We start from the raw sequence: 72,089 nt of genomic DNA on the forward strand, positions 1-72,089 counted from the left end.
GAGAAACGTGAGAACCCCAAGACCATAAGAAATCCTAGTGTTGACCAGTCTTGCTCATCTAGGCCTGAGCCCCCAGCCATGCTAAAGCCTAAGGAAACTCTTAGAAGTTTGCATGAGATAGCAACCGAGCAAGCCCTCGTTGAACATAGAAGTGTCGCAGAATGCTTAACTGAGTTGGAGGCTAAGCTCAAAGTGGTCACACGTGTCTACGTCCTTGCGAACGTAGGCACGATCCCCAAGGAGCAGCTTGGAGATTACTTGACCTTTCCTCTATCATGGGAAGAACAAGAACATCTTAATGGGCACTACGACAGGCTCCTGCATGAACAGATGTGACTCATCCCTGACGAGGAGGCTGACGAACTATGCTTAACCGTCACGTTCAATGAAGTGCTCTGCCGACCGAATCTCGTAGACGTAGAGCTACTAAAGCGACTGTCAGCAGGCCAGAGTCAATTTGAGCAGCATTGGTGCGAAAGCCGCGTTGTAATGGCCGAACTAGGGGCTTAGATCATGACAGTCTCTGAGGAGCGATTGGCCAAATGGCGATCCCAAAGGGACCCAACCTATGTGGCATCAACTTCCCTTCGAGTACTCACTGACATTCGGGGTACGGACTTAGCTGGGACTAGGCTTCAGGGCCCTTTGATTGATAAGGTTCTCACTGAGGAGGAGTTACATATTGCCAGTAGACTCGGTCAAGGTTCCATGCTACTCGACGTGGCAAAATATCTATCAGTATTAAGTCAGCTGCCACGAATACTAGATGCGTGTGCCACGCTCCGGTACAACCCCGAGTTCTACACTTGGTTCTTATCCTCGTGATGTGACATGGATTCATAGATATGTATATAAATAAACACTGATTTTTGTGTCACCATGTATAAATAATATCAACACACACAAGCAATGATAGTCAAGCGCAGGGAGAAGAGTTGGGTTTCACAGGCTAAGCTCCTCAGGTCCTCCTCTCATCACACCTTTAAAAGTCGTGTGACCAACCCCACCTCCAAGTGAAGGGCATACAACCCATATTGCCGCCATAAGAGGCCTTGACCAACAACTCTGATGGTGTAGACAAGGTGTAGTCCCTTCCTATACACCTTCTTCTCTTTTTTTTGGTCTATCCTTCCGAGAATGTACCCTGTCCCACTCCACGACAACCAGTCCATGCGACTTAGCATAAACTAATATCCGCTAATGACTGGAGGCAACGTGAACATCAGCATGGGGACCATTCCTCTACAACAATCACCGCATGCCTCATCCCTCCCCTTCTTGTCATATGCGCTTCATAAACCACACTAAAATCCCTTCCATGCAAATAGTTGTACCCTGTATCAAGGTTTAACCCTTGAAGTGCGTCTTGCAGGTTTCCTTTTGCGGGCGGAACGCATGGAGGATCATGGAGATCTAGCATGCAAAGACGCTCTGCGCACAAGGCGGGAGCATGTGGCACGTGCCCCTCCACCGGAGCGCTATGTGCCCACCATCAAGAGGTATGCCAAGAAGCGAGGCCCTAAGCGACATTGCCGAGGGCGAAGGCCGAAGAATCCTCGAGTCAAGAAAGTCAAGACTCGAAACGCGCAACAGGTGGCAGCACTAGTGGTGCGCACTCCCAGCTCCCGCTCGGGTCCCAGATGCTCAAAGGTAGAAAGGGCAGCTCGGGAAAGAGAAGAATTTAATGAATTATTTAAAGATATTCTGGAGATGGTAGCGGGCCGGGATTACACCATTCATATCCCGGCCGACATGTTCCCTGCTCACCCCCACGGGAGCCCCACACCAACAAAGCCCCAATCTACCGGCCACCCAGACTCCCCCGCCTCGTCCAAATCGAGTAGCCCATGATGCATAAAGGGCTTATCAAATGATAATTGGCCACAACTTTTTGTTTTTAAAATGGTTAAGTGTTCCCGACTTGTTAAGTGTTGACATGTTCTCGACTTCTATGAACTTTTCATATCTGCGTTTAATATATTTTACGCCTTTAGAAAAAGAAAAAGAAGCAAGCGCAGGTGATAAATGTCTAAGTCAACACCATAGAATTCAGATCAGTGATGTCTCCTTGCATTGCACTGGCTTATTATAGTTGCGGCATATGCCATGCTTATACTCTCATGAAGCGACAAGTGGATACAAGATGGGACAGATCTTTGAGCGAAAGTGTTCAATGCTCGATCACCGCAAGACCATCGACCCCCCAAGGAGCCGCGGCAAAGCCACCCTGCCAAAATCACGAATAACCCTTGCCAACCGCCCACATTGCATGGACCAAAACACATTCCTGGGCCATGCCGCCTTTCTGGGTCAAGCTCTATAGTTGGCTCACGGCAGTCGTTACCTCAATTGTACCCACATCGCATGTGCTGCAAGGAGGGTTGCAATATCTCCAGTGTATCTCCCCCTTTCGCCAACTGCTTCTCTAACAATGAGGCTAGGGCACAATCATCATTGTACTATCCATTTTCTGAGCCTTTGAAGTTTGACATTTTCCAACCCATTGAAAGGCTGATAGCCTCAACACATTGTAATGGTTGTACTCAGGCAAATCAAAAAAATAAATAAATAAATAAGAGAAAAGAAGAAATGAAAAGAAAAAGCATAGAATGGAAAGATAAGAAGCACCCACGATCACAGCACAGCACCTAGGGGTCCTCAAATTAGGTACGTCTAGTGACCTTGGTCGACCGGCTTCGTCCCTAGTCCCCTAGCCCCCTACAATCACCCACAATTGTTCAGGGCACATCAAGGGCAGGACATACCTAGGGAGCTTGTCTCGCCTAGGGTTAGACCTGTCACCCTGACCCACTTGCACAATTTTCTTTTGCACTCTGCCTTAGTACCATTGCAATCAGTGGTGATAAGCACCGCACGATTGGCCATGAAAAGTACACCGTACTCATCAAGCAAGTCCAATAGTTTCCAGCTACTGAAAGTGCAGTGTCCCTGTATTCAATTATGCTCCGTCGTGCAGTCACAATGCAAAGGATGTCTCATATACCTTCACGTGTACTTCTTCTCAACACAGACAACTTTGCTTCATCCACACATTGTTATGAGAAACTAGCCCACGATCTTCTAACTACGTAATATCTAAGTATGCACGAGTACTTACATAATATCTGCACCAAAGTATATGCACAGTTTGGTTCCTCAAGTGCAGGACAATACTCTCAGCTTGCTTAGAGTTCGACCTGTCTCCCAAACTAATCAAATATGTCTTGTGCACGATAAGAAGACTAGCACTACCCCTTAGGGAGAGATCACACGAGAGGTTTTCAAATTGCAGGTAAAGAAACCTCCAACGAAATTCCAATCGCTCATTATCAACACTCAACTTTGAATGCTTGTCCCTTACCATCCGACAAACCCGCAAGGAATCGTCATGCGCAGAATCCCCAACAAACCAACACTTGTGCTAGCCATCAATGCGATCCCCAACACAGCAAAACCCTACCACCAACTCCAACAACCTTCTACCAGCCACCTTGGCCACCAACAGGCCCCCAGGACCTTCTGCCACACCACCACCAACACTCCTCCACGGAAACCACAGGCGTCCTTGTCACCCACATCTTCGGTGCATGCTACATCCTGCTACCTACGACGGTGAGTGCCATGGGACTGGCACTCGTCTAGGAGGGGGGTAATGTTAACCCCAACACGAAGAAAGCAAAAGGAAGTGGAAAAGACGCACAACAAAGGCGAAAAAAAGGTAGCCCGACTGAAGAAAGAAAAGGAGAAAAGGCCAAAAGCGCAAGGGCAACCTTAAAAGTCCAAGGCAAAGGCAAAAGGGGAAAGGCGCATTTTAAAATAAAAAGGCGCACCCTGAAGGACAATGGAAAAAAGGGCATGGGCTACAGCCGGCCATGTAAAAAGGGGAAAAGGAAATGACCGCCCAAAAGGGATTTAGGGTTTTGTATATAAAGTTGAAAAGTGAATGAGAAGCTCATTCTTGTGTGTGGCCAAAAGTAGCTCTCCTCTTCTTCTTCTTCTTGTTTTTGCTTGCTTGAGCTTGTGCTTGAGAGAGGGAGTGTGAGAGTGTGAGGGAGTGACTGTGTGAGGGTGAGGGACCGAGGAGGAGAAACTCTCCATCTTCTCCTCTCTTCTTCTCTTCTCTTCTCTTGTCTTGCTCGCGGCAATGGAGCTTGGAGCGTGGAGCTTGAGGATGGAGCTTGCTTGAAGCTTGCACTTGGATCGTGGAGCTACCGGAGTGCGCGGGAGAGGAGGTAACTCGAACGGCATCAAGGTAAGCTCACTACACCCGTAGATATGGATGGCGCATCGGCTATGTGAGAGGTAGCCATTAGTGCTCGGCTTGGAACGCTTGAAACAATAAGCAGTCCGAGGGTCTTGGCGGTTGAGTGAAAGCTCCCACAACCAGGACCACCCATCCGTAGGACGGACAGCGACGCCGATTAGCGACGGAGGAAAGCGGCGTCGCTATTGGCGTCGCTAATAGCGTCGCTATTTGCGTCGCATTTGCGATGCAAATATCGATGCAAATAGCGACGCCAATAGCGACGGGCCATAGGGAAAAAACGCGGCCGAAACCCGGGCGCGGTTTTCATTTCTTTTGCTTCGAGTTTTGAGAGCGAGAGCAAGGGAGAGAGCGACCGTCGTGAGAGAAGAAGAGGAAGAAGACTTGCCGCCGCCGCCGCCGCCACCGCCGTTGTTCGCGAAGGAGAGGAGGAGCCTTCATCGCAAAGAGAAGCCGCTCCACGCTCGCCATATCTCATTAGTGAGTCTCCCTCTCTCTTTTTTTTGCTTGTTCAAGGTTTAAATCACTCTCTTTTGCTTGTTTAGGAGAGAAAATGAAAGAGAAAGAGAGGGAGAGGGAGAGAGAGGGAGAGAAAGAGAGGGAGAGGGAGAGGGAGAGGGAGAGGGAGAGGGAGAGGGAGAGAAAGAGAAAGAGAAAGAGAGGGAGAGTGCATTCTCTCTCTCCCTCTCCCTTTTGCTTGTTTAATGTTTAAATCACTTTCTTTTTTGCTTGTTTAGGAGAGGAAATGAGAGAGTAAGAGAGAAAGAGAGGGAGAGGGAGAGGAAGAGGGAGAGGGAGAGGGAGGGGAAGGAAATAAGAGAGGGAGAGAAAGAGAAAGAGAGGGAGAGGGAGGGAGAGTGCATTCTCTCTCTCACCTACATCTGCGCTCAGCTTCACATTCTGCTCCAAAGGAACTGAAATAGGCTTACAGCCTGTCATCCCATATTTGGACGGCATGTCCAATCCATACTGCCTCTGCAAGAGCCATATCCTACTTGGTGATCTAATCACCTCAATGCCCAAGAAATAACGCAGCTCTCCCAAATCCTTCATCTCAAACTTCTGCTTCAATAGCATTTTCACATGAAGGATATCTTCATCACTGTCACCTGTCATAATCAAATCATCAACATAAATGACAAGTAGCATAATACCTTTCTCTATTTTTCTCACATAAAGTGAGAAATCTCCCTTGAAAATCTGAAAGCCAATAGTGACAAGATACTATCCTATCTTGTCAGACCATGCTCTAGGTGCTTGCTTCAAGCCATACAAGGCTTTCTTCAATCTGCAAACAAACTCAGGATGAACAGCATGCACATAACCTGGTGGCTGCTCCATATAGACCTCTTCTTTCAAATCACTATGCAAAAAGGCATTCTTTACATCCATCTAATGTAAAGACCATCCCTTTGATGCAGCCATAACAATGACTGATCTTACGGTTGCCATCCTTGCAACCGGACTAAATGTTACTTTATAATCAATGCCATATATTTGTGCATACCCCTTGACTACTAATCTTGCCTTGTATCTATTCACAGAACCATCTGCATTGTGCTTCACCTTATAAACCCACTTACAACCAATTGCATTCTTATCTTTAGGAAAAGGTACCAATTCCCATGTAGCATTTGCTTCCAGGGCATCCATTTCTTCATCCATGGCTTTCTCCCATTTTTCTTTTCCCATGGCTTGCTTAAAAGAAGTGGGTTCTGGTTCCTGTATCACTTTGACCATATAGGCATAGTGAATGGCTGTAAATCCATCATATTTGAGTCTATCCACAGGACACCTAGCTCTGGTAGACCTGCGCAAAGTAGATTCACTCCCAGGTGCTCTCAAAACATCCTTGGTCTTCCTTACTCCAGGTGTAACAATAGAAGGAATACCCAGCTTATCATCAATGCTCTGTTCTGAGCCACTGGATTCACCATCAACATAAGAGTGACCTGCATTCACATCAAACATGGGTTGATCTACATTCTCTTTTCCTTTTCGTGATACCTGCATACCACTATCTGCATTTCTTTGAGAAGATTCTCCTGATCTCAATCTGCCTGTCCATGGCGAAGAATGTGAACCACTGCTAGAGGACGCTCCTGGTCCACTAATATCTTGTGACTGTTACTGTGAATTCTCTGCATCATTACCATTTTGTGCATCTACATACTGGTTTATACCAGCTACTCATCTCATCAAAAATAGCATCTCTGCTCACTGTAAACTTACGAGTAGAAGGGTTATAGCATCTATACCCTTTTTGCTGCAGAGAGTAACCAATAAAGATACACTTCTTAGCTTTTGGATCCAACTTGGATTCAACTCATCTGGCACATGAACATAGGCAATGCAACCAAAAATTTTCAAATGAGAAATATCTGGTTTCCTACCAGTATACCTCTCCTCTGGAGTCATGCCATGTATTCCTGCAGTGGGAGTCCTGTTCATTATGTAGACTGCTGTAGCAACTGCCTCAGCCCAGTAAAAATCTGGCAGGTCTTTTTCATTGAGCATGGCACGAGATACCTCTCCAATATGCCTGTTTTTTCTTTTTGCAATTCCATTTTGTTGTGGGGTATAACTACATGAATATTGCTTCTTTATGCCATGCTCCTGCAAGAACCTTGCAAACTCATTTGAGAGGTACTCTCCCCCTCCATCTGACCTTAGGCATTTTATTTGCAGGCCTGTTTCTTTTTCAACCATAGCTTTAAGAGTTTTGAAATGCTCAAAAACTTCACTTTTCTTTTTCATAAAATACACCCAAATTTTTCTGCTATAGTCATCAATAAAAGTGACAAAATAATGACAACCTCCAAGAGATGCAGCTTTAGTAGTCCACACATCAGAGTGGATTAATTCCAATGGCTTCTTACTCTCTTGAACATGTCTAGGAAATGGTTTCCTTGCCTGTTTTCCAAATTGACAGGCTTCACATACCTTATGCATTTCTACAACCTTGAATTTAGGCAATCTTGCAACAATATTTTGGGCTTGCATTGATTTAAGCCGTTGTACATTAATATGACCAATGAGTTTATGCCAGATATCAATATCTGCAACTACACCGGTCCCATGTGCAAAAAATTCAGGCATGTCTGCATCCAACGTAAACATTCTGCCCTTCTTCTTTCCTTTTGCTATCAAGCGACCTTTATTTTTCATATCCTCAACAAAGCATCCATGAGAATTAAATCTGACCTGCAAGCCCTGCTCAACCATTTGACCAATAGAAACTAGGTTCTTGGTGATATTTGGGACATGAAATACATCCGACAGGAATTTCTTTTTCCCATCCTGCATAGACAAAGAAATTTTTCCAATCTGCACAATAGGATGTGCAGTATCATCACCAGTCTCCACAAATCCTGGTTTTTCCATTTTCCTTGCATCCTGCATCCATTCTGCATGACCTATCATATGGTTTTATGCACCTGAGTCAACATACCACACATCGTTGCTTTCTTCTGCACTTGTCACAGAATTGGTCATGTGCTGCACCATAAACAAATGCTCATTTCTGTCATCACCCTCTCTACTAGAAGATGCATAATTCCCTTGTTGCAATTTTCCATTCATGATGGCATTCTGCTTTTTATAGCAGTCTTTAGCCATATGACCCATTTTACCACAGTAGTAGCATTCAACATTGCTGTTTGCATTTTGGCCTCTTTGCCATCCACCACGACCTCTTTGGCTCCCCTTGCCTCTAGAGTTACCACGTCCTCCTCCAAAGGACTGGTTTTCTTGAGTTTCCTGTATATTCTGATTTCTACCACGGCCTCCAGATCGGCCTCCTCTACCTCTGCCTCTACTTCTTCCAGCATTTGAGTAGAAGACAACTTCTTTTGAAGTTCCTCCTGAAGAAGATGCACCACCATTTCTCTGCTCCTTAGAAATTAGAAGAGCAATCAACTCCTCAAAATCAGGAAATCTTTCACGGACGGAAATGGATGTTCGGAACTATGCATAATCCTTTCCTAGACCATTCAAGGTCACAGAAACTAAATCATCATCTTCCACTGGCGACCCAATGGAAGCAAGTGCATCTGCAATCTTCTTCACCTTCATGTGGTAGTCATTGATGCTCATACTTTCTCTTTGCACATTGTGCAACTCTTGCTTGAGCCTGCATTTTCCTGGCTTGCGTATTTGTGCTATACATTTTTGACAAAGTATCCCATGCCTCCTTTGGCATACTTGCATCTTGAATATGCACAATCATAGAGTCTGAAATGCTGATAGACAGCCAATACATAACTTTCCTGGCTCTCTCATGCCATGCTTTAAATGCCTGCATTTGCTGTTGATTGGGAATATCACGAAGAACTGGTTCTTCTTCATTTCCTGTAACGAATTCCCAATATCCTTTTCCCATAAGGAAATTCGTCATTCTGAACTTCCATGCTTGGAAGTTGTTCTTGTCAAGCTTTTCAGTGACAATCTGTGAAAGAGAATCAGAAGCCATTACAGAGCACTGCAAAAAATTCGGTCACTGCAAAGAACACAGCTTCAGCCTCACAAGGGCAAATCTGCAAAACTGACAAAAGTGATATTTAACCACACAGTCACTTCCTAGTGATGATTTTGCATCAACAGGCAACAAGGATGATTCTGTAACTCCCAATGTCTCTGCGCACAAGCATACGATGCAATTTCTTCTGTAACTTTTCACCAACCTGTAGAACAGTGATCGCACAGCATAAAAGAGGGCCTTTTCTTGAGTGCGTGCAGAAAACTTCCGCCTCCAAAACAGGCCGTGAAATGGCCTCAAATAAAAAAAACAGAGCATATAATGCCCTCTTGCTATAATGCCCCCTTGCTACACCGCGAAGGGCGTCTCAATCTGAGACAATGCACTCTTGCACTTTCCGGTTGTGCTACCTGCAGAGACTTGCTCCCAAAACAGAAAAATGAAAGCAACACTGGTCCTCTTACCAGAACACTGCAAACTTGGTTTGCTTTCTTGAGCTCCTTACCCCACGAACAAGGCTCTAATACCATGTCAAGATTGTGGGAGAGAAGGAAGGAGTCTCACTTGTAGCTTTCTTGCTTGCACAATGGGGGAATACAAACACAGGTGGAGGCTGAAAACAATTTTCCTCTTCTTAGTTGTGTAAGCCAAAAAGAACTCTCATACAAAGAAATAGAAGAACCCTATATATGGGTCTCAAACCAAACTCAACTAACTAAGGTGGCATACTAACTGAACCACGAACTAGAGTAGATAAGGATAGCTATCATCTAGATATTATTCATGGGCGATGTACCAATCGCATCTGCAAACTGACAAGTCGGTGACATAAATGCACAACGGTCACCCTGGCATATCACGAGTGGAGCTCGATATCTCAACAGGGGGCACAATGGATTATGAAATGTTGGGAACAAATGGCATTCCTCACCTTTATCCTCAAGGATGAGTCCTAGGAGGTCATCTAGATGGTCACCATATTTCTTGTTGATGTGTTCCTACTCTTCCCAAGATAGTGGGCATGCTAACTATTCTTTACATTCCCCAAGGAGGATTGCAATATCAAACTGGGCAAAAACACAAGCAAGGACCATGATTTTACCACTCAATTACTTAAGGTAGATATTCAATTATTGATTTTCATTGCGAGCAATTTCTGTTCTAATGTCCTTTAATATTCTCAGCCCCACAAGTTAGGTTTCAACTAAGCTGGGGAATTTTGTCGAGTTGGCCTTTCCTTGAGAGCTTCTGAATCACTTGGGCATGTTCATTTTGTGATTCTAGTATCACTCTTTTTTCAAGGGGGTAGGCATATTTTTCATGGTGGAGTTGGGAAGTTCCACTCTTTTTTTTCCACATCTTGATGGGAAGTAGTATTTCCTGGAGTACAATGGGTAGGAATCGAGGGAAATTACCATCTTAGATTATTGGTTGGTTTAGAAGGATTCATGTAGTTCAGGGGCTCCTGTGTGGTTCTTAGTCCTTGTGAATATGTCTTTCAAGATAGTGACTTATTCCCTTTAGAGCTTATGTTAAGGATTCTTTTAGGAGATATGTATTCTTGGACTAAATTTGCGGGATGATTGCTCTTTTGCGTTCTAGGCATGTGAGGGAAGGTCCTAGGCACTTTTCTCTCCCTTGCATGTGAGATAAAGGCATGGGTTGTGCTATATAAAATCATGAGATAGAGTCATGGTGGCCAAGGAGGAAGCAGCCAGGAGGGTGGTGGAACAATGCAACTTCACAAAGTATATTGAAAAATTCTCGCAGGAGCCGGATCACCTAAAGTGTGTAGAATTTCTTAGAACATACAACCCAGACCAAGAAGGTGGTATGGTAACAGTGGGCCGAGGAGAGGGTGCAAAGCAGGTACAAGTCCGGTTGGATCCAGCCTTGGTGGAGAAGGCTTTGGGATTGGTACCAAGGACAGAAAGGAAACAAAAAAGGGATGTTTATGCCATGCTGAAAATGAAGGAGGAAGAGGTGCTCACAAATGACGGCATAAGCATCCAGGACATCCCTGACACAGAAGCCAGGTTGCAGGCCAAGTTGGTGCATGTGCTCTTCTCTAGCCAGCGTTACAATTCCTTAATGCATTGTGGATTAAACCATTTGCAAATGTCAGGGTTGTATTGAAGTGAAGTATCAAGGACAACCTTTGACTCACTCTCATGAGAACTTACCAAGAGAATAATCGCCATGCTTCCTACTCCTAGCCTACCAACCACATGTAGATCCTCTTTTACAAGGAGATTATAGCACAAGAGATGTTTTTGGATGGTGGTTGAAAGCTCAACATCATGGAAATTTGATAACACTCATGGGGATATAGAAGCAATATATGCGGAGTCATGTAGCGAGGTACAAAGAGCTCTTATTTTCTCTACTATTTTCATTAACTGGTTGCTAATTTTATATGTCATATTGTAGTTAGAATGTCATTTGTGCTCAAAGGCACCTTGTACTTCTCCTTTTCAGTCTGATGCTTCAAATTTTTCCTTGTTTGTCTTACGAAGGTTGTTGTCCAGGTAAGTTACTCATGAATATATGTGTGCATCACATGGGCAAAATAAGGTATTTTTAAAATAACTTTTTTTACATATAGAAGAGTGTAATATAAAGGGGTTATTTATAGATTGAATAGAAAAGTTTATATTTTATTTAGGAAAAAATCACATATAAGGATATTAATAAATACGCCTTGAACTCATGTGATGTAGAGGATATGCATATAGTAAGTTCCCCGAGGTTGTTGTAGAAAGAGGGAATTAAAATCAACTTTTTAGGTGTAGCTTTTGGCATACCTTTCATTATTTCTTTGGAAATGGTCATGTAGTGAGAGCAAATGTGTTGCTATTCATCCCACATTAATGGATTTTCTAAGAGTTGTTTGTGTTGATCCATCAATTTCTCAATATTGTTGTAAATATATGCTCATATGAGTAGTGTTAGCTTTGTATCTAGTTGGACTAAACACTTCATTGGTGGCTCAGTGATTTGTTGCTCTATCTCATCAACCATCTTCTCAAGAGTTTTTTTCTTATGCCTAGGCTTTTGGTGCATTGGGATTCTAGAGGTGATGAAGATGCTTCTTGAAACATCATCTCTGAGAGTGGACTAACAAGGGCTTGTTCCATTCTAGACCTTATCTTGGTAATGACCAAAGGATGTGACTATTGAAATCCCCATTTGGGAAGTAGTGGTAGTTGAGCTAGAGGACTGGCTAGTTTTGTTGGTCAAGATTATTTGCTTGGTCAAATCCTTATCCTAGCTTGGGTGTGATAATGTCCTTGACTCTTTGTGGGTTTACTTGCATAGATTAAGTACTTGCATGGGGCTATTGTTGTTGAACTTCCTCTTTTTACTTAGGTGAAGAGTTTTTAGGAGACTTGGGACTCTAAAGTAGGCTACTTCCTGTTTCTAGTCGCATCTCATTGCTTCTTGATCATGCCACTTTTCCTCATTTAGGCATTCATGTGCAGATAGAGCACTACCATGAGGTCGACACTTTGGGTTCCTCTTCTCTGTACTTGTTGTCCAATGAGTTATTACCAAATTTTCCTTGGATTTGATCACTACATCAATTGGTTATACTTTAAGTAAGTTAGACTAATTCTTCTTTTTCCAATAGGTGAAGTTTGACTTCTTGATTTCTATCTTAGCTCGATGAATTTCTGTGCATTAGATCATGATCTGCATTTAGGTCATTTGCTTTGTTTCCTTAGTTTGGGTGAATTCTAGGATATGCCTAATAGAGATGCTGATGTAGGTAGTTTGGATAACCAAAGCCATTGGTTTCATGCATAATACCCTTAAGCATTAAGTAACACTTTGAAAACCCATTGCAGTATTATGCTAGCTTTGTATCCCCAAAATCTTCATTTCTTTTTCCACATGGGTCAATGTTTGGCAATGTTAGGAATTTCATTGGAGCTATGAGATGCTTGGACTTTCTTGTTAGAAATAGGGAACTTCGCATTGAGGGGCATCAACTTTTGGTCTTGTGCATTCAGTAGTTCTCTAAAAACTTCATGACTCTCGTCGCTTGAGTTTCTATCTAGCTTAGTGATTGATTGCTTACCCTTTTCTTGAGAAATAATAGAATTAATTTTCCTAAAGTTGACACCATGTAGGGTCAAGTATATTCATTGTGCCTCATAGTCTACATCGCACTTAGTTGTACAGTTGAAAAGGTCTATCAAGTAGGATTTCCTTCCCAACATACTCTCTATCAGGAAGCACATAAAACATAAGTGGAAAGATTAGAATTTCCAAGTCCATTAAGATCTTGGATTTTCCCAAAAGAGAATAGTATTGGTGATCCTCTGTAAAGATTGACCGTAGCATTTTAGGCACTAGTTTGGGTTGTCTTATGCAAGTCCAAGTGTTACAGGTGAGAGAATTGTAATGAGATCCTTTACCAATAAGAGCTTTAGCGATGTGGTCTCTTTTCACAAATTATTTTGACCCTAAGGTAGGCAAGTGGAATCAACTCATCGTTTGGGGGTTCAATGGTGACAGCCTTTTCTATGCGAGTAGAAATATTAGGGCCAATAGGCATAGGAAATTGCTACCAGAATTTGTTGGTTCTCAAATTCTTGTTGCATGGAGGTAAATTCAATATATCGAGGGTTTTTAACATCAATTCATTAGTATTCAGTCACATGGCCACATTGATGGCAATTCCAACAAGCTTTAGGCTTGCAAAGCTATGTGGTAAATGATGTATGGGGTGGATGATGACATGGTGACTACATGGCATTTATGGTTTGTCTCAATTCGGCACATATATCTTGCATTTTTCTTTGCAATTGGGTTGTTGTGTGGTGGAGTTAAAGAAGAAGTTTGGCTTTTGTAAGCATGTGATCTCTATCTAAGTTTGGTTTATTGGAAGAATTAAGGATTGCTTGTTCTAGGTTGAGCGCACTATGAGTTTCAACTATGGAAACTGTGGGGCATTTAATCCTATTACTTCTTGTAGTGGAAACTAGCTGATTTGTACCTTGGTCATTCAACTTAATGGCTATTGGGACCATATTGAAGGTTATTGACTTTGTATTCTATTGGAAAGGACCCATGATTGCTTATTAAGAACACTCCCAACTCACATTAGGGTTTCTCCTTTTGATGTGATCAAGAACTTTGAGAAGAAAATAATTGAAGGTTTTAGGTTCATTTTTGATGGTTCATGTATTCTTGGCTCATGAATTTGTTCTTATCTCTACACTCTAACATTAGTTGACTATGAGAAGTAATGACTACACCTTATCTTGATCTCAATTTTTTATAAGTGCATGCTACATGAGAAGGCTTCAAATTCTTTCCAAACCCTTATTAATTTTTAAAATAGCTTATAGCACTTGAATAAGCAAACCATAAGCCAACAATGATATTTAAGGATTGTGGTACCTTTTGTTCTTGTTGGCTCTTGACTTTTTGATCTTTGTTGGCTCCATGTGTCCTTTGGCTCCTTCTATCTCTAGTCTTTCTTTGCTTGGCTTTGTGTGGTTCTACTTTATTTTTACTATCCATGCCTTAATGTTTACTACACAATGAGGTTCACAAGTGCATGGACGCAATCTAACTTGCATGTCTTGGTCCTAGATAAGTGTGGATACAAGATACAAGGTGCATGGGTAGATGCGTGGGTCCTATGGTGGATACATGGGCTGGTATATGTGTGTGAGGCTCACTATGTGTCCTAGTGTTTGTGTGGTCTAGGGTGTTTATGATAGTTTTTACACTTAATGCGACGTGTGTGCCTATATCGCATGGTGCAAGGTACGTGTGAGTTATTTACAGTAGTTTTAATGTACAATGGGTTGATGATTGTGTATGCTCCACGTATATGCATATGGATAGTATGAAAGTGTGCTATGTGCACTTAACATACACTAATATTCTATTTAGTTGTTTTAGTTGACAAAGCTCTCTACTTGCATAAGAGTGAAAGCAAAATCCAGCTGCCTTATCGTACTTTCAGGGTTGATTTTCAACATTGGACAGACAATAAAGGGCAATTTGAATCCATGAACTTCTGGGTCAGTTGCATGGCCATATTTGTAAGTCATATGCCATCTGAAGCTACGCTTTCTCCACATTGGAAACATTTCTTTCATCATACACTCATGCGCTCTGAGGTATTGATGGCCAACATACCACCATCGAGGTTGTCGGGGATTTAGATAGAAGTGTACCTAAGTAACTGTATCACAAATAGTAAATCAACATTTTTGATTGTTTTGTATCATGGAAAAATTAATAAAAAATATCATGCATCTCTTCACAATGACCTAACAAGACAAATATGACAGATAGATCATTCCATCTTTTCTCACAATCTACCTCCAAAAATCAAGATATACCTCGTCGAAGAGTTTCCCTAGCTCCTTCCAATATCACATTAAACCAATGTACATCGAATATGATCATGGATAAGCTATGGTAATCCATTGTTGCTCATGTCGAGTCTGTCTTTGTCTTTGCTGCTCTCTAATCCGTCTAAAACATTTTCTTTTAACACCCCCAAGCTTTTCACAATGGAAGCATACAACGTATGTAATTGAAGAACCTGTAGAAGATGACAAGGAATCCAAGTCATGATGAATAGGGCTATCCACATCCAAGGAACTCAAAGAGTCTAGGGCTATCCCAACATAGGGAACCTGCTCATCAAGACAACTATCAGTAGAAGCACAAGTGGTAAAAGCATGCTGTTGCAAGTACTCTTCCATCTGCACTAGAGAGGGAAGCAAAAAAGCATCAACTAGGGATGCAGAAGCTCCCAATGAAAAAGACTCGTAGCTAAGTGCATGACATAACCAACCACAATAGTGTAAAAGCCAAGATATCTGTCAAAAGAGCATACGATATTCAGCCATGAAATCCTCCCATAACCATAATGGCAAACATGACTTTGTAGTATATCAGACCACATAGTAGCATCCAAGTCAATTCAAAACCGGTAAGTGGCATAAGATCTTGCAATGGTCAAGCTCTAGGAGAATGGCAAACATGACTTTGTAGTATATCAGACCACATAGTAGCATCCAAGTCAATTCAAGACTGGTAAGTAGCATAAGATCCTGCAATGGTCAAGCTCTAGGAGAAGCGCAAGTATCTATACAACAACATCCAAATAAGTGGCTCTGTAAATTACAGGATAGTAGACAAGGTGCATCACCGGGTAAGCATCAAGAGCAACTGCTCTCTGACCTGTATGGGCAAAAGCAACCCAACTAGCTTAGAAGCTAGGCAACACATAAGCAACAAAGCCATAACAGCTAAACCCAATCACTATCAAGAAGTACACTGATCAAGGAGTAACCTGCAAAGAACAAAGCATCAATGAGGAATGAAAGCTCAATAACCAACTGCTAAGACAATGGAGCAAGCACTGCTCAAAACATGTATCTACATCCAAGTAAATCCAAGATCCATAATCGGGGCATTAAGGGCCAAATAGCATCCAAGATGCATAAGTGAGAAGCCAATCAAATGCAAACTACTCCACAAAAATCTCAAATGCAAGTCGATTTAAGCCCAAACATCTGCCATACTGCATCCAAACCCAAAAGCATCCAAATCAGACATCAGCCCCATAATGGGTAGCATGGGGCATAAACCTTGCCAAGTGAAATGCCTACTGCAAAGAAAATGATAGTGAACTAAGTATTGAGCTCTACTCTTTGCTCAAGAAGCATCCAGGAGCATAAACATCAAAGTGGCATCATCCAAATACATCGGCATATCATCCTGAGTAGTCGGGAGCACCCGTAGACCATAGGCATAACCAAATTGGAGGTAAAATAACCTATCAACCAAGGTAGCATAAATCCCAACCAACAACGAAGTGTCCGCATCCAAATCAAGGCTCAATAGCTCTCAAATAGCATATGCGGGCATTAACCATGATGATCAAGCATTAGCATATCTAACAGGAAACTTGAATGTCAACAAAGAGCATTATGCATAAGCCGTCTCCCCTGATAAAACCTTATTGCCTAAACAATGTACAGTTGTAAATCCCTGCATAAATCGAGCTATGGAAGCTCAAACCAAGTCCCAAAGCATCTCAAAAAATTGGGCAAACATCCCCAAAATATTTGGGCATCAAATATCAAGCCTTGGGAGCATCACGTAAGCTAAGAGCATGACATTTTCTTGTTGTAAATCAACTCAAATCTCGGGGGGAAGAAGCCATGACTAGCATTGAAGCTCCAAGCTCTAGGTCTTCAATCCATGCTGAAGTAATGCCAGGCCAAGCTCCATGATCAAGCTCTGATACCAGTTGAAGGGGATGCAATGGCAGTGGAGAAGGAGAAGAGGAAGATGCGGGATGGAAGAGCATACACAATGTAGGTGCTGTCCAACTAAACTGACAACCTTATTGCACTATCTCATATGTATGAATAAAGAATATGCGCGGTCACTGTATTGGGCAGGCCCAAGGGCCTTTTACCCCAACAAAGCCATGGTGGGATGTTCCACACTTTGAATATGTCTCCATAGTCTTGTAGTCTCCTTGAAATAGCACATAATCATTGACACATGCATGGATGCTGTTGTAGTCCATACTAAGCTTTCGTAACATGAGTTGTGCATCATCACGAGACTCAAGCATCGTGTTTCCAAGTGACAATATGTGATATTTAGCATCGATGACACTTGCATCGCTCCATCCATACTTTGTATATACACTTAGGGGCATAAGTAGCATCTTTAAGCAACATACATCATACTCCTCATATAATGATATGGACGCCTCCTCTCTCAATTTTTTCTATTTTCCTCATTCTCTCTATTTGTCTCTCTCTATGTCTTCCTTCCTTTCTCTCCCTCTTCATTCTCTGTATTCCTTTCTGTCTCCCTATTCCTCTTTCCCCTCTCTACTTTTATTTCTCCTCTCTCTCTACTCCCTCTCTCCATCTCTCTATTTCTCTCCCTTCCTTTTCTCTTTCCCTCTCTATTTTTACCGCTCCTCCCTCTATTTCTTTCCCCACCCCTTTTTCTCTCTCTTTCCCTTTCTTTGTTTTTCTCCCTTCATCTCCCTTTTTTTGTTTCCTCCTCTCTCTCTCTCATTGTTTCTCTCCCTCCCTCCATCTCTCTATTTTGCTCTTCCCATCACTCTCTCTCCATGTTTCTATTTTTTATGAAGGCCCTCCATCTCCCCTTTATTATTTCTCATCTTCTTTCTCTCTTCCTTACCCTCCCTTCTTCTCTCTATTTCTCTCTCTCCTTCCCTCCCTCCTCAGTCAATGCATCTCTCTACAAACAAAATGAAAGAGAGAACTTATGAGAAAGTTAAAAAACAAAGAAATAGAAAGCAATGTCTCCTTCTCTCTCTCTCCCCTCTTCCTCTACTTTTTCTCTTTCCTGTCTCTCATATTCTCATTGTTTTGCTATTCCTCTATCTCCCTCTCTTGCTTTGTATTTTTCATTTTTTCATTGGTCTCTATTCTTCTCTCTCTCTCTCTCTCTCTCTCTCCATTTCCTTATTTTTCTCTCCCTCGCTTTCTCTTCTTTTCACTACCCTTCGTCTCTTTATCTTGCCCTTATTTTCTGCATCCTCTCTCTCTCTTCCTTCCTTCTCTCTCCCTCTCTATTTGTCCCTTCCCTCTCTCTTTCTTCATTCTCTATTGTCCCTTCCATCTCTCTCCCTTCCTTTTCTCTCCCATCTCTATTTTTTCACTCCTCCCTCTTTATTTCTCTCCACCCTCTCTTTCTTTGTCTATTTTCCTTTCTTTTTTTCCTCTCTCTTTGTGTCTCCCTCTCCCTCTCTCCCTCATTGTTTCTCTCAGCCACCCTCCTCTCATCCTCCATTCATCTCTCATTTCTCTCTTTCTCTCCCTCTCTGTTTCCTTTCTTTCCTTTCCCTCCCTCTTTCTCTCTTTATCTCCTTTCCTTCTTCCTCCTCCCTCTTTCCCTCTCTTTCAATGCATCTAGTCACAAACAAAAACAAAAAGAAAAGAAGAGAACACAAAAACAAAGCAAGAAGAGATAATGTATCTATCTCAAAGACTCGAAGATGAAACCCTGTGTCTCCCTTTCACATCTTCCCTTCCTTCTTTTTTGCACCCTTCTCCTTCTTCTTCACATATGGGAGTGCTAGCGATGGTGGTGATGAGCTCTCCCTTCCTCCCTCTCTCTCTTCCTCTCCCTCTCCCTCTCAAAGATTTGACCTCTCTAGCTCTCTTTTTCATTCTCTCTCGCAAATGCTTTCGAAAAATGTTGCGCTTGAGTTTTTGACACTTTTTTTTCCGGATATTATTATTAGCATCACTAATAGCGGTACTATTAGCATTACTATTTGCGTTGCTATTAGTGTCACTAATAGTGACACTGCTATTTTTTATCCAAACCGGTCATTGCTATCGTCCCATTCCCTTATATTGGAAGAGGTGTGCTAGTATGTTAAATGCACACAAATATCCTAGTATGTATATGAGTGAGTCTAAGCATAGAGTGAGAGCACTAGGTATAGTGTGCATGACTTGATATTTAGATATATATGTGACAATGGTGTAATATGTGGGTGTGTGTTGGGTATAGTGGACCTTCATGCATGCACAATGCACACTCGAGTGCTCTAACGATGCAATGTGGATGTAAGAACAAATACTTACTATATACTATGTATTGTGCCTAAGGTGCTATGAGTTCACATATACTGAAGTGTCACAGATATACACGCATGAACGGGTGTATATGGGGGTGTGGTTACACATGTGTTAATGGATACAATGGTGTGTAGGAAAATGCATACAATGTGATGCACATTGTGTAAAAGAATTCACTACATATATGATGGTGTTAATGGACTCTAAAATTCTATGCACGTAGATGCAGAGTTGTACATGAATGGATGCACACAATTGTATGGATGCGCATGTGCATCTATGGATTCACATAATAGGTGGATGCACACTTGTGTGTGGATAGATGCATACACAGATGCACTGTGCGTGTGTGTGTAGTACTAGGATACATTATTGCATGCACAATATACTAGATAGATACACACATGGATGTACTAGGGTGAACATATACACGTGCCTATGATGTGGATGTGATGCACACTATGGATGTACATACACACACAAGGATACATGGTGCATAAATGTGGTATGTGTAGTTGAATGCACCGTGTGTGGTCAAATGCACTATGTGCAGTCAGATGCATTGTGTGCAGTTGAACACACAGATGCACTATGTGCAGTTCGGCACACTATGTGGGGTTGGATGCACACAAATACACATGAATGTGATGCTAGCTATGGATGCACATGGATGCATGATGCATATGTGAGCATATGCCAAAGTGGATATACGAGTATCAATGTGGACGCACTACAATGTAGATGGTTACACACATGTGCAGTCAAATGCACAAGGATTGTAATGTGAGTGCATGGATGCACACGGATGCACTATGTGCAATCAAATATACAAGGATGCACAATGATACATAGCATGTAGGTGAATGCACAAGAGTATGATGTACACATGCACTATGGTGAAATGGATACATTATTGGATGCACAAGGATCCTAAGTCATACAAAGGGATGCACTACAAAGGTGGATGCAAAAATGGATGGATGTGTGTTAGTGGATGTCCTCTGGTGTAGGTGGATGCATATATGTGCAGATGGATGCACACATATGCACAAATGCGTGGATAAAAATGGATGAGTAAATGTACAATGTGCATGTACGACATATGTGTCGTTAGGTGCAATGGTGTGTATCTATGTGTAGGTGTGTGTGCATGTATGTATATCTTTCCTCCTTCCTCCCTACCTTGACCCTTCCCTCCAATGGGCGGTACTAGGGTGGGTTGAGAGGAAAATACCCACATGTGCAACACATATAGCGTGTGTATGTGTTATGTGTTATGTGTAGTGATGTTGATGTGTGCATGTGTGATATGTGTAGTGTTGGTGTCGGGTCTGCGTGATGCCCGTTGCAGGCGGTGGTGGCGGCATTGGTGGTAGACTTGCGCGATGGTGGAGGACTTCGCTGGGGCGGCAAATCAGTGTGAAGGCACGACGGTGGTGGAGGCGGGAGCATAGCAAGGAGAAGACGCGATCGGCGGTGGCCGGGCAGGCAAGTGGCCGCAGGTAGCAAGGGGAACAGCCAGGTCAAGCGGCGACAAGCGGGAAGAGCCGTGTGGCTAACGCGAAAGACATGGATGTGCAGGGGCAAGTTGGTGGAAACCCTAGCGGTGGCAGCGCATTGGTTTGCAAGCAGATAGCACTACAAGAGGGGGAGATCGGGAGGCGACGGTTAAAGCTGGGCTAGGCTGGGGGGAGGCGCTGGGCCACGCGGAGAATACGGGCAACGCGGGGTAGGGAGGGCGTGGAGGGGAGGACGAGGCGATGAGCTACCGGGAGTGGCTGTGGCTACATGTGGGGCAGCTGGATTGGCGGGGAGGGGACAGGAGGTATAGGTGGGTAGCGTGGACGAGCCGGTGGCGATGGAGGGGCCAGAACGGTGGTGAGCGAGAGAAGCGCAGGGAGACAAGAAGGGGAGTATTGGGGTGTGACAGTCAAGCTAGGGCACTGTGAGCCCGTTGATGGCTAGCGAGGGCGGAGGCCTTGGTGGCGATCAGCGGGTCGATGTGACGACGCGGTAGTGGTGGAGGTGGGAGCATGACAAAGAGAGTGGCTATGGCGATTGGGAAGTGGAGCGAGCCTACGAGGGGAGCGTGGAGTGCTACCAGGAGGTGATGGAGGTTGCCGGGGCAGAGGGGGCAGAGGAGGAGAGAATATAGATAACCCCATTTATTTTGGGCAAGGGTGAAAGATGGACACCCCCTAAAATAGATGATTCTTGCTAACAAAAAATTGCAATCTTCTTACAAATTTTTTTAAATCTCTTCCTTACGAATGCAAAATTATAACTAAGCACTTGTATTTTGGAGTTGGCACTTTTGTATCCTTCTTATTCCGCATGTGCAACACATAAGTGACTTTGTGATTGATATGTCCTTTGTCTAGACACGAAACCAAAATGTTGTGTTACACGAGCTCAACTTATTGAGATGTTTGAAAAACCCTTATTTCTTCAAGAGCTTCAATGGATAAGAATTAATAACTACCTCTCACATAGCTTCTCTGGAATGAATGCAAGCATTCATGAGTGGCATGGCCTTCCTTCAACCTCATGAAGGATATGTTTTACACACTCCATGACCCAAAATGAGTGCTCCCTCAACTCTCAACCCTTTACAACCTCCACAATATGCAAAAAAAAAGCATGGGCATGACAAAGAGAGTGCTTGGAGAGAAGATGAGAAGAGCTTCACTCTCTAAGTCCCTCATCCTCACTCTCTCACTCTCTTGCTCTCAACCTCTCACTCTTAATCTCACTTTCTCTCTCATAGGAAATCAAGAAGGCATGCACAAAGTTTGCACACACATGAATAGCTTTTTCTATTCATTCTCATCCTTTTTATACATGACTTTTAGGGTTAGGGTTTTCCCATCCCTCTTGGATATCCATCCCACTTTTGGACCTCAAGACTAGTCATCTCTTATTGCATCCTTTTTCTATGGTAAGAATAAACTAGAATCTTTGTGGTTTTACATTGGGAGCTTATGCTATCATTTGAAGTTAGAGGAAGATCAAGCCCGAATTATGGATTTACACAATAAATCAATACAATTGTTGCAATCTTTTGGAAATTTCAAGGATACAAGTGCTTTATGCACATTAAGTTGTGATTAGTAATCCAAAGATTAATTTCAAAACACTAGGCTCCTTGTGCTTTCTTGCATATTGCACACTTCTTACTATTTGTAGTTAACAACATGGCCAAGCTTAATCTCAAACTCAAGCTTAATCTCAAAGAGAGTTGTAGATTGAGATTGGCCATGTCTTCACAAGCTCACTCAATATCTCTTTGAGATTGAGCTTAACCTCATTAAACATCTCTCTGAGATTGATAGAGTTTGAGCTCAAGCACATACCCAAGCTCAATATCAAACAAACCTTAAGATCAAGTTAGTTATATGTGCAAACTCAATCTTTAGGAGTTTTTCAGTTTGTCTATGTAATTAAAGTCTCTCGAATAGTCTTTGATACTGAACTTCAAGTTTGAATCTCAAGTTTTAATTCGAGTTAAGACTCAATTTTAAAGAGAGTTTGGGTGAGCTTTGAAGCTCAATCTCAAAGTTTGGGATTGAGCTTGGCCATATACTCAAGCTTACTCAAACTATCTTTGAGATTGCCATGTGCTGAAGCTCCCTCAAACTCTCTTCGAGATTAGAAGAGTTAAAGTGAGCTTGAGCACATGGCGTATCTCAATATAAAAAAGAGTTGAGGTTACATGTGCTAACTAAATAAGGAAAAGTATGGATATGTGCTCAAGCTTATGTCAACTGTCTCTCTTGAAGATAACTTTGAGGCAAAGCTTTGCCCTATAGGTAAGATAGTTTCAACTCTTCCTTTGAGATAGCCTTAACATGGAACTCAGCCATCTACTTAAGCTTGGCTCTTTGAAAAAGATTATTATTTCTTTATGATATCTATTTGAGGTAGGGCTTGGCCATGCATTGAAACTTATATCAACTCCCTCTCCCCAAGATATATGGGAAATATAGTCTCAAGCTCTCTCTTCAAGATCTCTTTGAGGCATATCTTGGCTATGTCCTCAAGCTTATATCACCTCTCTCTCTTCAATATCTATTTGAGGAAAAATCCTATCCATGTGCTCTCAAGCTTATATCAACCGTCTCTTTTTTAAAAGATTTAAGGTAGTTCTTAGTCATATAGATAATAAAGCTCATTGAGATATCATTGAGACTAAAAGGTTGAGCCTGAGTGAAAGCACACAAGCAAAGGAAAGAGTAAAACAAGAGCTATAATGGATGGAGAGAGTAAAAGAGACAAAGATATCTTGTGTGGGAACTAAAATATATTGCATAATGTGTGATGGGCCTTTCCTTATTAAATAATCACTGAAAGAATAAAGTATAAAGCGATAGTGATGGATGGTTGCCACCTTCAATGTACACGTAAATAGATATTATACATTAAGTAAATGTAGGCACCTAGGAAGCATCGATACCTTTATCCCCAAATAGTCACTCACTTAAAGCACTACAAGATATAGGCCTTATACCGACGTTAAAAGCAACGAAAATGTAAATAAAAAAATTTGCCCCCGTCGTTGCAAAAAGGATTGTTATTGGCGACGACATAGAACAGTTGGTATTAGCATAATAGCGACACTGATAATGACGCTTTGCGATGCTAATAACGATGCCAATACCAACGCGTGCAGTAAATTTGCGATGCTAATAGCGACGGTAACTAGTTTATTTGGGCCATACAAAATAGTTTCTGCACTGTGTACAATGCTCGTGTAAATAAAGACAAAGTGTACTTAAATCATAACACTGATACATGAAATAAATATATTATCACATAATGAAAGCGACTGGTACAATCATGGAAAGATATCACTACTACATAGAAAATGTCTACACAGATCACGTGACCAAAAAAGAAGGGTGTGTGAGCTCCAGGGATCCAAGGGCGAGCTATAGATCATTGCCATCCGAAAGCTCGTCCCGCCGCAAAGTAGCATCAAACAGACTTTGCAAAAAAAGAAACAATTACACATCTGTCCACCATACAATAATGCATTCTAATTAAACATGGTAACTACGGAAAAGAAAGATGAGTGGCTTACAAGGCCGTCGCATCCATACAATCGATCGATCAATCCAGTGAGACCGTGCCTCTCTATATATCGAGTCTCAAGGTTGGTCGGATCGCGATTTGTAATGGAGTGCTGCAAAGGAAACAAAATACTAATTGTTAGAAACACGATTGTTAGTACAAAGGATATTGCAAAAAAAAAAGCAAGCAAAAAAAAGAAAAACTTACAAAGTCCTCCAGATATGTCCTATGGTCTCGCCACTCCCAAGGTGATGGACCACTCCGGCCTCAGTCGTGCCCTCACAGCCTCATGCTGCTGTCTCTAATATTCTGGAGAATCTGTAGCCTCCTCTCTCAGTCGGTGCTAGTCATCTGTGTCTAGCCACTCGGGCTTTGCAGCCCCACCCTTGAGTGCCTTGCGTGCGTCCGATCATTTGTGTGACATATATACATGCATGCACTCCATCATCCAGCCCGTAGCAAACCTATCTGCCATGGATGGTGCGGGAAACTCTTCATGCAAGGATGCTACTATGTAGTCCTTGCTCCCCTCCGGTATGTTTTTCCAATGATCCAAGACATTGTGCCAAAAAACTTGTTGGCACAACTCTCTCATGCGAGCCATCACCCTCCTCCCCTCATCATTCATGATGATGGCTCCTGACCTATCATCTACAAGGTAGGCATACCCCTTTGGGGTATGCCTAAGATGGATCCTCTCCCACCTACGACCACACTTCTGGGCATATCTAGGAGACCCCTGTACATGTGGTGTACCAACCAAGGTAGTATCTATCAGAGTAGCATCCTTAGGGGTGCCACCTACGGACAGCTGAGCAAAAGCCAGAGTGACTAGAGTAGACATCCCCGCAGGTGTGACAAATCCCAGAGGTGACGCAACTCTAGCAAAATGACAAGACGGAGACACCACGTCCCTATCTCCACGGCAATCACTTGAGCCACGCTCTCTGGAACTCCCACGAGAGCGACGAGTAGAACCCGTATCTCAAGTCGACTGCGGGCTCACTGCATCCGAATCTCTGCAGCATCCCCCTGACCCTGAAGCAATCCCTCCGTCTAGCCCAAGTCTGGAGCGTCAATCTCATCTGCTCAAAATTGAAGCATGTGATCGCATCGAAGTAGATCTAATAGAGTGGCATGACAATGTCTGAGACAGCTCCTAGTCCGCCATGTCTCTGAGTCTCGCCATCTAATCTGAAGACATGCGCGTGAAGATATCCTACAACTCCTCATCGCTCATCCCTCTACTCATCCTGATGATCTAAGTATCCACAAAGGTCACCTGCATAGACAAAAAATGATGTTAGCATAATCAATTTAAATCAGCACGATAATATAAATATTTTTAAAAAAAATCTTACTGAAAATGCATATCTTATGTACCCTTATAAGCGAAGAGTCAATGAATTGAGTAAGTGGATACTCCAAGTATGAAGTATCCTATCTATACTTTGAGAAAAAATTTAGATGGCATCAACTTTTATTTAGCTTTCTTTGAAAGTGATTAACATTCATTGTGTAAGCATGAATTGTGCATGTGTCCTGACTCCTAATGCAAAGTTAATCATTTTTTATCCCTTGATATAATACATCATAGTAAACTATCTAAAATGCAATATCATTGTGAAAAATTATCAAGTTGATTGCCAGTTTTCCAAAATCTATAGTATTGTAAAACATTGCAACCTTTTGTTTGCCCCGGAACACCTGCTAATATCAAAACGTGCTTGTTCACAAAGACACAGAACAGACATAATAGGGAGGGAGGTGTTTATTGTAAGCTTAATGGATTGGCTAGCGCTAGAGGATAGATGGGAAACTCATAAGTGTTATTAGAGTTGGTGGAGAAGAATTCCACCACCGTGCTCAGAAACGTATTCAGTCTTTGTATGTGAGTGGAATGGGCATTCTCAGGGGAAGTTGTGGTAAGCTTGGAGGGACCAGGGTGGCGATTAGATTGGGAGAAGAATTCATAGCCTGAAAAGGATAATAATTTGCATAACAAAGATCAACATTACTCCTGCTCTAGACTTGGATGAGATTGCCAATGAAGACTTGAGTGTTTTATGGCTCGAGACTCAATCTATGAATGGAAAAACATCACCTCCACAACTAGGTTCTATCCCACCCTTCAAGCTCAAAAAGGGCATGGGATTTGGAAATCCTGGCTTTTTTAAAGGCAGGCCAAAACCATTGAATAGTTTGATGGAAGGCCCTAGATTGAGTTGGTGCTTGGATATGATCGTGACCACACTCGAGGTTGCTCTACCCTTTCAGATCGGTATGATGCATTGGGCAACTCATTTCAAGTCAATATTGTTGCGTACCATCTTTCACCACTGAAAGAATTATATCCACAAGGTTTAATAGTTCTGTCCTTATTCTCGGGTCTTGGTGTGGGGCAGAAGTGGCATTGCATAAATTGGGTATAATTTTGAAGGCTGTTGTTATTGTGGAGATCAATGATAAATGTAAAAACATAATAGCCAGCTAGTGGAACAAAACTGGCCAAACAGGCTGATTTCAAATGGAGGATGATGTTAGAGATCTTACTTATGATAAGTTGCTTGAGATTGTGAATGAGATTTTCTGTAATAAAACATATCTCTCTCTTTACCACAACAACAACAACAACAACAAACAAACAAACAAAACAACAACTACTACTACTACTACAACCACGACTACGACGACTACAACTACAACTACGACTATGACCACGACCACGACCATGACCATGACCATGACCATGACCATGACCACGACCACGACTACCACTACCACTACCACTATCACGACCACTACCACTACCACTACCACTACCACTATAATAAACAAGAAAAGAAGAAAAAACTACTACTACTACCACTACTACAACAATAACAACAAATAAGAAAACTAGACAACAATAAACAAGAAAACAAAAAAAACTATTACAACAATAACAAACAAGACAACCACTACTACTACTATAACCATGACTACGACTACAACTACGACTATGACTACGACTATGACGACAACCACGACCATGACTACGACAATGACTACGACTACGACTACCACTATAACAAACAAGAAAATAAGAAAAAACAACAACCACAACTTTTTCTACTACTACTACAATAACAATAAACAAGAAAAGAAGAAAAACTACTACTAAAACAACAACAAAAAACAAGAAAACTAAACAACAATAAACAAGAAAAGAAAAAAAATACTACTACTATAACAACAACAAACAAGAAAACAACAACCTCTTCCTCCTTCTCTTTCTCCCTCCCTCTCTCTCTCCCTCTCTTTCTCTCTTTCCCTATTATGTTTAATATTTTATCTCTCTCTCTCTCTCTCTCTCTTGTTCTTTCTTTCCTTTTCTCTCTTTCTCTCCCTCTCTCATTTCCTCTCCCTCCATCTCCCTTTCCCTCTCCTCTATTTCTCTCTTTCCCTATTATGTTCAATGTTTTTTCTCTCTCCTCTCCCTCTCTCATTTCCTCTCCCTCCCCCTCTCCCTCTCTTTTCTCTCTTTTCCTATTATGTTTAATGTTTTTCTCTCTTTCTCTCGTTTCTTCTATCCTTTTCTCTCTTCCTCTCCCTCCGTCACTCTCATCCTCTCCCTCTCTTTCTCTCTTTTCCTATTATGTTTAATGTTTCCCTCTCTTTCCTCTCCCTCCCTCTTCCTCTCCCTCTCTCATTTCCTTTTCTATCTTACTCTCCCTCCCTCTCCCTCTCCCTCTCTTTCTCTCTTTCCCTATTATGTTTAATGTTTTCTCCCCCTCTCTCTCTCTCTCTTGTTCTTTCTTTCCTTTTCTCTCTTTCTCTCTCTCTCCCTCACCCTCACCCTCTCTTTCTCTCTTTCCCTATTATGTTTAATGTTTTTCCTCTCTTCCTCTCCCTCTCTCTTTCCCTATTATTTTTAATGTTTCCCTCTCTTTCCTCTCCCTCTCTCATTTCCTCTCCCTCCCTCACCCTCACCCTCTCTTTCTCTCTTTCCCTATTATGTTTAATATTTTTTCTCTCTTCTCTCCCTATCTCATTTCCTTTTCTCTCTTCTTCTCTCTCCCTCTCCCTCTCCCTCTATTTCTCTCTTTCCCTATTATGTTTAATGTTTCCTCCCTCTCTCTTTCTCGTTCTTTCTTTCCTTTTCTCTCTTCCTCTCCTTCTCTCATTTCCTCTCCCTCTCTCTCTCTTTCTCCCTTTCCCTATTATGTTTAATGTTTTGTTTATATTCCTCTTCCTCTCTCATTTCCTCTCCCTCCCTCTCCCTCTCCCTGTCTTTCTCTCTTTCTCTCTTTCCCTATTATGTTTAATGTTTTTTCCCTCTTTCTCTCCTTTCTTCTTTCATTTTCTCTCTTCCTCTCCCTCTCTCATTTCCTCCCTCTCCCTATCTTTGTCCCTTTGCCTAATATGTTTAATGTTTTTTCCTTCTCTCTCTCGTTTCTTCTTTCCTTTTCTCTCTTCCTCTCCCTCGCCCTCTCTTTCTCTCTTTGTCTATTATGTTGAATGTTTCCCTCTCTTTCCTCTCCCTCCCTCTCCCTCTTTCCTCTCCCTCTCCCTCTCTTTCTCTCTTTTCCTTTTATGTTTAATGTTTCCCTCTCTTCCTCTTCCTCTCCCTCTCTCTCCCTCTCCCTATCCCTCTCATTTCCTCTCCCTCTCTCTCCCTCTTCCTCTCCCTCTCTCAATACACATAAATTTTTACAAAACGAGTAAAAGAGAAAGAGAAAACACAAAAACAAAGCAAGAATGAACAATGCACTCACCGTAAAGGCTCGAAGATGGATTCAGTGGCTCCTCTTTATGACGGCGGCTCCTCTTCGCCCTCCGTAAACTTCCTCCTCTTCTTCGTGAATGGTGGTGGCGGCGGTGAGAAGCTTTCCTTCTCCCTCTTTCTCTCTTTCTCTCCCTCTCCCTCTCAAATGCAAGATGTTTGCTCTCCCTTTCGCTCTCTCTTTCGTGCATGCGTGAAAAATAACGCACTCAGGTTTCAGCCTGCGTTTTTTTCATCTGAACATTGTTGCTATTTGCGTCGCTAATAGCGATGCCACTATTTTGCATCAAAATCTGCCGTCGCTATATCTCCATATCCTTGTAGTGAAGGCAAATGTGCCATACTGAGGAGTTTGAAAAAAGGAGAAAAGTACAATATGTACATAGAGTACAATAGGATAAGAAAAGAAGTCATGTCATCCTACACCCATCAATCTCCTAAGAAAATCATATCATTGTACCTCCATGATAAAGTGATAACATACCTCAATGTGTTTTAACTTTTCATAGAAGACTAGATGAGGACTAGATTACAAACCAATAGAATGGCACTTATAGAATCCAAATGCAATCTAGAAGTGACAATAATACCAAGATCTACAACTAGATAACTAACCATAGGGTATCCTTTTGCAAGCTTCAATGACTAAAATGTACTTAATCTTGATAGTAGACAAGGTCCTGAATTTATGCACCTTGGACATCTAAGATATAGTACCTCCAGCATAGGTAAATACAAAAACAGAGATGGACTTTCTACTATATACATGTATTACATAATCTTAATTATTGTAACCCATGACTCTTGTATCCTGCCTACCATAGCAAATGCACATATCTGCAATGCCTTTAAGGTATCTCATGATATCCTTCATGATGTCTCAATGCCGTTTGCCAAGTATAGCCAAATCACATGCTACAACTCCAACTAGAAATACCATCTCGTCAGGATGAGTTGCTATCATAATGTATATTAAATTTTCCACTATGTATGCACATGGAACCTTGGCCATCTTGGTCCTCTAATCATCTAATTGGGAACACTTGACTTGATTAACTTTCACATGAGAAGGTAAAGGATAGTCAATAGACTTACCATCCTACATATAGAATAACTCAAGTACTCTATGGATGTACTTCTTCTCAAACAAGTAGATAAGTCCCTTAGATTGATTGCATATAATGTACATACAAAGTATGTATGAGGCATGCCCCATTTGAATCATCTCAAAGCTTTTCTTGAGCCAATTCTTTAGAGCATCTAACTTAGCATAATAACTTATCATGAGCACTCCTAGCTACTAAGCATATCGTTACATAAAGCATCAAAATAAAAAGGCTACCATCATGAGTCTTCTTCATATATAAAACAAGAACCTTGTGTTTCATACTCACACAAACCACATTGAGGTTTTGTACCACTATGCTTAAGAACAAATCTTAAATTCTGAGTTAGTGGTGGCCTATTAGCCCATAGAGGACAATGCAGTAGATCTCTTCACGAAAGCCTTTGTTGCCCAAGGCTTCTATGCTTGATCACATGAGGTTGTTGGGTCTTAAAATACTCCCAACATCTGAGAGGGGTGTTAACGTACCTACGTTAGTTTGTCATCTCCTAGTTGTAAGCTCCTATATCAAAGTTTGATGGAGACATGGGAGCTTTGGAACTTTAGGTGCATTTTCTTTATTTGCTAGCTTTAGCTATGAATTCTTCTTCAGTCAATGTAATTTAGGCCACCCCTATTTTTTTGACATTTTGTCCTTCATTGACTAGCATTTATGGCCCCTAAGGAGTAGGTCGGCCAGTTTTTTAGGGATTTGGGTATTTATAGCCAACCTGCACTTGGTAAACACACATACACTCTTAAAAATTTAATCTTCCCTCTACAAGTGCATACTCCAACTATCTGTGCTTGGTGCTAACATCGTCATTAGCCTAATCTCGTGCCCTTTGGGTTGCATGCAATAGGGGCTAATTACCCCATCATCATTGTATCAATATTCTTCTTCAGTCCAGTGCAATATTCTTCCTTCATCCTCTACTTCCTCTCTTTCTCTCTCTCTGCTTCTCTTTGTGTTCATGTTTCTCTTATGTTGTGCACTTTCATATCTTCATGATGTCCTCAAAATAAAGAACGACCCAATGTTATTATTATTGCATTTCATTTCATATACAAAAATCTTAAGCTATTGAGAACATGATATAAGTACCTTCTTCAAAAAAATAAAATTCATGGTTCGTTCTGCATTATCATCAAACTAGTACGACAAGATGAAGTAATGATAGCTAAGCATATTTGAAGTAATAGCAAGCATTAAAGCTTAACAACAATTTTTCATAACAAAAGACTATGTGGAAATGGTTCCAGTGGTAGTATTGTTGATGCATGAATCTCAATGACTATAGAATAGGAAACCAAATTTGAATTGGTTGTGTGTGTGCGTGTGCGTATGCGTGTGCATGTGCGTGCATGTGTGTGTGTGTGTGTGTGCATCGCGCGTGTGTGTGTGTGCATACGTGCGTGCGTGCGTGTGTGTGTGATCTCGATCATCGATCAAGGATAATGAAGGAAGCAAAGAACTTTTCCACAAAAAGAATCCATGTTGTGAAGAAATCACCCATGAAGAGTTAAGGAAGGGTAAAAGTCAATGTCAAGGGGTAGAAACTTTCACTATACACTACCTATTTTCTCAAGAAGTCAAAATTAAGTGGAACTTCTTCCTAGGAGCTAGGCTAGAAACCCATTGAGAGATGGATGAGTGATTGATGAGAACATGGGAGTCATTGCATCCCACAAGATGTAGGAGCTATACATCAGTTGCCTGAATAAGGGATCATGTGCTGAACTTCACAGATTGTACAAGAAGATTTACCTAACGAATACGATCATCAATGATGAAATTTATACTATCTTGGCCCATGCATTTTCCACATCAGAGTATGGAAACATCGATGTTGACTAGTAGAATGATTTTGCTCAACACTGCCTTTGCGGGGATCCACTTCCAATAGCATATGCATCAAAACAAAGAAAATGCAATCTCCGAATCCTTTGCATCAAGTAATGTACTTGAGGAAGAGGTTTTTAAAAAATGTGGAATAATTGAAAGGCAATAGCAAGCATTTATAATAGTTAAGTGTCTTATGGAAGATGTAAACTGTGCATTTATCAAAGAATTAGAGGAAGCCTCCAAGTTGGAGACATAGGCTGAGAAAATGTATTGCAACAATCACAATCACTTTTGATTGGATTCTTAGAAAAAATTGAAAATTTGCAAAGCCAAGTGCTTAGTAAAGAGCTACAAAAAGACACCTTTGGCATGCAAGAGAAGAGCTACTAGCAATGAAGTGCACTTGTGAAATAATTGTAGAATTAATAAAAGGGAGTGATGGGTTTTTATAGAACATCACATGCATGGCAAAATCGTTGTGTATTAATGGATTAAGGATAGTTTATCCTACTCCAATTGAGCATCTTGTAACCCTAGTAATGTGTGACTTGACATTTCATAATAATATGCATTAGGTATATGTATTTATGCTCTTTGTGCTTTTCTACCCAATATACTATGCCAATCTTCTTGTGCTTTTTCTATGCAGCTATGTGTTTTGTGGCTTGATCTTCCACTTGGATGCTTTGGATGTTATGTTTATGCCTTGTGTGCACACATATGAGATGTTGTGTGCATCACATCACTTCGATTCCAAATTATGTGTGGCCCAATCATGTAATGAAAGCATGAGTTGTGATTAGATAGTTGCACTGGGTTTTGGACCCCTATAGGTGTCTATCTAATTTTGTAACTCCTTCTCTAGAGTCTCATAGACTTTTCACAATTCGCATTTAGTCCCTTTTTCATGTACTTTCAGTACTCCATAGTTAAATACTAAGTGGGCAATATTCACTACAATTGTTTTGGTATAGTTTCTTGGACTTTGGATTCAAATACTCTTTTACTATGAGCTTTTCAATTTTCCAGTGTGAAAACTCTCATGTAGTCTTGCTAGCCACTCTTTTAGTACTTTCAAGTTCTAGATTAGAACTTGTTTTACTACTGATGTCTTAGGAGTCATTAGTACTAGTATGCAATACTATTTGCTCTGAGTAATAAATGTCACTACTACAAGAAACTGTCCTCTCTTCCCCTCCCTCCCCCCCAAACTACCCCCATAAAGGGAGGGGGGAGGGTGAGCCTTGAAGGGAGGCGAGCGCTGAAGTGGAAGCACGAGCACGAGAAAGAGCTATGGTGGAAGGAGCAAGAGCAAGAGAGAGAGAGACACACACAATGTGGGAACTCCAACAGTCACAATGTGTAATTGGCATTCCCTTTATTCAAATGTCATTGAAAGAATAAAGAATCAAGTGACAATGATGGGCGCCTGCCATGCCTACAAAGTGTGTAGGTGCGGAGCTAGCCACAGGCACTTTTACTCCCAACAACCTCCCACTTAAAGGAGAATCTAACTCAATGAGGAGTGAAAAGAGAAAAAAAGAAAAGACAATATAACACATACATTGATATAACATGATGAGGAAAGATGTCATCTCATCCAACGCCCATGAACCTCCTAAGGAAGGCAAAGCGCTCTCTATAGATAGGCTTTTTATGAGAAAGTCTACAAGATTTAGGTCAGTTGAGATCTTAACAAGATTAGGAGACCTATCATCAATGACCTCACGAATGAAGTGCATAGTGAGAGTCAGTGTATCCTAGGACTCCTGTATCTTAGCTACCATAACATATGGACATATGGACATAGCAGCAATGTCCTTCAGGTACCTCATGATACCTTTCACTGTATCCCAATGCCTCTTGCCAGGTGTAGCCATATAATGTGCCACAACACCAACTGCAAATGAAATATTTGGATGGGTGGCTATCATGGCATACATAAGACTGCCCACTACATAAGAGCATCTACCTCACCATGAGATTTCCTTGCTAAAAGCATGTTATCCACATAGAGTACCCAAATCAATACTTAACCATCACATGATTTCTTCATGTACAAGTATGTGTTGAGAAGTAAGCATGTGAACTCTTCTTATACTAGAGACGATAAGGGTAGCTAGGTTTAAATGAACTAGAGGACAGGGGAGCAAGGGAAAACCCTTACTCTAACTCCTCTAGAGGCTATATAAATTGCCTAAAGTACACCCTCACAGTTGAGGAGAGTGTACTAGTTGTACCTTGAACAACATACTAAGCAAGATAATCTTCTTGTACTTGATCTCTCTCTCTCCCTCTTGTGAACACTCTCTCATGATTCCAACTGTGATATTCCAACATGTGGATTGGCGGGGAGGGGACAGGAGGTATAGGTGGGTAGCGTGGACGAGCCGGTGGCGATGGAGGGGCCAGAACGGTGGTGAGCGAGAGAAGCACAGGGAGACAAGAAGGGGAGTATTGGGGTGTGACAGTCAAGCTAGGGCACTGTGAGCCCGTTGATGGCTAGCGAGGGCGGAGGCCTTGGTGGCGATCAGTGGGTCGATGTGACGACGCGGTAATGGTGGAGGTGGGAGCGTGACAAAGAGAGTGGCTATGGCGATTGGGAAGTGGAGCGAGCCTATGAGGGGAGCGTGGAGTGCTACCAGGAGGCGATGGAGGTTTCCGGGGCAGAGGGGGCAGAGGAGGAGAGAATATAGATAACCCCATTTATTTTGGGCAAGGGTGAAAGATGGACACCCCCTAAAATAGATGATTCTTGCTAACAAAAAATTGCAATCTTCTTACAAATTTTTTTAAATCTCTTCCTTACGAATGCAAAATCATAACTAAGCACTTGTATTTTGGAGTTGGCACTTTTGTATCCTTCTTATTCCGCATGTGCAACACATAAGTGACTTTGTGATTGATATGTCCTTTGTCTAGACACGAAACCAAAATGTTGTGTTACATGAGCTCAACTTATTGAGATGTTTGAAAAACCCTTATTTCTTCAAGAGCTTCAATGGACAAGAATTAATAACTACCTCTCACATAGCTTCTCTGGAATGAATGCAAGCATTCATGAGTAGCATGGCCTTCCATCAACCTCATGAAGGATATGTTTTACACACTCCATGACCCAAAATGAGTGCTCCCTCAACTCTCAACCCTTTACAACCTCCACAATATGCAAAAAAAAAGCATGGGCATGACAAAGAGAGTGCTTGGAGAGAAGATGAGAAGAGCTTCACTCTCTAAGTCCCTCATCCTCACTCTCTCACTCTCTTGCTCTCAATCTCTCACTCTTAATCTCACTTTCTCTCTCATAGGAAATCAAGAAGGCATGCACAAAGTTTGCACACACATGAATAGCTTTTTCTATTCATTCTCATCCTTTTTATACATGACTTTTAGGGTTAGGGTTTTCCCATCCCTTTTGGATATCCATCCCACTTTTGGACCTCAAGACTAGTCATCTCTTATTGCATCCTTTTTCTATGGTAAGAATAAACTAGAATCTTTGTGGTTTTACATTGGGAGCTTATGCTATCATTTGAAGTTAGAGGAAGATCAAGCCCGAATTATGGATTTACATAATAAATCAATACAATTGTTGCAATCTTTTGGAAATTTCAAGGATACAAGTGCTTTATGCACATTAAGTTGCAATTAGTAATCCAAAGATTAATTTCAAAACACTAGGCTCCTTGTGCTTTCTTGCATATTGAACACTTCTTACTATTTGTAGTTAACAACATGGCCAAGCTTAATCTCAAACTCAAGCTTAATCTCAAAGAGAGTTGTAGATTGAGATTGGCCATGTCTTCACAAGCTCACTCAATATCTCTTTGAGATTGAGCTTAACCTCATTAAACATCTCTCTGAGATTGATAGAGTTTGAGCTCAAGCATATACCCAAGCTCAATATCAAACAAACCTTAAGATCAAGTTAGTTATATGTGCAAACTCAATCTTTAGGAGTTTTTTAGTTTGTCTATGTAATTAAAGTCTCTCGAATAGTCTTTGATATTGAATTTCAAGTTTGAATCTCAAATTTTAATTCGAGTTAAGACTCAATTTTAAAGAGAGTTTGGGTGAGCTTTGAAGCTCAATCTCAAAGTTTGGGATTGAGCTTGGCCATATACTCAAGGTTACTCAAACTATCTTTGAGATTGCCATGTGCTGAAGCTCCCTCAAACTCTCTTCCAGATTAGAAGAGTTAAAGTGAGCTTGAGCACATGGCCTATCTGAATATAAAAAAGAGTTGAGGTTACATGTGCTAACTAAATAAGGAAAAGTATGGATATGTGCTCAAGCTTATATCAATTGTCTCTCTTGAAGATAACTTTGAGGCAAAGCTTTGCCCTATAGGTAAGATAGTTTCAACTCTTCCTTTGAGATAGCCTTAACATGGAACTTAGCCATCTACTTAAGCTTCGCTCTTTGAAAAAGATTATCATTTCTTTATGATATCTATTTGAGGTAGGGATTGGCCATGCATTGAAACTTATATCAACTCCCTCTCCCCAAGATATATGGGAAATATAGTCTCAAGCTCTCTCTTCAAGATCTCTTTGAGGCATATCTTGGCTATGTCCTCAAGCTTATATCACCTCTCTCTCTTCAAGATCTATTTGAGGAAAAATCCTATCCATCTGCTCTCAAGCTTATATCAACCGTCTCTTTTTTAAAAGATTTAAGGTAGTTCTTAGTCATATAGATAATAAAGCTCATTGAGATATCATTGAGACTAAAAGGTTGAGCCTGAGTGAAAGCACACAAGCAAAGGAAAGAGTAAAACAAGAGCTATAATGGATGGAGCAAGAGAGTAAAAGAGACAAAGATATCTTGTGTGGGAACTAAAATATATTGCATAATGTGTGATGGGCCTTTCCTTACTAAATAATCACTGAAAGAATAAAGTATAAAGTGATAGTGATGGATGGTTGCCACCTTCAATGTACACGTAAATAGATATTATACACTAAGTAAATGTAGGCACCTAGGAAGCATCGATACCTTTATCCCCAAATAGTCACTCACTTAAAGCACTACAAGATATAGGCCTTATACCGACGTTAAAAGCAACGAAAATGTAAATAAAAAAATTTGCCCCTGTCGTTGCAAAAAGGGTCATTATTGGCGATGCCATAGAACAGTTGGTATTAGCATAATAGCGACACTGATAATGACGCTTTGCGATGCTAATAACGATGCCAATACCAACGCATGCAGTAAATTTGCGATGCTAATAGCGACGGTAACTAGTTTATTTGGGCCATACAAAATAGTTTATGCACTGTGTACAATGCTCGTGTAAATAAAGACAAAGTGTACTTAAATCATAACACTAATACATGAAATAAATATATTATCGCATAATGAAAGCGACTGGTACAATCATGGAAAGATATCACTACTACATAGAAAATGTCTACACAGATCACGTGACCAAAAAAGAAGGGTGTGTGAGTTCTAGGGATCCAAGGGCGAGCTATAGATCATCGCCATCCGAAAGCTCGTCCCGCCGCAAAGGAGCATCGAACAGACTTTGCAAAAAAAGAAACAATTACACATCTGTCCACCATACAACAATGCATTCTAATTAAACATGGTAACTACAGAAAAGAAACATGAGTGGCTTACAGGGCCGTCGCGTCCATACAATCAATCGATCAATCCAGTGAGACCGTGCCTCTCTATATATCGAGTCTCAAGGTTGGTCGAATCGCGATTTGTAATGGAGTGCTGCAAAGGAAACAAAATACTAACTGTTAGAAACACGATTGTTAGTACAAAGGATATTGCAAAAAAAAAAGCAAGCAAGAAAAAAGAAAAACTTACAAAGTCCTCCAGATATGTCCTGTGGTCTCGCCACTCCCAAGGTGATGGACCACTCCGGCCTCTAGTCATGCCCTCGCCGCCTCATGCTGCCGTCTCTAATATCCTGGAGAATCTGTAGCCTCCTCTCTCAGTCGGTGCTAGTCGTCCGTGTCTAGCCACTCGGGCTTTGCAGCCCCACCCTTGAGTGCCTTGCATGCGTCGGATCATCTGTGTGACATATATACATGCATGCACTCCATCATCCAGCCCATAGCAAACCTATCTGCTATGGCTGGTACCGGAAACTCTTCATGCAAGGATGCTACTATGTAGTCCTTGCTCCCCTCCGGTATGTTTTTTCAATGATCCAAGACATTGTGCCAAAAAACTTGTTGGCACAACTCTCTCATGCGAGCCATCACCCTCCTCCCCTCATCATTCATGATGACGGCTCCTGGCCTATTATCTACAAGGTAGGCATACCCCTTTGGGGTATGCCTAAGATGGGTCCTCTCCCACCTACGACCACACTCCTGGGCATATCCAGGAGACCCCTGTACATGTGATGTACCAACCAAGGTAGTATCTATCAGAGTAGCACCCTTTGGACGGCTGAGCAAAAGCCAGAGTGACTAGAGTAGACATCCCCGCAGGTGTAACAAATCCCAGAGGTGACGCAACTCTAGCAAAATGACAAGACGGAGACACCACATCCCTGTCTCCACGGCAATCACTTGAGCCACGCTCTCTGGAACTCCCACGAGAGCGACGAGTAGAACATGTATCTCAAGTCGACTGCGGGCTCACTGCATCCAAATCTCTGCAGCATCCCCCTGATCCTGAAGCAATCCCTCCGTCTAGCCCAAGTATGGAGCGTCAACCTCGTCTGCTCAAAATTGAAGCATGTGATCGCATCGAAGTAGATCTAATAGAGCGGCCTGACAATGTCTGAGACAGCTTCTGGTCCGCCATGTCTCAGAGTCTCGCCATCTAATCTGAAGACATGCGCATGAAGATATCCTGCAACTCCTCATCGCTCATCCCTCGACTCATCATGATGATCTAAGTATCCAGAAATGTCACTTGCACAGACAAAAAATGATGTTAGCATAATCAATTTAAATCAGCACGATAATATAAATATTTAAAAAAAATATATTACTTAAAATGCATATCTTATGTACCCTTATAAGCAAAGAGTCAATGAATTAAGTAAGTGGATGCTCCAAGTATGAAGTATCCTATCTATACTTTGAGAAAAAAATTAGATGGCATCAACTTTTATTTAGCTTTCTTTGAAAGTGATTAACATTCATTGTGTAAGCATGAATTGTGCATGTGTTCTGACTCCTAATGCAAAGTTAATCATTTTTTATCCCTTGATATAATACATCATAGTAAACTATCTAAAATGCAATATCATTATGAAAAATTATCAAGTTGATTGCCAATTTTCCAAAATCTATAGTATTGTAAAACATTGCAACCTTTTATTTGCCCTGGAACACCTGCTAATATCAAAACGTGCTTGTTCACAAAGACACAGAACAGACAGAATAGGGAGGGAGGTGTTTATTGTAAGCTTGATGGATTGGCTAGCGCTAGAGGATAGATGGGAAACTCATAAGTGTTATTAGAGTTGGTGGAGAAGAATTCCACCACCGTGCTTAGAAACATATTCAGTCTTTGTATGTGAGTGGAATGGGCATTCTCAGGGGAAGTTGTGGTAAGCTTGGAGGGACCAGGGTGGCGATTAGATTGGGAGAAGAATTCATAGCCTGAAAAGGATAATAATTTGCATATACCATGCTCAAGAAATGCCCTCTCTTTTGTATGGGAGCAAGGAACATGATTCCCATCTTATGTATTTACAGGATTCTTTCTCAATCCTTTGTCTATGACTTTGTGCATATTTGGACCTTTGAAAGAAATGGCATGGTTCGTTATGTAAAATGCAGTATTGTTTTTGTAAAATGGTCTTTAAATTTTCAAAGCCTACAGCATCATCTATGAAGCAGAGCGAGAGCGTGTGGGGAGGGAGGGAGGCATAATCACTTGATTTCTCCCTCATTGCAGGGCAAGAACATTCCTATGGCAAGAGAAGTTGAGCATTTGTTTAAAATATCTAAGAGTGTTCAAATAACTAGACATGCTGGACTCTCACGAGGTATTTGTAGCAATATATACTAGGCAGATGAAAGAGCCCTTAAGCTATGGTACAGTTACTTAGGCCTTAAAACAAAGATCAACATTACTCCTGTCTAGACTTGGATGAGAGTGCCAATGAAGACTTGAGTGTTTTATGGCTCGAGACTCAATCTACGAATGGAAAAACATCACCTCCACATCTAGGTTCTATCCCACCCTTCAAGTTCAAAAAGGGCATGGGGTTTGGAAATCCTGGCTTTTTTAAAGGCAGGCCAAAACCATTGAATAGTTTGATGGAAGGCCCTAGATTGAGTTGGTGCTTGGATATGATCATGACCACACTCTAGGTTGCTCTACCCTTTCAGATCAGTATGATGCATTGGGCAACTCATTTCAAGTCAATATTTTTGCGTACCATCTTTCACCACTGAAAGAATTATATCCACAAGGTTTAATAGTTCTGTCCTTATTCTCGGGTCTTGGTATGGGGCAAAAGTGGCATTGCATAAATTGGGTATAATTTTGAAGGCTGTTGTTATTGTGGAGATCAATGATAAATGTAAAAACATAATAGCCAGCTGGTGGAACAAAACTGGCCAAACAGGCTGATTTCAAATGGAGGATGATGTTAGAGATCTTACTTATGATAAGTTGCTTGAGATTGTGAATGATATTTTCTTTAATAAAACATATCTCTCTCTTTACTACAACAACAACAACAACAACAATAAACAAACAAAACAACCACTACTACTACTACTACAACCACGACTACGACGACTACAACTACGACTATGACCACGACCACGACTATGACCATGACCATGACCACGACCACGACTACCACTACCACTACCACTATAATAAACAAGAAAAGAAGAAAAAACTACTACTACTACCACTACTACAACAACAACAACAAATAAGAAAACTAGACAACAATAAACAAGAAAACAAAAAAAACTATTACAACAACAACAAACAAGACAACCACTACTACTACTATAACCATGACTACGACTTCGACCACGACTATGACTACGACTATGACCATAACCACGACCATGACTACGACAATGACTACGACTATGACTACCACTATAATAAACAAGAAAAGAAGAAAAAACAACAACAACAACTTTTTCTACTACTACTACAATAACAATAAACAAGAAAAGAAGAAAAACTACTACTAAAACAACAACAAAAAACAAGAAAACTAAACAACAATAAACAAGAAAAGAAAAAAAACTACTACTACTACAACAACAACAAACAAGAAAACAACAACCTCTTCCTCCTTCTCTCTCTCCCTCCCTCTCCCTCTCCCTCTCTTTCTCTCTTTCCCTATTATGTTTAATGTTTTCTCTCTCTCTCTCTCTCTTGTTCTTTCTTTCCTTTTCTCTCTTTATCTCCCTCTCTCATTTCCTCTCCCTCCCTCTCCTCTCTTTCTCTCTTTCCCTATTATGTTCAATGTTTTTTCTCTCTCCTCTCCCTCTCTCATTTCCTCTCCCTCCCTCTCCCTCCCCCTCTCCCCCTCTCCCTCTCTTTTCTCTCTTTTCCTATTATGTTTAATTGTTTTTCTCTCTTTCTCTTGTTCCTTCTATCCTTTTCTCTCTTCCTCTCCCTCCGTCACCCTCATCCTCTCCCTCTCTTTCTCTCTTTCCCTATTATGTTTAATGTTTCCCTCTCTTTCCTCTCCCTCCCTCTCCCTCTTCCTCTTCCTCTCCCTCTCTCATTTCCTTTTCTATCTTACTCTCCCTCCCTCTCCCTCTCCCTCTCCCTCTCTTTCTCTCTTTCCTTATTATGTTTAATGTTTTCTCCCTCTCTCTCTCTCTCTCTCTCTCTCGTTCTTTCTTTCCTTTTCTCTCTTTCTCTCTCTCCCTTACCCTCACCCTCTCTTTCTCTCTTTCCCTATTATATTTAATGTTTTTCCTCTCTTCCTCTCCCTCTCTCTTTCCCTATTATGTTTAATGTTTCCCTCTCTTTCCTCTCCCTCCCTCACCCTCACCCTCTCTTTCTCTCTTTTCCTATTATGTTTAATGTTTTTTCTCTCTTCTCTCCCTATCTCATTTCTTTTTCTCTCTTCTTCTCTCTCCCTCTCCCTCTCCCTCTATTTCTCTCTTTTCCTATTATGTTTAATGTTTTCTCCCTCTCTTTCTTTCCTTTTCTCTCTTCCTCTCCCTCTCTCTCTCTTTCTCCCTTTCCCTATTATGTTTAATGTTTTGTTTATCTTCCTCTCCCTCTCTCATCTCCTCTCCCTCCCTCTCCCTCTCCTTGTCTTTCTCTCTTTCCCTATTATGTTTAATGTTTTTTCCCTCTCTCTCTCCTTCCTTCTTTCATTTTCTCTCTTCCTCTCCCTCTCTCATTTCCTCCCTCTCCCTCTCCCTATCTTTGTCACTTTCCCTAATATGTTTAATGTTTTTTCCTTCTTTCTCTCGTTTCTTCTTTCCTTTTCTCTCTTCCTCTCCCTCGCCCTCTCTTTCTCTCTTTGTCTATTATGTTGAATGTTTCCCTCTTTTTCCTCTCCCTCCCTCTCCCTCTTTCCTCTCCCTCTCCCTCTCTTTCTCTCTTTTTCTTTTATGTTTAATGTTTCCCTCTCTTCCTCTTCCTCTCCCTCTCTCTCCCTCTTCCTCTCCCACTCATTTCCTCTCCCTCTCTCTCCCTCTCTCAATACACATAATTTTTTACAAAACAAGTAAAAGAGAAAGAGAAAACACAAAAACAAAGCAAGAATGAACAATGCACTCACCATAAAGGCTCGAAGATGGATTCGGTGGCTCCTCTTTACGACGACGGCTCCTCTTTGCCCTCCGTAAACGTCCTCCTCTTCTTCGTGAACGGTGGTGGCGGCGGTGAGAAGCTTTCCTTCTCCCTCTTTCTCTCTTTCTCTCCCTCTCCCTCTCAAATGCAAGATGTTTGCTCTCCCTTTCGCTCTCTCTTTCGTGTATGCGTGAAAAATAACGCACTCAGGTTTTGGCCTGCGTTTTTTTCATCTGAACACTGTTGCTATTTGCGTTGCTAATAGCGATGCCACTATTTTGCGTCAAAAACTGCCGTCGCTATATCTCCATATCCTTGTAGTGAAGGCAAATGTGCCATACTGAGGAGTTTGAAAAAAGGAGAAAAGTACAATATGTACATAGAGTACAATAGGATAAGAAAAGAAGTCATGTGATCCTACACCCATCAATCTCCTAAGAAAATCATATCATTGTACCTCCATGATAAAGTGATAACACACCTCAATGTGTTTTAACTTTTCATAGAAGACTAGATGAGGACTAGATTACAAACCAATAGAATGGCACTTATAGAATCCAAATGCAATCTAGAAGTGACAATAATACCAAGATCTACAACTAGATAACTAACAATAGGGTATCCTTTTGCAAGCTTCAATGACTAAAATGTACTTAATCTTGATAGTAGACAAGGTCGTGAATTTATGCACCCTGGACATCTAAGATATAGTACCTCCAGCATAGGTAAATACAAAAACAGAGATGGACTTTCTACTATATACATGTATTACATAATCTTAATTATTGTATCCCATGACTCTTGTATCCTGCCTACCATAGCAAATGCACATATCTGCAATGCCTTTAAGGTATCTCATGATACCCTTCATGATGTCTCAATGCCGTTTGCCAAGTATAGCCAAATCACATGCTACAACTCCCACTAGAAATACCATCTCGTTAGGATGAGTTGCTATCATAATGTATATTAAATTTTCCACTATGTATGCACATGGAACCTTGGCCATCTTGGTCCTCTAATCATCTAATTGGGAACACTTGGCTTGATTAGCTTTCACATGAGAAGGTAAAGGATAGTCAATAGACTTACCATCCTACATATAGAATAACTCAAGTACTCTATGGATGTACTTGTTCTCAAACAAGTAGATAAGTCCCTTAGATTGATTGCATATAATGTACATACAAAGTATGTATGAGACATGCCCCATTTGAATCATCTCAAAGCTTTTCTTGAGCCAATTCTTTAGAGCATCTAACTTAGCATGAGCACTCCTAGCTACTAAGCATATCGTTACATAAAGCATCAAAATAAAAAGGCTACCATCATGAGTCTTCTTCATATATAAAACAAGAACCTTGTGTTTCATACTCACACAAACCACATTGAGGTTCTGTACCACTATGCTTAAGAACAAATCTTAAATTCTGAGTTAGTGGTGGCCTATTAGCCCATAGAGGACAATGCAGTAGATCTCTTCACGAAAGCCTTTGTTGCCCAAGGCTTCTATGCTTGATCACATGAGGTTGTCGGGTCTTAAAATACTCCCAACATCTGAGAGGGGTGTTAACATACCTACGTTAGTTTGTCATCTCCTAGTTGTAAGCTCATATATCAGAGTTTGATGGAGACATGGGAGCTCTGGCACTTTAGGTGCATTTTCTTTATTTGCTAGCTCCACATTTTTTATTTTTACGGCATTTCATTCTGATGCACGATTTGGGTTTTATTAAATTTTTCGTGTTTTTACGTGTGTATGTGCCTCTCATGTTGCGTGTGAACATCCGCGTTTTTTAATTTACCTGTCCTCTAATGCGTTTGTCGCACTGTTCGCCCGCATGACGATGTCCCAGTCTTCTACGGGGCCCTGTTGTCAAGTGTTTTTCTAAGAACTGAAAAGCCCTAGTCAAACTATAGTTAGGTTTGATTTTTGCTAGCTTAGTTATTTACGTGACAGTTTGTTTTGTTATTTCGTAATTGGATTTCTTGTGTTTGTCTAGCTTAGGATGTGTTTCTATCATTTTGTTTGATTTGTTGAGTGTGAAACTTGATAGCCTTGGTCGAGCTTGGTATTTTTTTGGACAGGATGAGGCTTGTGTTTGCTAATAGCTACCAAACATTGAGGAACAATGTATATTTTCTTGTCGAGACTCTTACACATCACGGGGATAATGGATTCACGAGCACTTCACATTGCACTTGTTGATGCACTGCACTCGGGGGTCGTATCCTGTTCTTATCAAATACTTCCATGCCATGGGTTGGGATTATGCACGTTTTGCACCATCATTGAGCACTAGCACGGCATGAGGTCCGCTGCAACTATATGCAGTAAATCTTAGATGCACATACACATGAGAGAGCACCTGTAATTGAGCACGCACATTTCTTGCATGCACCATTTGGGATGCTCATCACAAAGTTAAGAACCTCTAGTTAAGTGTGTAAGGAGGTTGGGTAAGTTAGAGGGTCATGAAGGACGCCGTCAATTATGAGATGGGTTGTTCTTATTTGGTCAACATCTTGAGGACCATCATTTTCTAGAGTGATTGTGAGATTTTGAATGGGTGGAGCGGAGATTGATATTTTATTTATGAGAGTTGAGAGGTGAGGGTAAGGAATTTTAAATTAACAAGGAATTTTGTTTGCATTTTGCATGACGCATGATCACATGTAGATAGACTAGGCACAATTTTTTCAATGCATACATTATTTTTGTGTGTAGCATCGATTGATTGGTTGCATATCATGGATCCAACATTGCATAATTTTCCCAAATCATGAATGATTGTGCACGGAGTTCTCTTTCATAGCATATTCCTGCTAGGGCACACTGCATAAAAAAACATGTTCATATCCAGAGAATATTTATTTTGAAGACTCAAGGATCAAAGGAAAAGATCGTACATTTTACATCATCAACAAGTATTTCTTGAAGAAAAAGAGGACATGTGTGCTGAAAGTGTATGCAATCACAAGAACAATAGACTAAGGAAGGGAAAAAATCGTCCAAGATAAAAGATGGAGAAAAAAGATGCAATTTACGAATATCAATAGTTTTGCTCATTTTTTATGGATTTTAGTAATTCTGCTCACATTGACTTGTCGATCAAATGTGTTCCAATCGTTTTGAGTACCCGAACAACTATATTCAGAGTTCAAATGACGAAGTTATGATCCAAACAAGTTGCAAACAAGCATGGAGCAGAAAAAACGAAAATAGTGAAAAGCAATAGAAAAGCAAAAGCCAAAAGCTGGAAAGCAAAAAGCCTAATGTGTATGAGTGTGGATAGAAAACTATATAAGGAGATGAGAATGGAGAGTTACGGGCCTTCCCCCTTGCTTTCAATTGTATTTTGTGAGAGAGGAGAGTGGAGGGTCGCATGCTAGAGTGAGCTCTTGTCATGCTAATTTGAAAGTCGGAGCCTTTGGATGTCAAAGCGCCGAGCGTCCGCTCAAGGTTGTTAAGGTATGAGAATATATTTCTCTTGGGTTGTTTTTGAATTATTGGTATCTCCGTTGTGTGGTTGTGTGATGCTCTGCCCGCATATGGGTTTTAAATTTTTTGTGAGCTATAAGAGGCATTGTTTTTAGTCTTGTTTTGTGGTGTTTTATCAAATATCTAAATTTTTCAAATTGAGTTGTGCATTCGACAAAGTCAATTACCCCAACCGACACTCCTTAACGTCTCGTTATCGGGTTGTGAGTGAGGCTTACTCTCGATCACCGCTCGCGTAACACTGCCATTGTACAATTTTTTACCCCCGCCCTGCACCTATGTGCGGAATGAGGGGGGCTCCCTTGTTTTTGTTTTTATTATTTTTTATTATTTATCTTTTTTAAATTCTTTTAATTTCAACAAAAATTAACTCTCTCCCCTCTTCCCCGACAATTCCCTCCTCCCCCCTCTCCTTCCTTCCTCTTCTCTCTCCTTTTCTTTCTCTCTCATTCTTTCTTCTTCTCTCTGCCCGACCCCTCCCTCTCTCTCTCTCGTCTCTTCCTCGTTCTACTTTCCCTCTCTCTTTTCTTCTTCTTCTGCCATCTCCTCCTCCTCCTTATTATTATTATTATTATTCTTCTTCTTCTTCTTCTTCTTCTTCTTCTCCTTCTTCTGCTGCTTCTTTCATCTCCTTCTCCTCCTCCTCCTCCTCCTCCTCCTCCTCCTCCTCCTCCTCCTCCTCCTCCTTCTCCTCCTTCTTATTCTTCTTCTTATTCTTATTCTTCCCCCTCCTTTTCCTCTTCCTCCCGCTGCCGCTGCCACCGCCCCGCCCAAGCCACTACTTTCTCCTCTGCCGCCTCCGCCACCTCCTTAGCCCTCCTCCCCTCCCCACACCCCCCCTACTAAGCCCCGCATTCCCACCCTTTCCCCCCACCCCTAGTAAGCCTCCTTCCTCCCAATCACCATTACCCTCCCCACACCCCCCTACTAAGCCCCCCTTTCCCCCCATAAACCCACCTCCCCCTACACCCTTACACCTCGCAGAATCCCTCTCTTTTCCCTAGTCCCCCTTTCCCCGTCTCCCCCCTGACCTGTTGCCCATCCTATACTCAGTCCCCCCTTTAACCCACACACATTCACATTCAACATATACGTGGTTGCGGGTGTTTGTGTGGTCTTGTGCGCACGCGGGACTCGTCTTGCCGTATCCGAGAGTTCCTTGTTCGTGCTCACGCATGGGGACGCGCATCTGGTCTTGTCTTTGCGGTGGCACATGCCCGTCCATTCACATGAAGTTGTTCATACGCACAGTTGGGTACCTCCTTTTTTATTATCCAAACACCCGTGAAAACACCCGAAAACACCTAAAAACACCCAAAAACACTTAAAGTATTTAAAAATTCATATAAATCCAATAAAAAACCCAAAAAATAGCTAAAATTTTATTCAAAAACTTGGAAAGTTTTTGGATTATTCTCTTGGTTGTAATTGTAAAAAATTAAGAATATTCAAAATCCTTTTAAAAGTAATTAAAAATTAAATAAAATTTATTAAAAACTAAAAAAATAAAAAATCCATTTGTATTTAAATAACAGTTAATTTATTTATATCTTTGGCATATTCCATCCGCTAAAAATAGTGTACCCAATGGACAAAATATTATTTTAATGCTAAAATACTAAAAATTTTACCTAAATTCATAGAAATTTCATTTTGCATTCCAAAAATAAGCTGAAAAATACTGAGAAATACATAAACATTGTTGAAATGTGATGGTTTAATTCTCACTCAGGGTTGATTGTAGAAAGTTCATTATTGAAATTCTTTTTAAAAAACATAATAAAATAAAAGAAGACACAAAAAACACATAAATAATAAGTATAATAACACAAAAACACTAATCATAACTAAATAGACTAAATAGGACCACACTAATGTTGCCTTGATATTTTTCTTTAAAAAACATAATGTATTCTATTTTTTTCAATTTAGTAGTTTTTACTCTTTTTTTTGGACTCATTGCATCTTGGGACTAATCCATGCACCCTTAGTCTCCTCAATACAGAACCCTATTAGGTATTTGATTTTTATATTTTCTACTTTATTTATTTTTTGTCACCCCATAACCACGGTTAATTGTTAAAATGAACTTTAATCAGTCACTTTTTCGCGCTCGCTCATGCCAAAACACACATTTTTAAAATAAATTAAAATAAACCAACCATTCACTTAGCATGCACTTTGTGCGCTATAGACACATCTAAGTTTATTTTAAAAATGAACCAATTGTCACAAGTGCACATATTAAACAAAAAGTACTAAACATACACTTAATTTTTAATCAATGAATTTGCATTTAGAGACCTCAGTCGGGAAATCACAGTCTAGGTTTCGTTTAAAACACCCCTTCACCCTAATAGTTTATAATTAATATTTTAAGAGGAACCGTCGTTTCCTTTTTAAGGTTTTACACCTAATAAGATTTCATCCATTTTTAAATAATTTTGTGAAACAAACCATTCATTAAAACTAATTCTCCTCAGTGCATTTATTTCCCGTTTCAATAAATGCACTTCGTGGGATAGGCACATGCAGTCTTTTGAGTTGTAATTGCTTATCGAAGTTCTGGTAATGTTCTGAGTGGGTTGTTGTTGTATTATGGTTTGGTTGCTATTACACGATTATGGGTATAGTTCTCGAATGAGGATATCCTTAAATTGTTGCAAAAGTAGACACAATGTGTATTGGATCCCAAGAAGGTTCTTACTACTTCTAGCATTAGTGTCTCCATGATCTCCAATCCTATGTGGAAGCAACTATGTCAATTCCTACACTACAGGTTTATGTCTACCAAGACACCCTCTAATTACTTTTCAAAGGAGTTGTTTACAGCTTCTAGAATGGTGTTGAATGGCATAACTATTGATTGGAGTTCCTACCTTTTTGTCTTTTTGGCATATGCCGCCCCTCTAAAGGAAATTCCTACCTTAATAGTTGATCCACGAGAAGCTCCTCCCCCTACTAAACACTCTAATGTCGTCAATTGATAATCTTGATCCTATCCCTCCTGTGGTAATTCAACAGAAGCACTTAAAACGAGTGGTTGAATCAGTCCCAGCTCCTCCTCTAGTCTGCATTCTTAATCAATCCAACAATCACCTACGAGCTTTCCCCACAATGCTGAATCTTTTCAAAGCATATCGTGAGGGTACTCTAGAGATTTCCATCCCTTCAGTACAACACTAGGTAGCTGGAGATGCAATTCCCTTCCTATGTCAAGATGTTTAACGTTCTATTAAGCTCTCTCAGTGAACACTCCATGTATCCAGTAGCTCTATTCCTTTTGCTATGACGAAGTCAAAGAGACAAAAAAAGAGGTGACAAAAGCAACTGCAGAACTAGCTTCTGCTCATGAATGTTTTTTTAATCTTTGTACCCAAATAGAGCAACAGACCAAGATCATTGACGCTAAGAAAATGGACATTTCTAGTTTGCACACTTAGTTGACTGACACTAAAACCCAAGTGGTTAATGTGGATGAGGAAAGAGATAGCTTATTGAAGGAATCTCAAGAGCTTCAGGCTCTGCTAGTCGCCCAAACAGAGGAGCTTAAGATAGCAACTTAACGAGCAACTGGTCCAGTCACGTTCTTCTACACCGAGTTTGGGCAACGAGTTTCTTCTTTGACCCCTCCGGACTTGGCAGTTCTCCAATGACAGGCCATGTTATGTCTGTTGTTCCAAGCTAAAGTAGAAAGACTGTAGTTGAGGATGGACTTTTTATGGTCTTCATTTGAGTAATTTCAGGAGTATATTCCTCTCAACGATGGATCTACCTCTTCTAGAGGATGGTTGGAGTGGAGCCTAGTCTTCTAATTTGCTGACAGAAGTAGTCTGTATGGTCTTTGAGGATTCTGTGACTTTGGATACAATGTTATTGTCTTATATGTATTTATAAGGTGATCTATTCACTCCAGATGATGAAGATCTAGCTCGATATGTAGGGGGTGTGGTCTTACAAGCTGCCTTGTACGTCAAACATTTGGAGTTGAGGATAGATGAAATGTTCTAGTGCTATTCTTCTAAAGTGGCTGCTTGCCCTGATACTTTATGGCATACAATGATTGATTTTGTAGTCGTGAACCAACGTCAGAATAAAGCCTCTACTCATGTGCAGAACACTAACCAACTGAGGCTAGATCTTTTAGCTTATCTTTCCAAGAACCATCCCTTTGATTCATCCTTCTTTGATGCCTACCATTGACGATCTGCTTTAGGTCCCTGCATTCCTAGCTTATCTTATTATCAACAAATGGCCCATCGATATTATGCTTATTTTTTCTTTATCAATTCAACTCAGTAGCCATCTTGCCTCTCCTTTTCCAACCTCAGGGTGCTCCTCAAAATTCAGCAACTTAATAAGCAACTAGTCCAGTCTCTACACCGAGTCTTGGGCAATGAGTTTCTTCTTTGACCCATGTGGACTTGAACGAGAGGCCATGTTATGTCTCTTGTTCCAAGCTAAAGTAGAAAGACTGCAGTCAAGGATGGACTTATTATGGTCTTCATTTTAGCAATTTCAAGAGTATATTCCTCTCAACGATGGATCTACCTCTTCTAGGGAGTGGAGGCTAGTCTTCTAATTTGTTGATAGAAGTAGTCTGTATGGTCTTTGAGGATTCTGAGACTTCGGATATAATGCTACTGTCTTATATGTATTTACGAGGTGATCTGTATTACGATGGGGTGGGGGGGGGGGGCGAGGGTTATAATGGTGGAGGGTGAGGATGAGGTGGAGTTGGCCGTGAATTGGCCGTTTGATCCTAAGGGGGGGGAGGTGGGTTGGCATCATCGTCTCCATCTTCTTCTTCATCGACATCATCTTCCGCATCTTCCTCGTTGTCATCGTCTTCTTCCTCTCCGTTGGCATCATCCAAGTCGCCTCCTTCCTCCCCTCCTTCCTCGTCACCATGGATTGCTTCCTGCCCCCGTCACCTATTTGGCAACGACAGGGGGAAAGGTAATATATATTTTTTTCAATGTCCTTTAATTGAAAATGGAGGGGTTCCTATGTGAAAGGGGTGGGGGAATATTACAAGCACAACATGAAACACATGTTTTAGAATTGAGGTGATACATTTTTCAAGAATATAGATTCTCTCTCTCTTTACAGGGACGTGCATGTGTGTGCACTATACTTTGATATTGATCAAATCCCTCCTTGTTGTTGAAGGAGAGCTTGCCACAGGAGATGCATCATGTAGAAGAGGCTATACACTAACTTATTACCAAGTCGATAAACAAATTGAAAGTCTCAAAAAGCTCTATAAACTTTATGTGGCCACATGATGAGCAAAGATGTAGCATGCCAACAAGTAGATTATCTTAGAAGTAGCAAAAGCTTTTACACATATATTATATGGTTTGCATGTGGTGGGCGGAATTATAGCACATCAAAGTAGTAAGTAGTGGACTAGTAGCTAAAGAGCTTTGCTGCGCCTCGGATGAACGTCGGCAGCAGCAGCATTATTTATCCAACTTTAATTATTTGTTGAGGCAAGTGTTTAACGGAAAGAGACACCAATACGAGGATTGAAGCCACCCAATCCATCTCCCGGATAGATAACGGGTCCTGAACCTCCTCAAGAAGCCAGGGGTCATCCTCCGGAATGAATAACGGGTCCAATGCCTCCCCATAGGCTTATACCATGCGTCGAAAGCGGCTGAGCTGATTGAGTGTGCTCCTGTGCGAGCTTGGCGAAGTAGGCAGGCAGCCTGGCCAGCAATTCGGCCAGTCCCTCTGAGAGGATTAAGGCCTTAATGGCTAACATTCCAGCCGCTTCTGCCAGGGCCTCTGCCACGGCACTGGCGGCGCCCGCCGCTGCGCCTGCGAGGGTGACATTGATGATGAACTCCGTGACGGAGATATCGCCGACATCCGCCCTGATCTTGGTATCGCTGATGTACTGCGCAATGGCCTTCTGAATAAGGAGGCCAGCGGCTTTGCCCAGAGTACCACCGATCATTGCGCCGACGGGCCCCCCGACGGCAAGGCCTATGCTGGTGGCAATGAGGGTAACGATGGCATTGAGGTTTCTGGCCAAGGCGGCGGTGGCCTGGTCCGTCTTGCCTGCAATGTAGTAGATGCCTGCCACCACGAGGCCCACGCCAGGGATATCTTCTAGAAACTTGGTCAAGCCCGGGAATCTGTTGAACACTCCTTCCACCACGGCGTTGGCCACCTTGGCCGCCTCCTCGCCGAAGGTCTTGGCGGCGTCCGACAGCCGTTGCACGGCCCCCTTTATCCAGTTCCACACGTCGTCCCACCACGTCGAGAACATCACTGCCGACGCGAACGTCGGAGAGCTACGGAGTGTTTGCACAAACTGATGCCCCGCGCGGCCCCTTTGCAGCCTGGGCCGCCTCCGCCGCAGATGTCATCGCGCTCACCTCTGCCAAGAAGCGCAGGGCCGACACGTCGCTGCTGTTGGCCGCCAGCATGGCCGGAAGGTTCTGTACCTTCCCATCTGTTGCCAGCACGCGCTGCCGGAAGGCTTGCAAGCTCGCCGGCGCTGGGCGTGGCCCCGCTCTGCTGACAGCTCCAGTGTAACTACTGATGAACACGTCCGGTCCGATCACCAGCCCGTGCAAGGCCTTCACAGTTGCGCGCGCTTACATAGCGAACAGCGCTGCCTCATTCGCTGCATGATCATCCGAAGTACCTCCGCGGGCGCTGCTGATGCTAGTGTGCACCTGCACTGCTCCCGCCACGAAGCAGCTCAGATGCGGCGCGGCCTCCACAAACTCCGTCACCTTCTTCTGATCATATTGCCCCGACCCGTCCCCCGATGGCGCAGTCGTTACTGCTGCCCTCAACAGATTCTCCAATTCGTCAACACTCCCTTCCCCAAACTCCTCGCGGGCAAAGGACAGCGGGCAAAGGACAGTGAAGATGACGCAGCTAATAATTTCGAGGAAGCCATAGTGGCAGCCGCCCTAGCTCGCTACAATTATGCTCTATTTGCTGAAGGAAAAACCAGTCTGAGATTCTAGCCTTGGGAGTTTGCAGTATACTGACTACGCCCTGATACGACGTGCTAAACGATTGCCTCGTATTTATATGCATGCAAGCTTGTAGATTGTATCGATGCGAATCATCACTGTGTCGGCCACCTTATTAAAAGTTATCGGTCATTACCTCTCCTTTCGAAGAACGTCTCATCAGAAGTTCATAATGGAGCCACTGGCCCATACCGGCCTTCTTCCTATAAGACTTGCAAATTTGCAATGGTCCTGGTGTCCAGATGGGTCCAGTGAAAATCGCCACTCAAATGTCCAATTTATCTGGGACCGGATCAATCATCACACCTGAAATGCTCGATCAATATGGGCCTAATGATAGCCAGGCAAATGCACGAGCGATGGTGGGGTGCAATGATCGTTTTAAGGCATTGCGATATCGACGACGTATATTCGCAAAGGAACTTCCTTACAGCATGCACACCATGACTTGCCTTGTTCGAAAATAATGCGGTAGTTGTAATAAGCAAAAGAAAAAAGAACATAACATATTTTCATCATCCCTTTGGAATATTTACATCAGCCCTATGGTTTTATGACATTGTCTTTTGCAATAGATTGTAATCGAGACACTCTCCTAGTATACTGCACTTCTAATTATAGCGCCTCAAATGCTTCAATGTCAAGGTGGACCATCTCATGGCCAGCCAAATATACAATTTCGGGAGTGGATTAATCATCATGCGTTGGATACTCCAATCAAATGCATCAATTTAATGGATCACTACAACAATAATTTAGAATTCCCAATGAATTTCCTTAATGCATCCATACCATGCCTTGATGAGACACGAAAAGTGTTAACGTGCCCAAGTCCCAAAAGAGCATGCAAAGACCTTGCTATTACATTGGTAGTTGTCCCATATGTCTTATGTAGGTATGCTTATCTAGCATCATCAATGTCAAAACAATCTAAGAAACACAATGTTAATTACAATGTGGATAACTTAGAATGCTTGAAGATTGCTATAGTAATGCATGTTTTACCATCACTTTGTTAGATTGAAAAAAACGGATATTATTTTCTCAAGAAGAGTCAGTGAACATGTGCTTCCCTAAATCTTAATAGCTTATGAAGATAAAACTATGAGCCTTATTTTTAATGCTTATTAAGCAAGGTAAACCATGAAAGATTATCTTTCATGTTAAACCCTAATCCAGAGGTCTAGAAAGACTATATTGCGACTTTAACTAGGCATTTTGACAATTATCTAGTACAAGATAAGTACACGGAGTCTTCTATTATTTCATGTGCACACCACTCACTTCCAAGTGCACACTATTTACCAAAGCTAAGATTTTATCTTATGGGTAGAGGGGTTGAGTAACACTCTCCCTCATCTCTCAGTCTCTTTGAATCGAGTGTGGTGTTTGTTCATTGTTATCTTTGTTTAATTACAAAGAGACCTTCCTAGATAAACATCAGACAACTATCTAGGATATCTTTATCGTTTTGGAATCCTCAGGTTGTTTCTTTGGGTTGAGGCCTTGATGTCTCATTCCAAGGTAGACTTGGAGACTACCTGATCAGCTAGGTCCATGCATCCAAATTGGGCATGGACAATACAATTCGTTGGAGAGGTGTTCGACTGACTACTAAACATCACCTCCTCTAGCCTAAACGTTGGCTACCTAGGAGCGAATACATAATGCTTGATATGAGAGCAAAAGTTTATTTAAGTGTAGGAGTTTATGAAAATAAATTTTTGAGAACATGAGAGATAGTTGCCTTATTCTTACCTCAATAAATAATTGTATATTCATTCAAATTGCTTAGAAAAACTTAGTCCAAGTCATTTCTAATAGGGTTTGACTAAGAATTGATATTGATATGACTTCCTATGAGAAAGGGATTTTCTAAATCAAGGGAAGGATAAGGACACACTAATTTGAAATAAGTCGGTAGAGTGGATCAAGTTTAAAATTAGAGTGTTTGTGGATAACTAAAGTACACTACAACAGAAACGAGGCATAGACTCGCATGTTAGACGCGCAAAGTCAGGCGCGTCTATCATAGCGTCTATAAGTGCGTGTAAACGTGCATGTACATAGACATGAATTTTGCGTCTATATATCCGCGCAAATAGATGCTAATATAGACGCGCCAGCAGATGCACAATTATTTAACCACCTAAAATTGTAATTCACATAATTAAAAAACCAAAGTTAATAATTATTTAACCACCTGAAATTGATTCTTGAGCATGCACGTGTGCGCATGATAAAAACCATAGAATTAAGAATACACATTGAATCATTGAATTAAAAAAATAGAGTTAATAATTACTTTTTCATTGCTCTCTAATGAATGGCAGTTCCTCCAGCTGACAAGCCTGATATAAGTAATTAGCGGCAAGCGACAGAAACCTTACAATTAGTAGCAAGCATTGCAATATGTATCTCGTAATTTCTCTACGTACTTGAAGATGATAAAAAATACTTCCTTTTTATTATGGAAAATTCAATTTTGCTTTAAACTTGACTATTGATTCTTGAGTATGCACGTGTGCGCATGATAAAAACCATAGAATTAGGAATACACATTGAATCAATAAGCAAATTAAGTATGTTACAGTGAATGATCCATCTCATCTTCAATGAGATCAGCCCTTGCTAAACTATCTACTTCTAGGTCTATGTTACCAAGAGGTAACGAAACAAATAAGTCTATCCCACTATCAGATGTGTTACTATATTGCTCAATAACTTCATCAATATCATCGACAATCACATTATTGTCCTCTTCTGCGTTTCCTTGAACATCCTCGCGAGGTTCATCTTGTACTATATCACGCATATCATCCATTATGGTGTCATCATGCACATCATCATGAATTGTTGGATTGTCATCTGCTATCTCCATGTCGGTAATATTACCATATATTGGTTTTGAACGATTAGATATAGGGATGACATACCACCATCGGTTATTGTTTACTATTGGATGATACACAACTTGTATTTGAAAAACAAAAGTAAAAAATTAAGTACTTATTATATTGTGTATATGTATCACATGTATACATATAAAAAATTTAGCATTTGCATATATACCTGCTCGCATTGTTGAGGTAGTACTAATGTGTCATTCTTGTTTTGGTGAAATTTTGTAGAGTCAATGATTACAAAACCACTTGGATGGCATCTGATTGTGCAATGCTCACCATTTGTTACCACTTCTTTAAACCACTTCACATCCAGTACATATATAAAGAATCGTCTGAAGTCAAGCTTCAGAATATCTTGGATGAAGCCACAATAACCTTCCATGGTACCATTGGCATCCTCGAAGTGAGCAAGGACAACACAATCTTGGGTATTTCTCTTTTCATCTATACGTTGAGTTCGAAGATGTTTACCCTCACACCAAAGTGCATTGAATAATATGCACTAGCTGTAGTAAAAGATAAAAGATCAAACATGTCAATTATTTATATAAAATAAAACTTATAGAAACAAATTAATTGATAGTATGTCTCACCTTTGATAAGCAACCTCGTGCGTATTCCCACTCTTCTTGAGATATATTAATTTCCTCCTCTTTTTCCATTCTCTCCATTTCCTCATGTAACCAATCTATATCAATATGACGTGGGAGCGCATTTAGATGATCTGGAAATGAGACATTACGTCCATATCTAGTGCAAAATTCTTGTCTTTCGCTTTTTCTTCTTGCCCTTGCTTCATTATATAGTGTCACCCATTTTCTCATTACATCACTATTGAGCACACAAAAACTATTTAACTTACGAAGTTCTTCTTTTGTTAGCACTTTACTCATTCCTTTTCCTTGAGGTACTATAGAGGTCATCCTCAATTCTTCATCATCTTTCCATAGTCGTGGTTGAGAGGGATCCACTTTAGCAAGATATTCAGAGATATAAACAAGGGATGATTGCACTAACCAACCCTCAGCCATGCTTCCCTCAGGCCGTGCTTTTTGCCTCACAAAATCTTTCAAGGTTTTCATGAAGCGCTCAAGAAAAAACATCCACCTTACATGAACTGCCCCACAAAGTGCAATCTCATCAATCAAATGTACGAGTAAATGTAATTGAGTAGTTAAAATGGATCGAGGAAAAATTTCCTCCACCCAACAAACCACCTCAACAGATAATACTCGAGCATCTTGCAATGTGTTTGGATCAATTTCCTTCGAGCTCACGTATCTGTCAAGATGTATGATGTGCTTGTTTATTTTTGTGTAGAAATTCAAAGATATATAATGAAAAAATACAATGTATACACACCTCACAAGCTCTCCCATCTTGTAAATGATATCACGTACATCTTTGGATACACAATGGGATATGCTAGTAGGAAGCATGAACTGAATGTAAACAATATTCATAGATCAAATGATTAGTTGAGGAAAAAGTCATCATACCCCAAAGTTTACACATAGTTACTCCACTAATTACTATATTCATGGTTAGAGATACCCTTACTTGAATCATTTTGTGCCAATCGTGGGACTTCAAACCAGATAGTTGCTCCACACCTCTTTTCTTTTTCTTTATGAAGGCTCCCTTGAGACATCTCATACATCCTGTGGGTGTTCGAAAGCTATATATTTGTTTCTTCACTATTTTTTCCTCGTTCTTTGACAACATCCAAGGTGCATGGGGTAGCTCAATCTTTCCTCTGGGTCCAATGCGTGGCCAGGCTCGTCTCATGCGACCAATGTTACATAAATCCTCCCTTACATTAACTGAATCACGAGCCCCTATCAAGTGATCCCATAATGTAGATACAACATTTTTGAATATGTGCATGGGGTCCAACAGGTGATTGATCTTGAGTTCAGTCCAGTACGAAAGACGAAAAAATATAGAGAACCTAACAAACAAACAATATATTATGTAAACAATTCATCATGCTAAATACTTTAAAGTCAATCGAGAGAAATGCACTTCTTACCGACTCATGGCGAGTGGAGGGTGGCTGTCGGCATTAATCCATCTCTCCTTCCAATCTCGAATGGTTAGAGATTGTGGAGTCATTCCATTAGAAGGGAGAACGTATTTGGGATGGTCAATAGGAAGAAATCGATGATGATTGTCATAGATAACCTTCTTTAAACGTGCAAGCCTAGAGGAAACTAGAGAGGGACCGCAAATAGGACATGCATAATATCCTAACGTGGTTAAACCTGAAAAAACAAGTGAATTAATAAAATGCAATTGATTGAAGTCTTGAATTTCAAATATAGAGTTATATACATGTACATGAACACTCTCCATATCCTGGAAAGTCGTGCATGGTCCACAACAACATGGTCTTCAATGTGAAATCTCTAGAGGATGCAGATGCACTTGTATCTTGCACCTCAATACCTTCCCATAACATTTCTAACTCTTCAATCAAAGGCTCTAAGTAAATGTCCATGTTTTTTACCTTGTGTTTTTCATGAATCAGAAGGGACAACATTACATGTCCCTTTTTAATTGCCATGGATGGAGGAATATTATAGTTCACCAATACCACTGGCCATACATTGTATGATGTGCTTTTGATGCCAAATGGATTGATTCCATCCATACCTAAACCAAATCTCAAATTTCTTGGCTCTTCTTTGAAAACGGGCCACAAATTATCTATATGTTGCCATGCCAGTGTGTCTGCAAGGATCCTCCATTTTCCATCACTTGAACGATGACTAGCATGCCATGACATGAGCTTTCCAATAGACTTACACTTAAACATAAGTTTTATACGTGGAACAATCGGAAAATGTCGCAAAACCTTACGAGGCACATCCATTGACTTCATCTCCACTTCGTATCTTGATTCCCCACAAACAGGACACTCTCGTACAAACTCATGAATCCCACGAAATAAGACACAATCATTGACACATGCATGGATCTTAACATAATCGAGGCCTCCCAGAGATGCCAAGTAATGTCTTGCTTGCTCTCTCTTAGTTGGCAATTTGTTTCCTTTTGGAAGCATTTGTGATAATAACCTACATATATTTTTAAAAGTGAGTTAAAAAACCACCAATGTCATATATTTCTGTCTGATTTCAAAATAAAACTGAATTGATACATACTTCAATAACGCATCCAAACTGATATTACTCTTCCATAAATTGTTTGCAAGTTAAGTATCTCAAGGGACGCACGAAGAACGGAGTATGTACAACCTTCATACAACGGAGTAGATGATGCTACATATAGTGGATCATCTGGCTTCGTAGAGTGACATTCTCCCTGAACCAGTTGCGAAAATAGATGGTGTACCATGTTGTCCAAAATCTCATCCTCTACGACTTGATGGGGCATTTCATGAGGGCTACTATCATGGTCGTTAGTCTCTACTCTTCTTGAAGACTCTGCCTCCTCACGTCGACGTTTTGCAGCCTCTCGACGCCCGGGAGGGAGCATCTGAGGATGTGGCACCGCATCCTGCTCAACCACAAAAGGGACTTTCATGTACGTTGATATATAATTCCCGTAACATAAACTAGCAATCTTAGTGGTAAAAAAAAACAATGAATACCGGTGATTTTTCTCGGTCCCATTCTCCATACAAGCTGAGGTGTGACATTGCAATTCGACGTGCTCGAAAAATACACCCTCGACAACGATCACACATGCATTTAATTTTTCGTCGTAGCCATGCATCTCGATTATAAAGATGCAATGTTTCATCCTCACTTGAGGATGTGCTCATTGACTCATCAGCATGCACCGCACTAGGTGATGATGACGACATGATTAAACCTAATAATTCATGACAACATCAAATTAAAATATTTATCATTCATATGTTTACATAAGATCTCAATTTTAAATACACAGAAATCATCATAAATACATTAAAACTTATGATAAGAATTCACTATTAAAACTTATCTTAAAAACAAAAAATTATGATAAAGCCTAAATGTGCGTCTATATTCGCGTCTGTTCTCGCATCTATATTAACGTCTATTTCGGCGTCTATATTCGCGTCTATCCTCGCGTCTATCTGAACAATAGATGCGCATATACACGCAAAAATAGATGCACACGTCAAAATTCAAACCATACTTAAATCATTTCTTTTCAAACTGCGCCTTTCCTTTCCTGAGTTTTTTGCGGTTCTGAAGCTTGAGTTTAGCCGACATGCAGTCTCTTCATGCCTCACCTCCTCATGACTCACCTCTTCTTTCATTTCAAACACACAAGAAGGGAAAAAGGAAAGCCAAGGAGAGGAAGAAAAAGAGAACAAGAGAGAGGAGAACAAGAAGAAGCAGCAAGCAAGCAAGTATCAAGGGAGGGTAACTTACCAAGGAGAGGAAGAAGGAGAAGGAAGAAGCGCCACCATCCGCCACACCAAACACCCAAGGTGAGTCTCTCTCTCTCTCTCTCTTTGTTTCTCTCTTCCTCTCTCTGCTCTGTCTGTGTATTTAGGATTTGTGATTTCATTATGTATTGCATTTTGTAAATCATCAATGGTGGTCGTCGGGCTAAAATCAGCCGACCGAGCGCGTCTGATAGCGCGTCTACATTTCAGTGTAGACGCAGATATACACGCGCATTGACCTCTAATGTGCATCTGACAGCGCGTCTGTGCTGCATCTTAGATGCGAAGATAGACGCGCTGGACAAAAGGTTGACTTTGGAGCGCGTCTGAGGGCGCGTCTAACCTGCAATTTAGATGCGGGGATACATGCGCCAAGTCTCCCAGTTCTGATAGTGAACAATATATTTTTGCAATGATGAATGTGACCAATCCCATATTTGTGTTTATCAGTTTTCTTGTTTATGAGAAGCATTAGCACTTAAGTTTTATGCTCAATGTCTAAAGAAAGCTCTTTGAAAATGTAGGTAATATATGATTTTTTTGTATGCAAATAAATTTATCTTTTTCCTGTATTTTTTTTGCAGATGTCGTATCCTGGTTCATCTAGCAATGACCCGGATTTGGATCGCATGAATGATACATTGGCCTCCTTTGGCAGGGGGATCAATGCATTTTTTGGAGGTTTTCCTAGTAGGGAAGACTTCATGGGAGAGATGACCAGACACCTTGACCGCTCTCCCACAGCGGACGAGGTGTTCAGTGTCATGTCTGGGACGCCTCTGACGTCTTTGCCTGGCACTACTTCCCAAACTCCACATGCAGGTACTTCACATGTAGGTACTCCATATGCAGGTACTCCACGTGCTCCACGTGCATCGCCTGAAGCACAAGCATCTGCAGAATCACGTGCATCTGCAGAAGCTAGACAGAGGGTAGTCGACAGAGAGGGAGGAGGGAGTGTCGAGGGGGAGGACGAGGCTTGTGTGGGGGTTTCCTAGGAGGTGGCGAGCGATCACCCTCACCAGTAGATCATGTAGAGGAGATTGTACCCCAGTACTATAGAGTTACAGATGCTGGTGGCATCTTTCATGATGATGAAGGAAGGGATGTAATGGCGTACATGAGGAGCGTCGTGCATGCGACGTATAAAGATTGTTTCATTGCCTTTAAAAATCAGAAAAGCGGCTTGTGGCAGGAGGTGTTGAGGGCAGTCCATAGGAGGTACCCAAATCCTGAGGGTCAACGATTCTCGCATGATTGGGGATGCACAAAAGTGAGGGATATGCTTCACAACAAAAGATCCCACCTCATGACACGGGCCAGGGACTCACTGCGGAGGCAGGAGGAGGGGCGTGGAGCCTATAGCCAACCACCTATGTGCCACCGCATAGAGTGGAAGAAAGCCAAGAAGAAAGCAGCAGAGAAAGTGAAGAGTCACCAGCACGCAGAGGCGCGACAGATCCAAATGGAAACCATGGGATCGTCGCATTACGGATCAGGCGGCAGAGAGTCGTGGGAGGCAGAGTTTGTAAGTATATTTTGAATTCTAGTTTTTTAAAATTTATATTTCTTTCAATTCTTTATATATTTTATTCTAATATATTGTGACTCATAATTGTTTGTATATATCTAAATGTTTTGCAGACTACCATCGTTGGTAGGATACCTACTCCTAGAGAGGTAGGTTACCATCGAGGCTATAACCGCGCAACCACATGGCTTCACTTCTATGAGGAGGGTCTCATCACTAAGGACCAATACAACCGGGCCATGAGGATTCGACAGCCAGAGGAGGTATGTTTTTCTTACTTTCCTATTAAAAGTATAGCTAATTATAACTTTTTCTCCACCTTGTCTATGTAAGCAACCCTGATCTTTTGTGTGTGTAGGCGAACCCGGATGTGGAGCATAGCGAGGAGGGGGATAGCGACGCTAGTAGCCATGGTGGTACTAGCGAAGATGTTTCCTCTTCAGATTCGTAGAGGAGAACCATACCTCCTCATGAGGCCTTCTTTTCTTGTATATGTATGATCCATCTTTTAGCCTACTGCTTGTGGCCACGCTTTAGGTCACAAGCACTTAAACTTCCCATGTAAATGCTTTTGATATATAATGAATACATGGACTTTTATTTTCAATTCTCGTGCCCGTAAGATACATTTGTGATCCATGGATCTTCTAGGGTTAGGATAGCTTGGGTGTGAGGGGTTCTCCTGTAAAAAAATAATCCGTATAACATATGTTCAAAGGATATTAAGAAATACCATTTCTTTACATGCTATAAGGCCATAAAGTGATCAATTTCACATTACTAGGGTTATGATTTTTTTAAATTATAATTAAAAATATCTTCTATAAATATAATCTTATAAATTTTACTAAATAAAATACCTTTTACTTTAAACTCACATGGTATTTTACATGTCCTATAAGGTAGACTCCCCATGAGTTTAGAAAAATATGACCCTTTTCTCCACATCTCTAACATTCCACTTTTGACTTTAACCACCTTATTCTGTATCTTTGAGAGAGAAATCTCCATAGGATCAAAATAAAATTCAAACTCTCTAGACTTGGGTCTTGTATATTGGGCTCCTATATTGGGTTCTAGTTGATTGAAACTTGCTTCCTTCATTCATGTGTCTCTTCTTTTAGATAGCAAATATTCTTTGTATGGTTTTTCCTTTAATAGTATGAATTGAAAGATCCAAGAATGGTGGATTTATGAGTATATTCAATGGCTAAATGCTTCATTTAGTTTCATTTTGCACTAAATATTCAATCATTTAAGATATCTCAAGCCACTCTTGTGGGATTTGAGATACTAGGGATGTTTACCTTCATGAGCCTACAACTATCCTATATCACATCCATTAATTCCTTCTTAATTTTTGCAACTGAATTGGTAGGTAGTCCTTCAAACTTTCTCCTCTTGATGCATTTGTTTTGGGATCTTGAGGTGCCTTTATTAGGACATCATATTTTTTCCTTCTCCAAAAATTCATATCTTCGGAGTAGAAAATATAGATATTCTTGTTACAAACTATTTAGAAGAACCCAAGTTGCATCCTCTATAGGATATATATCCCATCTCACCAACACCTCTATAATATCTCTACCTCTAAGATGTATGACTTTACGATCTAATACTAATTTTGGTTTCACCTTGAGTGTTTCATCTTCTTGTAACCTAAACTTGTCCTACAAAAGATAATCAAAGTTAGCAACATAATTTTGCAATAAACTCACATGAAAAATAGGATGAACCTTGACATGAGATGGCGATTCTACTTTAAATACAAGTGAACCAATCTTCTTTAGAAGTTTGAATGGTCCTACAAAACATGGAGATAACCTTCTTTCTTTCCCAAGAAACAAGTTAGTTCAACAGGGTTGAACTCTTAAGAAAACCGTATTATATTCATTAAGCTCTAATGTTCTCTTTTTCTTGCCACAAATTTTTTCTATTGCCTTAGTTGTGCCTCTTAATGTATTTCTTCATTCTTTTTTATTTCTCATCCATTTTTTAAGCATTTATTTTGAAATTTCTACCCTCTTAAAAGCATTATTAAAGTGAATAGGAGTCACACAGTTATAATCATACATTACTTTCAACAGAGTTAGTTTAATTGATGCATGCATGAAAACTCAATTAAGAAACCTAGTCCACTCTCTCTGTCTCTCCATTAGATTCTATGGATAAAATACAGTACTTAATCCTTAGTTCACTTCCAATGGCATTGCATGTGGCTTTCCAAAAATTAGATGTAAATTTTCAATCTCTATCAGAAACAATACTTTTAGGTATATTATGTAGACAAAAGGTTTCTTTCACAAATAATTTAGCTACATTTAAAGTAGTATTAGTCTTTTTCATGGGAAAAAATTTCCATTTTTGTGAATTTATACACTACCACAAAGAGTGTGTCATATCCTCCCCTAGCAACATGTAGCTTAGAAATGAAACCCATAGATATAGATTTTAACTTTTGGTTAGGTATATCCAATGATTGTGTTTTATCAAGCATGTGTTTCGGTTCAATTTTTACTTATTGGTACTCCAAATATTGCTTCACATATGTTCTAATGTCCTTCATATCTAGCCAAGAAAATGAGTTCTTGACATTGTTGTAAGTCTTTGAAAATTCAAGGTGAGCAAAGAAATGTAAATTATGACATTCCTTAAGAATTTCTTTCTTGAAGTTTGAAGTAGTAGGAATACACAAACAATTCAAATAATAAAGATTTTCCTCTAGCATATTATACTTTCCATCATACATTTCTCCTTAATTTTTAGTTAAGAATAATAAAATTTCAAAATACATGGAATCATCCTGCACTTCAAGTCACACATCATCAACCAAGTCAGATCAACAACTTTATCTTCCTTTTCAGATACATGTTCGATATCAAAGTCATATTCACATAGAAATTGCAACCATGTCCTTTGTTGATTATTTAAAAAGGCTAAGTAAAATATACTTAAAACTTTGATGATCAATTGTTAACTCAAATTTCACACCAAGTAACAAATGACTCCAATGTTTTTGAGCATAAACTACAACAACAAGTTCTAAGTCATATACATAATGGTTTATCTCACATATCCTTAATTTGTGAGATTCATAAGCCACTACTCTCCCCTCTTGTGTCAACACACATCTTACTTGTTCTCCACCAAAATCGTAAGATAATATAAAATATTTTTTCATCTCATGAAATTTTAATGTGCAATTTTTAGCCACTTTCTATTTCAATGTTTGAAAGGCTTCTTGACATGCATGTGACCCAAAAAAAGGTTTAATTTTTTTAGACAATTCAGTCATCTTAGAAAAATCTTGAATATGAGTTATTTCACACTAAGCTAATCCTAAGAAGCTTCTCACATCTATCACACATTTTAGCGCAGGCCAATCAACAATAGTATTTATCTTCTCTATATTTATCTGAGTTTCCTCTTTAGAAATAACTCTTTCTAGATAAACAATCTTATTTTTTGCAAAGAAACATGTACTCCATTTAGCATAACATTTATGTTCCCTTAGAATTTAAAGAGCTTCTCTAAGATGTATTTCATGATCCTAGATATTTATAATATACAAATGTATCATCCAAGAATGCAAGAATGAATTCATTAGGATGTGAATGATAAATGTTGTTTATTAAGCATATAAACATGATTGGTGCATTATTAATCTAAAAGCGAGAACTCTGAATTTGAAATGACCATACCTAGTCTGAAAAGCAGTCTTTGGGACATGCTCAGACTTTATAAGGATTGATGGTAACATGATCATAAGTCTATTTTTGAAAACACATTTGCACCATCAATTGGCTCAATAAATGATCAATGTATGGAATTGTATATTTTCCCTTTATGGTTTGCCTTTTAAGATCTCTGTAATCAATATAAAGTCTATATGTCCTATCCCTCTTCTTTTGGAACAATACACGAGCGCCCCAAGGACATACACTAGGTCAAATAAATCTTTTTTTCAAGAGATCATCAAGTTGCAGTTTAAGCTCCTTCAACTCTTCTATATGGAATCGATATGGTGCTCTAAAGTAGGATTTTGTTCTTGGATACAACCCTATAATATGGTCAATTGATCTAGGAGGAGGCATAAATGGTAGATCATTGGGGAAAATATCATTGTTTTCATCTAACAATTTTTCTATGCATTTAGGATTCCTCTCTATCTCCTCTAGCTTCAACTCTCTAGCAAATATTGAAAAGGTATCACATCCTTGTTTCATTCACCTCAAAATTTTTCCAGTTGAAATGATTAAAGATTTGTAATCTCTCTTCCTTCCCTAAATTTTATGGAATATTTTATATTTCTCTTTGAAAATTAAAGGTCTCTCTTCACAATCAATTAAAGCATGATTTTCTGTTAACTAATCCATTCCAATTATCACCGGTCTTTTCCCCATGTCAAGTACATAAAAATCTTTTTTTTTTTGTATTTCATTGTTTAACATGAAGGTTAAGTTTTGAAATGAGAACTTAGTAAAAAAAAAATCCATTAGCCAATTCCACTTGTCACTTTATTGTTTTATCAAATTTTAGGTTTTGATCTTTAAAAATCTTGAGGGACACAAAGAAATACATACTTCTAGCAATAACAAGAAATATTACATTTTTTCCTCCCATTTCAGCCTAAATTTTTATACTTGCAATGGAGTGTTCACAATCATACTTGGATATTCCAAAGTACAATGGACTTGCTCCTCGCAGTGGTAACACAATCTCAATCTTCTTGCTAATTTAAGAAATTTTAGACCTTCTGCCATCGAAGAGACTATATGTTCTTTGATTGTTGTTGTTGGAGATATTCTAATTCTAGACTAGTGCTTTTTGGGAACCTTGTATATGACCTCTCTATATAGTATTCTAGCTTCTACTATTGTTGAGATTCTAACCTTGTTCATTCTTTGAGGTAGTAGAATAGGAACTTTGTGGACAATTACTTTTGGAAATAATCCACAAACTAGAGCAAATTTTCCTTTGTTGTATTTTTGCATCTTTTCATTATTCTCCACCTTTGCAACAATATCGAGAAAATCAATATATTCTGATCCCTTGGCTTGATATCTCAAGTCAACCTTTAGTTCTTCAATAAATATGCTTTTTAGGGTATCTCTAGTTACTTCAGGAGCATACTTATGGAGCCATAAGAGTTTTTCTTTATAGTCATCAACAAAAAGATCATACTTTGTTATTGTCTTAAAATTGCTTAAATTTATTGAATTTCATCATCTTTTCCATATTTTAGTGAGGAGAATAAAACCTCTACTTCCTCTGCATGTACGAAACACATCCCATGTGATACAACTTAAGTCCTAATTTGCATATAGGACTTCCACCATGGCTTTGTCACACTAGATAATTGTCGAATTGCACTCTTGGCTTTTGATTCTTTAGAAAATTCTCATAGTGCAAAGAAATCTTCAAGCTCTTCAAGCCATGCTTTCAGTTACTCTTCTACTGTCTTCTTTTCGCCATAAAACTTGTTTAGTTTCACCTTCCTAAATAGTTGCTTAATAGTAGATTCTCTAGCACCATCTTCAAAATATCTTTCTCTTCTATTTCCCTATTGTTGCGATCAGGGTTGTTGAGGTGATTCTCTGGTTGATCCGCCCATGTCAGTTGTATTTGCTTCACCTCTTAGATCCACACGGATCTATGGTGTCTTTGTAGCTTCTTTACCAACTTATTATTTTCTCAAGTCAATAAGAAGACATTGAATGAGTTTTTCTTGCTCTTTGATTCTTTGATCCAAGCTTTCTATCTTCATTGATAAAAAATGCTCTGATACCACTTGCAATAGGACTAGTCACAATCTAATAACAAGCGATACAATTTTTGATAGAGAGACACAAGGAAAAAGAGAGAAAGAGAAATTTGTATTATAGTTTGAAGGAAATAGAGGAGCAACAGATAGCACAAATAGAACTTGCACTCTAATGTGAAGCTCGAACCATTCGATGACCCCTCAATTGATTTCATGTACACAAAAAGAATCAAAATCTCACTCTCACTTATCGTCTTAGTTGCAATCACAATCAGGGACTCAATCTTAGATTTTAAAAGAAGAAGATGACTGTTCGTTCAACCTTATGCCAAAACTCCTTTACACATATTGAATAGGCTTTTCTAGGAATGCATGTTTCCCAAGAAACGGGCATACCAAAATTGATGTGATCCTCCCGAATCATCACCGCATGCAAACCTTTCAAAATCGAAAAGAATGCACAAGTCGTGTAATATATATATTTTAAAAGTGTTGAATTTTTTTTATTTTTCATTTTCAAAGGCTCATATATCTAAAACAATGAAGAATTAGATTGAGCATGTGGGATGACAAAATATTCTCCTTGATCTTCTCTTTAAGCTTTGTGAGAGAAACTTTGACCAAAATTCTGCTCTATTTGATCACAAATCACCTTCTAAAATAGGTCATGTGCCTAAAAGCTATAAAATTTTTGACCAAAAAATTTGCCATCACCAAAATTTGTAAAAATACTTAAAGTGACTTAAAAATAATTTCCAAACACTATTTACACATGCCATAGAAATTTTTAGTATGGCTTTATTAAGGAATGTCACATCTACCTATTGACCAATTTGATTACTATAGCTTATACATCAGCCCAATTAGTTTTCAACCCTTGTAAGTGTCTAACCAGATCTTATACTAGGCTAAACTTATACATCAGCTCCTTAGGGTAATCTATGTGAAGTGTGTAGCCTTTTAAGGTCGCTTTCTTGTAGATTTCTTGCTGCTTGGAAAGGATGTACTTGTAAGTGTCTAACCAGATCTTATACTAGAATTTCCTCTACAAAGCAATGCCTAGGTCATTAGACAACTTCAAGAGCATCTCCCTTGTAGTCAATGTTCTTTTTCTTCCATAGAATTTATAGCTTCGGCCAATTGGTTAGTTAATGTCTACTACAAGGTGTCAAAAATGATCTTCTATTATTCTCTCTCCTATAGGTACTAATGTTCTCCTCATATTCTCTTTCCTTATGTTGCACTTTCACTCTCTCTTAAGAAAGCTCAAGGTTTCTCTATATCAACAAGAAACTTAATTCAATTGTTTGTTTACTCAGTGTATCATTATTCACTCTATATTTCTTTAACTCTGACTTTGCTTCTTGAAGCTCGAGGATGGTGTCCCATAGGGCATTTTCTTTTGCATGTGGTTCCTTCTATAGCTCTTTTTTCTATGCTAGATCTTTTCTTTTAGTCTCCTAGATTTCTAATTCTCATAAGGATTTTTCATTTTCATGTACTCTTTTTCAGATTCTCTCCCTTAAGATACTTTTTTCTTTCTATAATGCTTTTCGAAATTCTACGTATAAAGATGTCGAGACCTAAAAAAGACTCGACACTGACTCTAGGGCTCTAAGCGAGTCTCCTATGCTCATGAAACCATTGTCACAGCCTTGCACCTAGGAGCGTCTAGAGAATGTTCACTACTCTAAGTAAATCAAGCATTTGTATTGATTGCAATCCAACGGTTTTTCATTCCCAACTCCAATAGAGAGGCGTCAAAATGCATCTAGGTAGGAAAACTCCAAGTCTTTGATCCATAAACTATTTCATTTTTTTTTTAAATTCCTCTTTGACGGGCCGCGAGCCACTTTTGCACTTGAATTCTGACTTTGAAATCCATTGTCATTGACGACCACACTATAGGGAAACTCAACCCGTCAAACCCATGAACTAATCTACACAACATGAATCATAAAGAGCATCAAGCCACTACAAATGAAAATACACAACAGAGCATAAATATAACTCACTCTACCCTTGACTAGATTAAACTATGAAGTCCACAAGGGATAGGCCAAGTATAGTCCGAGAGAGATCAAGAGCTAGCCACTAGCTAATTGCTCCAACATAAAACAGCTAGACCTAGAACTATCAAAGGAGCCATCCTAAGTGGTAGTCTGGACCTGCCTACCTGACCTAGGCAAACTAGACCAAGAACTTCTACTAGGCAAGGACTCCTATAGCTTGGTCAATAAAAAGTCACATAATTTTCATTTTACCACATTTTTTTCTATCACTACTTTACACTCGGGTGTGTAAAAAGGAGATATTTTTCGAGACCAGGAACGGGCCTGACACTGGCTTTAGGCACTAGTAACAAGGTCTCTATCACACTCACAAGACAACCCCACATGGCCTCACGGCCAGGAGCATCCACGGGACACACTGCCCTAATTGCTAATATAGATATCGCGTTTGTAGTAGAACATAGTCCAACGATTGCCCTTCCTTACTCCTCAGAGGGAGATCCACACATCTTGGTATTGTATACGACGTAATCACAAGCGAAAGGGGGCAATCCCTCGATTGAATGCAGTGGCCCCACTGTAGCTCTCCTACATCGAGATGATTGGACCCTCAATGCACTACTCTAACATAAAGAACACATGAATAGTCTCCACTCTTATATATTTTGAACCATCTAGGAGATTTTATATTTTCTTACCAAGCTTGCCCCAAGAAATTGTTCATCTATCCTACAGCTCGGGTTTCCTTACACACTTCACATAGGTCAACGTTTGGAAAACAATTGCAATGAGTCCATGTTTGATACTATGTTATGCTCAATGCAAGTGTGGATGACCATTGTGCTCAGGTATTTTATCATTAGAAACTAACTAGGTGAACTGCAAAAACAACCTTTCAACGATTTTTTCAACTAATCGTATGTGCGGCATTGATAGGCACCAGCACCGAATTTCTTTGTGCTACTACTCTTCTTAATTCAAACGATAATCCGTCATATATGTTGTGCATAGACAAATAAATGAGAATTTGCATCATTTTCAGCAACTAACCATTCTCACAAACCCTCTTTCCTCCTACTGTTCAGGATTTGCATTCGTTGGGTAGGTGTATGGTTCAGTTTTATGTATTTTTCCATATAAAAACTGATAAAAACACACTATAACATAGAAAGAAGACTTGAGGAAGTCTTGATCCTCATGCTCCAACCTTGTTATATGCTCACGGATATAAAATATGTTTTTCTCTAATTTTTTAAGCATAAAAACTTATTTTTTCTTATTTTTCCATTTTTTTCATTTATCTCTTCATAAAAATTGAGATATTTCAGAATTATGAGTTCTTACTAATTAAGGATACTCAACCTCACTTTTATATCCATTTCTATCCCATATGACCCCAAAACACTCAAAAAAACCCCAAATTCCATCATTTCCATAAAAACCGTTACTTACGGGTTCTCTCCTACGTTCGACTGGGATATAGTATGCAACATTGACAGTCAACCTCGATTCTTTCCAACATGGGCCAAGTTTTTCTAACCCTATACCTTTTGTTTATTAGTGATGGTCAGGTCTTAAGTGTTGGGACATCAGCAGTTGGTTTGATGTGTGATCCTAGGTGCTTGATGTTCAATTTACCCTTCTCGTTATGATTTTAAGTGTGGGGATGCGTCCGTGCACATCTATAATGTATACCCCCTGCATATGCCTCAATTTGATTATGCATCTATGCCATGACCTACTTTTACCTTGATGGGGTCCCTTCCCCACCCACCCTTTCACTTTTACCCTGGGGCTGTTCCTTCTCTATCCCTTGTTTTGAAGTTTTTTTTCATGTGAACGCACCCTACGTTCCCCGAAACCCCAATCCAATCATACACCCCTGTTCCTCCCTTCGATGCGACCCTGTTTCCCTTTTACCAACCCTTGTTCCGCCAGATGGTTATTGTATCATTAATTTTTGAATCATTCTCCATCAATTAGAGGTGTTTCCATGTAAATACATCATTTTTGCTTTGGAATAACAATCAGACGTGACATCCCTGCCCTAAACCTTTCCCTTGTCATTTTTCCTTTTACCATCCGTCATTCGGATGCAGGGTTATAACT

Source organism: Lygodium microphyllum, chromosome 20, assembly GCF_053477565.2.
Source record: "Lygodium microphyllum isolate KBCC chromosome 20, Lygodium_microphyllum_v1.1.10, whole genome shotgun sequence".
NCBI classification, from domain to species: Eukaryota; Viridiplantae; Streptophyta; class Polypodiopsida; order Schizaeales; family Lygodiaceae; genus Lygodium; species Lygodium microphyllum.